General features: G+C 44.7%; 2 protein-coding genes across 15 annotated transcripts; both read left to right on the plus strand.

Annotated features, from left to right (window-relative positions):
- Positions 1-8,579: 8,579 nt before the first annotated feature.
- Positions 8,580-14,996, plus strand: LOC136505944 (uncharacterized). 14 transcript variants are annotated; one of them, XM_066501072.1, is made up of 9 exons: positions 8,580-9,155; positions 10,487-10,718; positions 10,800-10,872; positions 10,956-11,069; positions 11,438-11,554; positions 12,226-12,341; positions 12,464-13,934; positions 14,245-14,333; positions 14,455-14,996. In XM_066501072.1, exons 2-6 carry the CDS (start codon positions 10,695-10,697, stop codon positions 12,273-12,275), a joined length of 378 nt encoding a protein of 125 aa, XP_066357169.1. In that variant the 5' UTR covers positions 8,580-9,155; positions 10,487-10,694; the 3' UTR covers positions 12,276-12,341; positions 12,464-13,934; positions 14,245-14,333; positions 14,455-14,996. The 14 variants fall into 14 exon arrangements, 8 of the variants coding, with proteins under 8 accessions (XP_066357169.1, XP_066357170.1, XP_066357171.1 ...); XM_066501073.1 differs by having other exon boundaries at positions 12,226-12,280; XM_066501074.1 differs by having other exon boundaries at positions 12,226-12,280; positions 13,075-13,934.
- A 13,757-nt stretch (positions 14,997-28,753) lies between these two features.
- LOC136505200 (cell division protein FtsZ homolog 2-2, chloroplastic-like) lies at positions 28,754-31,972 on the plus strand. The gene is made up of 7 exons (XM_066500334.1): positions 28,754-29,315; positions 29,803-29,887; positions 29,995-30,036; positions 30,270-30,360; positions 30,916-31,040; positions 31,464-31,529; positions 31,607-31,972. Exons 1-7 carry the CDS (start codon positions 29,149-29,151, stop codon positions 31,781-31,783), a joined length of 753 nt encoding a protein of 250 aa, XP_066356431.1. The 5' UTR covers positions 28,754-29,148; the 3' UTR covers positions 31,784-31,972.
- Positions 31,973-72,089: the final 40,117 nt, after the last annotated feature.

Raw genomic sequence — 72,089 nt, forward strand, 5'->3', positions numbered from 1 at the left:
ACCTGGTGCCTGCAGACGTTTGACTGACCAAATTCCATTTTTATTTGCTCTGTTCGTTTGGCTGATAAATCATAGCTGAAAATACTGTTGACTGATTTATTATGAGAAAAAATACTGTTCGTTGACTGAAAAATTATAGCTTATAAGTAGGGATGAAAACTGATCGGATACAGACGGATATCACCGATATTACATTTGTTTTCATATTTCTGTCTGGATTCGGATTCGAATACGGATAGTGTCAACTATGTCGGATATGATACGATTATATATCGACATCATAAATATGCGATTTGAGTATTCGGATACGGATACGGTATCGGATGTTGAATATCCGGACTCGGATACGGACAGATCTCAACCCCTCTAAACGGATTCGATTTTGAATACGGTCGAAAAATATCTGTTCTGTTTTCATCCCTACTTATAAGCCAAGCGAACAGGGCTATTATAGATAGAGTAGAAATGGGTGGCACCAGGAATCGTACGTATGCCAGAGTTCATTTTCCATCTTATGGATTTCTGGGTTGCTCCTTCAGCATGAATCGATGGTGGCAACAAATGAATACACTACCTACAATGTTCAATGATGTACCAGCCAACTGTTAGTCTTCCTCTGCTTCATTTTTGCTGGATTATAGTGTCTGCTTGGGGCTGTCTGTTCGATTGATTGTATCAGTCATGCTTATCAGTCATGATACAGTGTTTTTCTCTCACAACAAAACAGCATCAGCTGGTTTATAAGCCACAGAAACGATTAAGCGAACATGGTGCACTTCACTTTGTGGGCCTTGTGGCATAGTGTTCATACAAAACATCAAAGTCTTGCACATTAATGACTTGGTTTGGTGATGTCAGATTGGATATTCTTCGCTAGCAAGTCTCTCCGTGTCGTCCGGTGACGGTCCAAGTCAAGGAATAGGGAAGACATGGAGGATACTACTGGATATGGCAGAATGTTTTCCGGAGAGCTTTATGCAGTTATAGGAGAATTGTGTACCTCTCTATATTGTTTATTTTACCCTTTTCTAGGTCTTTACTGTCAATCAGGGGGTGTAGTTTCCCTTTTCACACAGATATATTTGTGTATGCAAACCCCTATGCAAAAGAAAATTTGTATGACAAAAAGTGCATGTTCTTTCTGACCCCCGTGTTTGAATTCCACCTTCACACATTTAACGTTTTCACATCAAGTAGATGCCTTTGTTATTACCATTTGACCTGAGAACCTAAAAAGGTTCTTTATTGGGATGCAGGAATATTAAGACAACAGCGATGGAGGTGCTTGCAAGACACGGTTGGAGATTTAGTAATAGAATTGCCCTATAGATGTCGAGTTTGGAAACTTATCTTTTATTCACTTTGGATCAAAACTTTGTGTTTGAGATTGCGTGGACCGCAGTGCTTGTGTTTGTAATAAGGAACAACTATATGCATTGGTCGATGGAGAAGCTGAGATATTAATATATTCCTTTTTCTAAAAAAAAGTTCTTTATTGGTTTGCTGAACTTTGCTATAAAATGCATCGTGGGAAGGGTGGGTATGATGAATTTCAATAGACGTGAGGAACAGAAAGCTTTCAGGAAACATGATCTGGGAACAAGAAACATGGTTCTTATCTTTCATAGAAAAACTTGGTGCTTGAAAACTTTTGAGCGACTAAAATTTCTTTTCCATTACACAATAGAAATGAGAGTCGTCTGGAATTATCCGTATCAAAACATTGGATCTTCTAGAAGTGCGTCTGGATCCCTGAGCTGACACCACTTCATTTTTCGTGCAACTCAACTGGACCATGCTTCTGTGCTACGTATGTTTCATCATTTCTGCGGCAACTTCCACAAGCTTCGGTGCTAGGTTTTCTCAATTCCAAGGCAGGTCTAATCATACGCCTCTCTTGGGGCATAGTGCCATAATTGCAGTCACGTCAACAGCTAGGTTAGGTCATGGCACATCCATTGTTTTGCATTCTTTACTGTCAATATACTCCATTGTGGTCAGGCTAAGGCCCAAAAAGCCAGATGCAGAGAGCTTGAAAAGGAGGTGGATATGCGCTGGGTGTCAAATATTTTGAAGGGTCGTCGTCTATGCAGTTCTACAATATTTCTGTACATAGATTTATCTTCTGTACTGTAAAACGACTCATGTAAATTTCTTTTTCACACAAGTATAATTGCTGCTGCAAACCCGTATGCCAAAGAAGAAAAAAAATTGTTCACAGATTATATGAAAAGAACCTGTTGGTGGTGGTTCCTGCGACATCAGTCATTACAGATGTGTTTTAGATGGCCCTATCATACACACAGATATTTGTGTCTGTGATGTATTCACACAGATGCAAAGGCATGAAATTTCCATGTCTGTAATGACAGTTAGCACACATCTGTAGTTTATGGATTTGGCATAGTGAAAATTTCACTTTCCTAAATTTGACCTTTTCAGATAATGGAGATTCCTGTTTGTTAGCTGTTGACATGTGAATTCAATAGGTTCAGATTTGATTAAGATAACTTCTGTGTGCTGTCAAGGGACACGGGAGAGCGGAAAGGATCACTATATATGCCATGCGGGCTTTTTAGGGGCCGTCAGCACTGGTACATAAAAGATTTTTAGGGACGTCTCTCTTTTTTATCAGAGGCGGTTAAACTAGCACACCGCCTCTAACGTCGCCGTGCGCAAGATCCATTTTTAGGGGCGGTTCCTTTAAGAAATCCGTCTCTTAAAATGTATCTATTTTTAGAGGCGGTTCCGTTAAGAGAACCGGCTCTGAAAATGCTATTTTCAAGTACAGTTACTTATGTCAACCATCTCTGAAAATTAGTGATTTTAGAGGCGGTTTTATTAAGTCAACCGTCTCTAAAAATCGATTTACAAGGGCGGTTGACTAAGTCAACCATCCTTAAAAATAGCTGCAGCACAAATAAATTCATATCTTTTTTAATTGAAGTCTGATGAAGACAAAAAAATTTATCAAAATTGTAGAGCTTGTAACACCTCTGGTTACGAGCTTGCTTAGCACTTAGGATAATGCCTAAGAGTAATTAGTAAAATAAATTTTCGGGTTTAAAAGTTTGAAGCACACGTGGAATTATAAACGAATCTTGTGTGACTCGCTTTCGTAAATAAAATGAGCAAATAAGTGTCGCTAGTCAACTTGTCTCGGTGATTAGCAACTTTTAAAATAATCTTGCGGACAAAAGTTGTTTAGGGCTTGTTTTTGAAAAAGAATAAAGAAAGCGCTTAAAAATGTCTGATAGCAAATAAAAGGGCGAATGGTTTGTTTATTTGATTAAGCATGTATATAGTACTTAAATAAAATTCGGAGCATGATTTTTGTTGCATTTAAAATATCGAGTAACAAACTTTAGTGCTTTAGCCGTGTTTGAAGATATATATAGTCGGCTTGGAAAATGAATATTTGAGAGCTAAAATGATATATAATGTGGGTAGAAAAATCATATCATCAGCAGGATATGAACATCGTGAATATGTTGGTATGCTTGTTCGAGTACTAATGTGATGTTGTTAGTTTTAAAATAATAATGAGAGTGTCGCTGGCCACTCAGCTCACCTACGTCGCCAGTACGACGCGCACGTTAATGGATGATTTGCCGTGCTGGCTGCCTTCGCATCCCGCCAGGTTCGAGTCGTCCCGTCTATACACTAGTTTGAGAGACGGTGGTGCGTTTCCCTGCTCAGAATCAATCATCCGAGTTATTCGCGTCGCACCGCGACATAGCTGTCGTATGGCTGCTTCTTAAATTCAACGTGATTGGTGTGAAAGAACAAAGCAGACGAGAGAGAGAGAGAGCAGCAGCTTCATTTACTTTTCCTGGCGCGGCGTTCAGCGTACTCGCCTTGCTTTGCAATTATGCACCGTCTCATCTTCCGTCGTGGCTCTGCACTCCGGCGCGTCGTTTTGCCTACGTCACTGTCCTTCATTCCCTCGCTTGCGTCGCGTCTGGATTTTTAATGGGAACACATGACTCTGCCGTGCCCACGCCCCACTGGTCGCTCTCCTAGCGCTCCTTCTTGTGCACGCTGAGGCCGAGCTACTGTCTAGCTCTGCTTGTCTGTGCCGAGCAGGCCGGGTCACCACCGAGCTGCTGCTGCTGTTCCAGTTCTGTACCAGCGCCCCTCCTTTTTCCTCGCTATAGCACCATCAATGCCTTGCTTGTCTTGACTGACTCTGCCGAGCCGAGTACCATTGTGGCAGCACCCGTGTCGCCTTGGCCTACTCCCCGCGCCCCTCCTTTTTCCTCTCCGTGGCGCACGCCATGCGCAAGCCCACAGCGCTGCCCTCCATGCTCCTCCGCAGCTCCATAGCGCGCTCGAGCCGCCTCGCCTCGCTCCTCGCACCGGTGCCCCTCCCTGTCTTCCCTGTCCACGCTCCTCCTCGCACCCGCTCTGGTCCACGCTGGACCACGCCCCTCGGCGCTGCCCCTCCCAGCGTGACAGCTACCGCACCCGGGAGCGCCGTCATCGATTTTGTCCCCCTCTCACAGGCGTGCCCGTGTCACAGCGCCTCCCGCCATCATGCCCTGCCATGCGCGCTGCGGGCTCAGGCTGTGTGGACCCACGCCGCTCCACCTCTGTGCCTCGACCGTCAAGCCCCGCCATGGTCCGCGCCCTTCCACGCTCCTTCCCTGGCATCGCAACGCCATTGTCGCCACATCGGCTCGCTCGGGTAGGCTGCCGAGGGCCGGCTCGTGTCTTGCCGCGGCCAGCCCGAGGCCGCGCGGGTCCCCGTGCAACTCACCGGTGGGTTGTCCGCCGCCTCCGTGCCTTCCCCGGCCCCACAGCGCCATTGCCGCTGCCATCGGTCGGTGCCTCCGCTCCATGCTCTGCTTTCGGGGAGAGAGAGCAGGTGAGAATATCGAAATAGATAATGCTTCAGGGTTCCGAATGCAAAATACGTGACTCAAATGAACAGCGCTTGTGGATCTCGGGTTGAATAGAGAAAAGCACGGGGTTCTTTCTGCAAAATGCGTGTCACGCCTGTGGGCTCGTCCATGCTGGGCCGGCCTGTCGTCGCTGGGCCGTCGGCTACTCTGGCTGGCCCGCTCGCGCCCGTCCCTGTGTTGGGCCGCTGCCTATGTGTCTAGGCCACCCGCGCCGTGACCGCGCACCCCGCTGGGCCTGTCTGTCACCACCGCACTGGGCCGCTCACGCCCGGGCACGCGCCCCGCCGTCTGGGCTGCCTTGGCCACTGGTCTAGGCCGTGCTGGGATACTGGGCCAGTTTAGTTGCCGCAGGCCCTTTTTCATTTTTGAGGTATTTTCTAATTTAATGTTGAAGCCAACTTGTAAAATCAATATAAAATTGTATAGCTGTCCAAAAATTGTGAAACTAATTTTGTTAAATTTCTAAAATCATGATCTACCTGATAGGGTATTTCGTTCGCATAGGTTCTATTTATGTTTAGGATTGCTCTAATTATTTTAACATGCTTAATATTGTTAAAAAGTGAACTTGTAGGAATTGTTGTGATAAATCAGTGGTAGTGTTGACTCTAAAATTTTTATAGTAAATTACTAATATTATTGTCTACTCACTGTAATTTTTGTAGCTCCAGAATAATTAGTTTGCTAAATAGGTAATGATGCCATATTTCGAATAAAGATTAAATCGATAGGATAGAAGAAAGAAATAACTTGGGTTTGTATAACTAAACATTTGTTAGAAAATAACGTCTTATTCAACAACATGGATATGTAGCCTAAGTACGATTATCGTTAGAACTAGCTCGTTAACTTGAGAGGCATAAATCGTATTTTTATGAGTCACGATTGCAGTCGATTAATTACGTCTTTGCATTACATCGCATTGTATATCATATATGTACGATGATAGATCAACAGATCAAGTGAAGGATGAGTGGGAATCTGAAGATGGTGTAATGGTGTTCTTTCTAGGAGATGATGCAATGGGTATTCTATTCAGATGATGGTGGATGATCTAAAGATGCAAATACTAACTTTTGGTTATATTTTACCCAGGCAAGCTCCGGTGCATAACCCCTACTTTTCTGCACTTTAAATTATATTTGTGCATTAAGTTTTAAGGAGTTGAATGAAACCCACTTGCATATATAAACTTTTATCCCATGAGTCATACTAGTATGACAGGATCATGTAGATTGCTATGCTACAGGACTCTAGTAGAAGTCGAGTGATTGCCTGTCACTCGTGAGAGATAGGAAATATATTACTGTATTATTATCACTTGGAAAATACAAATGGTGGAAAGGAAAAATGGTAACCGGGTAGGGATATGGTTTGGGTATTGGTGGGTGTAAGAGGTTGTGTCCTGCGGCCAACGGGGCATAGCTTGGTTACACTATTTTCCCTGTCCGTGTTGGTTAAAGACCGGCCATTGCATAAGACTCTAGGCAAGTCACACACTTATTATCCGGAGCACACATTTGGGTATGGGTGCTTGGAAGACTTATTACTCTCTTGTCATGGGTTTCGGCTCTTTTTGGACCGACTGACAGGGTGATTTTTGGGTTTGGAGGTCCTTGCACCGCACTGAGTCTAGGACTTAGGGGCGGGGGCTTAGAGTCTCAGTTTGGACGGGGACCTAGACCCTGTGACAGGAGAGTAGTGGGTTGGTCCTGCTTGTGCCTAGGGGACAAGCGGGGCGTGTGTTTTTGGGGTACCCAGCTCGGGGCATTGATTCACGAATCGCCAGGAGATCCGGTACGGCTTGTCTATGGCCTAGCACCGTAGTAAGAACTGGAAGATGAAAGATGGAAAAAGGAAATCTGATTGCTTACCACCTGCTTGAATGTAGCATAGGTGCTTACTTAGAATGGTTAGTTAATGAAGTAATGCACTGCTAATAAAAATCGAATATAAGAACGCCCGCTTAGTAATGCTTCTTGTAGATGCAATAAACCCACAAGCCAGATAGCCTTGCATATCCTTGAAGTCTTTTCTTTCCTCCTGTCGAGTAAGTCTTGCTGAGTATAATTGAGTACTCAGGGTTTTATTTTCCCCTGTTGCAGGTGACAAGTGGATGCTAGAGCTAAATTTTGTATGTGGATTCCTCCTATGTGGGCTCAGAGAGGATTCCTTTATGCTGCGATCATAGTTTTATTTATAACTCTCGCTAAATGTTTTTGTAAATGAAAGTTTTATAATTTGTTGTCATAGTTTATATATCGTTGCTTCCTAATTCTGATCACATTTTTATATTCCGCTGTTAACTTAAATTGTTCATAACTCTGATAACATGTTCATATTCCGCCATTATAAATAATAAATATTATACTCTGATGTTGTATTAAAAGTGATGTAAGAAATGGCTAAGAATGATGTAAGCTTTATTATCTCATTTGTGATCCTAATAGAAAAATGTGGATTTTTTGGTTCTCCCATGGGGTGTACTCGACGGAACCGAGTAATTTAGTGTTCTCCCTTGGATACTTAGTGTCTAATGAAAGATGAGTATTCCTGGAAGGCATTAGATTAGGCGGTTCTGCCACAGTGCTCGACGAGATCTAAAACTTTATAGTCGATAAAAGTTTTGTTTGAGGTCATTTATTGTTCTAAATATATAAATTAAGTCTCAGATTTTGAATATCAAATTTTTGAATTTTTCAATTGACCTTTGATGGAGAAATATCCTATATGAAAGTTGTACTGCTCGATAAGATCTAAAACTTTATAGTTGAAAGTTTTCTTATTTAAGATTATTTACGAGTCAAAATATTGATTACAAGATTAGTACATATTAGTATAAATAGACAACATTGTAAAATTAGTCAAGTGATTGTGTGCTGTAGTGGTAAGGGATGGAGCACACGCAGCAAGAGATTGCGAGTTCAAATTCTAGTGGATGCACTGTATCAAAATGTGGCAAAATTAAATTTTGCTGGTTGGTTGGGCCTCTAGCCGCACTAAACTTTTTCTTATTTTTATGGCTTCTAAATGATTTTTTTAAAAAAACCTAGAAATTATTTTTAGAAACGGTTGACTTAAATCAACCGCGTCTTAAATCGATTTTAGTTACGGTTACCTTAAGAGAACCGTCTCTGAAAATCAATTTTTAGTTAAAACCGCCTTTGAAAATCACCTATTTTTATGATCGGTGGCACTATTGCGCTTTTTTAAACCACTTTTGAAAACTGATTTTAACCGCCTCTAAAATTTTTTTTTCTGTACTAGTAGTGATGGTTTGTAGGGGCCAGTCACCCCTGCTCGCCCTGCTAATGGGTTGGGTTTGTTTGGGTTAACACTACACCACGACACACATTTGCCTATACTTATCTGTTGGCAAATGATTGGTTTTAACAATACACTATGTGTTGGTAATTGTACAACCTTTTTAAAGTCATGTAAACTGTCGGCAATGATGTTGTATAGCTACAGGTTAACTGTCGGCATTTCTCTTAGGACAATGAAACTGTCGGCAAATGTTTTGAGACAGAATAAGTGTCGGCGTTTCCTAAACAAGCCAACTATCTAAGTGTCGGCGAAAGGATATATGGTCTTGCCTAGATTCTGGTTTTAGATCTTTTCACCGTATGCACGCGCGGAGTCATAGCCTTTTGGGACGGAGTCTTTAGCCTTAGCCCCCGCAGAGGAAACCCAATCCAACCCTGCTCTCTCTCTGCCGTCCCTCGTGTGCCGCCGCCTCCCACGCCAGCGTCCGCCGCCGCCTCCCACGCCAGTGCTAGCGCCCGTGGCCGCCGCCTCCCATGCCAGTGCACGCCGTCTCTGCCTCCCACGCTAGCTCCCGCCGTCGCCGCCCTGCACAGCACCGCCACCCGCCGGAACCCTAACCACGCTAGCCCCTACCGGCTGCCCCCACGCCAACCCCTTGTGCACTGGTGAAGAAAGCTGCATTCATGGCCATGGGTATGCCGGCGCTCCTCTCTGCTACGCCGCCAGTCCGCCTCAGTCCGGCCTCCACAGTCGCGTCGCGCCGCCGCTCCTGTCCGCGCGAGTCGCGACCGGCTTCCACTTTCTCCTCTTCCTCTCCATGGCGGGCAGCAGACGTGTGAGGGGCTGATGGCCTGACACCGTGACTGAAGCCGGCCGGCTCCCGGCAGGCAGGAAGCCTCGCGCCGCCGCGTGACCGCATCGGCACTGTGGCAGTGCACTAGTGCAGCACCACCGACGCCCCCTGCTTGAGCTTGCACAGCAAAGGTAAGATCTAGGGTCTGTTTGCTCAATTTCGATGAATGCCAATGCCTTATTATTGCACTGCAATCTGCAATATTTTATATTGCAGTAGCATGGTATGGTTAGTGAGATTTCTAGCCTTCGCGTTTCTGGATCCGCCAACTGAGCCAAGGCATGGCACACGCTGTGAAAATAGAATTACCACCAAATTGGTTGGCTTGCTCCAATGACTGATGAATATACACTAAACATGAGCAAGAAGTAGCTGAAAAGTTATTATTTCCCCAAAATCATATACACACTTCGGCTTATATCAGGAATGTAAAGTATACACCATAAAGTTTGAAGCATTGGAATAGACTGCCGCCTAAGCATTTTTGTGAACAATGCAGTATCACGGCTGCAGACTTGATGTGCCTACCACCCATTTTGCCTTTTATTAGCTCACTATTGCAGCAAATAAATGCTGCAGGTTTCCTTTTTGTTCTTTTTCTGGGACAGGTTTCCCTCTGTTCCGATTCAAGGGCAGCAATTTGACCAGAAAAACAGAAGCTGTCCGAAAGTTCTTCAAAATGTCACCTGAGAACTACTAATACTACTTAACAAAAGCACTTCACGACAATGCCTAATACCTTTTCTTCATATATACTTCAGCAGAGTTCTTCGCATGTGTGAGCACAGGGTCTTTGTATCTTTTTACAAGGCTGCAACGAGTGAACGTGTACACTGTCACAATTTCTCCTAAATGTTTCCATTCGATGTGTATGACCAGTACTCTTTGACGAGCTCACGGAAAAGAGATCCTTCGGTTTCGATGAGCTTCGTAGGTTTGTCATACTCCACTACTTTCCCTGGAAGTAAGTTGGACATCAGATTAACATGAACTTTGCATGTAAATGCTGCAATTCTATCTGGAGACAGACTTTCACAATCTAACAAAACTAAAACAGAAAATAGTACGATGAAATGCCAAGATAGTTCAGTTCTGCTTTATTGTTGAGGTCTAGCACAAGTTGGCAAAGTTGGCATGCATAAATCACCGCGAAAAGGTAGTAGTAAAAAAAGTATATGTATAAGAAAAAGTGTTCTCTCATATCAACAATAATATATCGTTTTAGGTCTTTCAAAAAAACATTATATTGTTTTAGGTATAATATATCCCCAGATTCCAGATCTAGTTGTGCTGATTCATTAATCTGTAACTAATGAGTACTGCTGTATCTCTAGCAAGTTCAAGAAGAAAACATACCGTCACTCGTTGCAAGTACCATATCACAGTCCATAACAGTGGGTATACGGTGTGCGACAGTGATAACAGTGGAATCTCTAAATTCTGTCCTGATTGTTTTCTGAAGGATAGCATCAGTAGCATTGTCTATAGATGCTGTGGCCTACCGGCTGCCCCCACGCCAACCCCTTCTGCACTGGTGAAGAAAGCTGCATTCGTGGCCAGTGGCCGCCCACCGAGGAGGGGCGCATGGATCCGCCTCGCCCACGCCGATCCAGGACGATCGCACCAACGCCCGCGCCTCCGAGATCTTCGCGGCCCACCGCGCTGCTTGGATGGATGCCGACCATCGCCTCCAGGTCAACACCTTTTTTGCTCATTCTTGAGTCTCTTGCCCCACCGTCTCTTGCCTTCACGATCTCCTCCTTTTTTGCTTGCAGGTCTGCAGACATGAACAGTCGGGGGAAGGAGAGCAGCGGATGTCCCGCATTGGCTCTGTTTCCACTCTTGCTGGTACTTGCATCTTCATTCTTTAATGTCCTTCCCAATTTTCCGGGTCATCCAAATATGGTCTTCAAAGTTTATATATGTTTCAGATTATAGTAGATGCTGTCAGGATCACATACCCCCCTCTTACAGTTGCAATTTCGAAGGGTCTATGAATATTCCTGCACTTGAAGTTGGAGTAAGCTTAGTCCACAACATGCCAGGTTGCTTACCTCCCCTTATTTTCCCCCCAAACATATGCTTTTATATCCTCAGCTTTGATATGTCAACTATGTTTTTTCCTACCTCTGTAAAAACATGTTTCTCTGTTTCCCAAATTGAGTCAGCAAACATATCCTAAGTCACCTCTTCCTCTCATCATATAGATGCCTGTTAAAAATGTTGCATGGTCAAAAAGAGATTGTGTATAAATTGTGGATACTAATTCAGGCATGAAATATCTACGTACATGTGCCTGCCGGTGACCATGGCCGTGGCCACAGACCATAGGAGCAACAATTTCTTTACACAATGAAAGATGCTATCATCTATTGTTTCGCTTATAAATATATTTACTTCTATTCTGTTACAGGTTTGACAGAGCCACACTCAGTATTTGTTCAAGTATTTGTTCCCTCTCATGTAGGTTGTATGGTCCTACCCCTGCTGACACAGCAGCAATGGTCAACATGGCGATGCTCATACTTCTGTACGTAAAAGCCAATTTGTTGATACAAATGCAGTTGACCATGTGTTTATTTTAGCTCAATCAGAATCAGCCATATACAGGCAAAATTGTTGTCATACTTTTCTGACATGAAACACATCTATCTTTTTTTCCTCCAAGATGGCCGTTGCATTGGACCAATTGTTGCAAATGAAGCAGAACCTCTTTTATGTCACAATTCAATTACAAGAAATAATTTATTTTATTTATATTTCGTGCATTGTGGCCTCTGATATGGTCCATGTTGCTGCTCTGTTATGGACCTAGGGAGTTCGGATATCTAATGTGATTTGTGACTTTTTTTGGAACAAATACACGTCTTTGCTCACAGGAAAACGGTGAGACACATTGTATTCCTTTTTCCTGGAATAGAGCATATGAAAACATATAATTCCCTTCTAATCTTAGTTGTACCTACTGCTGTAAGCCCTTGCCTATACCTGTGCAGAGAAAGTAGATCTACAAAATGCATAATTGCATTTCTGAGGCCACAAGGAGATTGTCATAAATACTTTTATGACCAAATGGAATGATACTGATGTTTGCCATATGCTAATCTATATCACTTATTGTTCTGGACTACCTATTTTTATTGTTATTTGCTTCCTAACCATTGTATGGTTGCTAATGCAGTCACTCTGCGTTTTTATCAGATCTCTCGAAGCCAATAAATAAATGCTGCACCAACTGGAGAAGCCTATAAAAAACGTAAGCCTTAAATGTTGCAGGATTCACAAATCAGGAAGCATTGCTCCATTGCTTCCCATAGGTCTGCTCTGTTAGCGTCGCTTTTCGTACTTGGGTTTTAGTCGTGCCTCCTAAAAATAGCAATCTCTTTTATTCCTGCGACTTCTAATTCACATATCATTTTCTTTGTCATGCTCTTTGCAGAAACTTCTATGAATGATAGTGTGCTGTAATACCCTTGCTATGAGTACACTACCTCATTCTAGCGACATCCTTCCTATGAGTTCACTTATAAATCCACCCGTCCTGTATGATGATGTTCATGCAATCATCGTACAGGTACAATCTGTCATTTTGTTTTTTCGAAGTTATGGATAATAGTTTCAATGATTTTTGTCAGCTAATTCAGCACATATTTCATATTTCATGGATAATACTTTTAGGCTCTTTCAACCAGTTGTGCACACCTTTCTTCAGCTGTTGTGTTGTCTGAATCGATTTCAATTTTGCCTACTCAAAGTGCTAACATCCTCATAGCCAAACTGAAAACAATAAACCAGGGTATGCATTGTATATCAAATAAATGTGTAGTTCTTAAGGGACATATGCATTCCTTAATACAATGCAGCTGCAGTGAAGGGAACCATTTGCTTCATTTCGTTTACCTTTTTTTTTGGCTAAACATCACTTCCATATTAACCAATGATGTGTAGTATTTCAAAATATGATAAATGCCTTTTTCTTGGTTATGAGAATAATGGATACCACTCATTTACATTATTCTGAATGTTGCAATTTACTGCCTTCACTGATAGGTATGGAGTTCTCTGGTCTAATTTTCAAAGGGATTCAAATTGTTTAATTCTACATTTCAATTATTTCATCATGTGAATTCAATGCAAATAAACTGATTGCCACAAGTTTGGCGGTGTTTTGATGCAACACTTATTGTGCCTTTGGACCAGTACGACGATAGACAACTCAAGGTTAGTACTCATGCATTGGTCGGCCTAGCAGTATTGCAATATCAATTTGGGGCTTTGGGCTGCTAATTGCAAATCCAAATTTAATGAACCTTGATGCCTTCTGTTAAATGAAAATATGAATTAGGACTAACCTAAAATTCAACGTGGTTCGCCTCATTAACATATCAACTGGATGATATAGATGGAGCTTCCTTGAACAGTTTGACATCATAATGTCTTTTGTCCAATCCAAATTATTAGATCTCTCCTAACTGTGTAAATCTAAAACTTAATGACCCATGCTACCTTCTGCGAAATGAAATTATTAATAAGAGGTAGCTAAAACAAAAAATTGTGACTCATGTTACTATGTTTAATTTATATCCTACTCTCTATATGTGCTTTCAGAACACTTTTGTTGCAATTGTTGCAACTTTCAGCAATAATTTTCCCGTGGTTTCACTTTGTAGCGACCAATCTTGCTCCTATAAATATCGATTGGACATCACTGCTATTATTTCAATCGAACTGTTGTCAACCAGTTGATAAGTGTCCTCATTTGCAACTACACCATACAACTTACCCTTTTTTCAGCCTGCCCCATTGTGCCCGCGGCAACGCGCGGGGTTCCTGCTAGTAATTGCTTATTTTTAGGTGATTCTGGCTCTTCTCCACCAAGGCAATCTGATGTTGACTCTACTAACAGGACGGTATGGCTCTTCAGTTGTTTTGGTTACCTTAAAGCACATCTGTTTATTGATAACAGTTATACTAGCCTTACTCTATTTTACTTGCTGTGGGACTTGGAATGTTCTCCCATGCATGCCTTTCATCATTAGTTTTTTTGGTAAAATATGTTTGTAGAAAGATATATCCTCATGCAAAGATAGGTAGCTGAACATTTAGACAACCAGATATTGGATAGGTCAGTAGAGAATTTGTATGTCTTTTCAGAGAATGCTCGTGTGATGGTCTTGGCTGCAACATAGGCATTCAAATTTTAAGCATGTGTGATTTCAGGAACACCTATGCACTCATTCACTGCAACATTTAAATAGTAGTGGCACATTCAAATATTGGTGGTACAGGAAGGCCATCATAGCTGGAAGGTATTGTTGAAACATACTTGGAGAGTTCGACTTATATGTGATATAACAGTGTGAATTGCATGGCACAAATTTAAAGCATAGAGCATATTGTGCTGATAGTTCAACTTTTTTTCCATGTTAGGTACTTCAGCTATGAGGTGTTGCAAGTATTTTGGGTCGGCAAACCTTTTGTGGAACAAGCAAGCAACTGCTCCAAGTGTTTTGGAGTGGCAGCCCTTCCAGCCATAACCATTTAGCTCAAAGACCGATAGCTAATGCATCAGTCCATAGCATAGTGTTGCTCAAACACTTCTACTTTTGATCTTGTAATAATTTAGTATAAATCTATGTTTGCGAATAACTCATCTATATTTTAGACATGTATTTGGCTATATGCCTGTTACCAGTATGTATAGAAGATTTAATATACTACTCCCTCCATCCCAAATTGTAAGTCATTCCAAGAATCTTGGAGAGTCAAAGCTTCTCAAGTTTGACCAAAATTATAAAAAAAATTACAAAGATTTATGACATCAAATAGGTATACTATAAAAATATAATTAACAAAGAATCTATTGGTACTTAGTTGGTATCATAAATGTTATTATCTTATTATATAAACTTGGTCAAACTTGAGATGCTTTGACTCTCCAAGATTCTTGGAATGACTTACAATTTGGGATGGAGGGAGTAGTATGGAAGATCTAATATATTATTTATACAAAAATCAACTGAATTTGTTCAACGTGATGCCTTCTATATGAGCAAAAGTGGATTTGTCAAATTATTTTTATTGTAATTATATCTATGCAGTTTTGCCGATAGTTTTTTTGGTAGGGTATGGTTTGTAAAATACCTTGGAAATGGTTTGGCCAACATACAAACTGTCAGAAAAGGTCTTAACTGTCAGCGTAGGTCTTAACTATCGGCAAAGGGTTAGCTGTCGGCAAATGTTTCAGCTGTCGGCATAGGTAGACCGTTTGCCTACATATAAAGTGTCGGGGATTCTGTTAACTGTCGGCAAAAGTTTCGCCGACGGCTTCTAGCGCGACTGTTTCTAAACTGTCGGCAAAACTTTTCGCGGGAGGTTATCTGTCGGCAAAGGTGCCCTTTGCCTACAATAGAAAGTGTCGGCAAAAGTATGTTGTGTTATAGTGTAAATGGGGTGGGTTCTCATTTAGCTTTAATTTCAAAGGGTTCGAATGGGTGGTGTGGGGTGGGTTTAAGAGACATGTGGGGTGGGATGGGGAGGTTACGGTTGAAAGCTTGTACTTAGAATGGGTGGAAACCCGTGGGTTCGATGCCTCAAACACCCCACGATGCTCGCGAGTGTGTTACCGGAAACACCAGACACTATGTAAAAAACTGTAATATCCGCCAGAGTTTACAGACGCGCATTGTCGGCTGGGTCAACACGTGTCTGTAATATGTTGGCGGAGTCAACACGTGTCTGTGATAACTTATTACTACAGACGCGTTCTAAGAAAGCACGTCTGTGATTTGAGATATTTTACGATAGACGTGTTCCTAAACATGCGTCGCACGAAACGAGTTCCCGGACCCAAAAAAATCATCCAAACCCTTGTACTTCACAACTCAAGTCTGGGCTTTCTTCATCCATAAATTGGGCTATACACGAAGCAGATGTGGCAATGGAACAAGTATCAGTACTGAATTCTTTTTAGAAGCCTAGTTGCACTGGTGATTGTTACTAATCATAGGTTAAGCCATTTCTGTTTCTAACAATGGCAAACTACACTGATTTGAACATAACTACACTGATTTACAGTATGTATTTGTCAAGGAATGCTCTAGAGTTCAGCCGTCCTGCAGACTGCTCTGCTTTCAGTTCAACTGTGAATTTTCCTAAAATTTCAGTTACGTGAACTGTGAATTTCCTAAAATTTCAGTTGTGTGAGTGTCAATTTGAACCCATATATGCTGTTAGTGTGAACTCTCCCTTTGGTGGGATAGTGTGAAAATGAATCATAGTCTGTACTATAATTTCTTGTGCTATATTTCCAGGTGTTGGAGATGTCATCACAGATGGAGATCTATATGCTGTAAATTCTTATGACATTGAGTTCCATCTATGGCTTCATTCTGAAGCCTAGTAGCTGTCTAATATGTAGATGCATGCTGTTGACCCGTGTTTACATCATCATGATTGCTATCCTGTCATGTTTATAGTTTGTCCTGACTATATTAGTTACATTGATAGTTATCCTGTGTTGCATCTAGAGCTAGATGATAACAGTGATCCTACCTTGGATGTAGTTACATTGATAGTTATCAATATTTTTGTGCACTAGCTAGGCTAACTCCCCTTTGAAAGTTTTTCTCCCTTTCTATTGAGACAAAGTCCCAGCTATTAACTGTGAAATGTCAATATATTGAGTCAACCTATTAACTGTGAACTGTCACCAGAGTCAACCTATTAACTGTGAATTGAGCTACTGAATTGAGCAGAACAAGAATCAATGTGCTTAATTTTGAGAATAAGAGCTAGATCATTTAGTACTTATCTCCACTTAAATGTGAATGAAAACCTGTAGAACATGCTAAGCTACATTCAGTACTTTGGTTCTATATAGAGAAAGCTTGTGCTTAATACTTTTTTGTGAGATGGATACTGAAAACTATTCCTTTTGAGAATACAAGCTTCCGTATCTCTTACTGAATGCTGTTTTTATTTTTCTAGGGGAAGGAAGTAGACCTTGCAAAGTTGCAGTTGGAAAAAGAGAAGCTGGAAAAAAGGCAGCAAGAAGGTAGGAACTTGTCCCAATCTTCTAAAAGCTGTATGTGCTGGTCTGTTTAATTGCCTCTGCCAAGTTTCTCCAGTTCAACTTTGCCTTAGTATTCATGAAGATCTCTCACTAGTACTCTTTTTTTTTAAAAAAAATGGGAGAGTTGCTTGTTGGTGAAACTGCTATGCTACTCAATTTGCCAAAGTTTGCATTATATCTCTTGCTTCCCAAAGAAAATGATAGAAGTAGATATTTTAGTTTTGATGTGGTAATTTTTTTCCTATTTTGCTGCAGGCTACCCTCTTGCTAGGGAATTTAATTATCTGGTATATATGTCCTAATATATGATTGGCATCGAGCATGAGCATGAGGCATGACCATGGGGTTTTGTGGCAGTCGTTAAGTTCAGTTGTTAACTGAATTTGAACTGAACTTAACTGAATTTCTCATCATATGTAGGACACAGGCAAGGATGAGGTCATAGCATGTTTGGGATTATAAAAGATGTTGGTTTAATTCCACAGGTGCTGTTCCTTCTCACTAAATGCTGTTTTTTATGGTAATGCTTAGTCAACTGTATGTTATGCATGTCTGTGCTAACATACAGTGCAGACGCGTGTTGGCGAAGCGTGTCTGTGCTAAGGGGCCACCACAAACACGTGTTGGCTAAGCGCATCTGTGATAAGGGACCATCACAGACGCTTGTTGGCTATACACATCACAGACGCATGTTCGTGTATCACGGACACTTGTTGGTAACGCGCGTCTGCACTATAAGCTTATTTATTACAGACGCGTTATTAGAGACGCGCCGAAGCACGTCTATGACGCCTCTAAAGGCGCGTCTATGATGTGTTTTTTACATAGTCTCTTACATAGTTTATACGAGGAGACGATGAGCCACAGAAGAGCTCCATAAAAATGGCCATCGTCCCAGCAGCTACCTCATACCTGCTTGTAGAATAATCCGTGAGGCCGTTGGTGAATAACTCCAACACACTAAGGATGAAGAACTGCAGTGCAAGCTAGAAAATGGACAGCTGCCCGTCGCCATCTCCTCCTGGTGCTCTTCGCGCTTGTTATACTCACTTGTGCTCACATGAGATATTCTTTCCCCTCATGTTATACTCATCCAATTTTGATATAAGTGTCTGGGATCCTAAACGATATCAAATGAAAAAGTTATCAACTATGAAGATGTATAAATTTTCGAGATCTACAACTTTTGTTTTTGGTCATTTCTCCATCAGAAGTCGTTTTAAAATTTTGAATATCAAATGTGAAACCTAATTTTCAATAGGTAGATGATTTTAAATGAAAAAGTTCTCAACTACAATGTTCTATAACTTTTTTAGACCCATAACTTTTGTTTTGGTGGTTTCTCCATCCAAGGTCATTTGAAAAATTCAAATTTCAAATGTGAGAACTTCAAACATAATTTTTCATGGATAAATGATTTCAAATAAAAAAGTTGCCAACTACAAAGTTCTATGACTTTTCGAGATGTACAACTTTTGTTTTGTTCATGTCTCCATCCGAGGTCATTTAAAAAAAATCCAATTCTTAATATGTAATTCTAATGTTCGGCGTCCATTTGTAGGGGCGGCTCTCGATCTAGCCGCCTCTATAAATCAATTTGTAGGGACGGTAGGATCTAGAGCCACCCCCTATAAATAGGGTCATTTGTAGAGTCGGCTGAAAATACCAGCCGCCCCTACAAATGCATTTCTAGAAGTGTTTTGGGAACCATTTTTAAAAGCGGTTTTAGATTGAGCCACTCTAAAAAAGAGGCGTTGCTACAAATGCTTTTTGTAGTAGTGGGTAGGTATGGTGAATTCCATTCGGCTTGTTATGTATGCTGATTTATGAATGCACATTAACGAGAGATGGTGCTTGAAGGCATTCGATTCACTAAATAGTGTTTCCTTGTAGAAGAGGAAAAAATGGTTTCCTCAATCATTGGATCATGAGATGTAGCCAGATGAATGACGATGAGAAAGACGGCATGTTCTGATTAATCTGGGTAATTGTGGCAAAGGAAACCAGATTGAGTAGTGAGGCTGGTCCAGATGATCCAAGGGGCTGCTTATTATACCTATAAAGATATAAGCGCTTGGTAAATGTCCCCTCCAACTACCATATTTGTTAGTCTGTTTCCACTGTGCATCGCGCCTGCTGTGCCGTTTTATTGTGGCTCTCCACCATCCCGCCCAGTTTTCTCCACTGGCCGCAGTTGCCGGCACCATGCCGTGCCTCGCTGCCTCCTAGTTGGCTTGGTTTTCGCTAGCTACAGCCAGTTGATAGGCTTCTGGTGGTAGCTGGGTGCAGCATGGCATCTGCTGGTTTGATTTTTATCAACCAAATATTGCAAACTATTTGGTAAAAGGCAAAAAATTAGCACCCTATTCAATTTATGCATTGGTACAATCTATAATTTGGCATATGTTTATAAGGAGCTCATGGAGATGCTTTTCGGAGCGCTCTTTATCAAAATATGTTAATTTCCTTAGTTTATCAGATCTGCCAATCGAGACACGTTTCAGCGCCTATTCCTAATAAAACAAATAGCAAATTGTTATGAGTGACAAAGACTTCAATGTAACTGGCATTTTTTGAGCACTCATAACAAAATTAATGACCTGACTACTGGCAACACTTGAAGATGGCAATTGTAACTCAGGTTAAATAGTTTCATGAATTAATTAGCTCAGAAACTTTACTCATGCTCCAAATTGATATTATAATATCAAACTTGGACTTTAGAGTGTTGAAGTGAAATACAATGGTCACATAACTCCTTATTATTCAGTTACACTCTGTTAGATGAAAAGTAACAAGGATTAAATCTATACATAAGCATTGATAAACAGTACCAGATATTGTATATAAACATTCCCTTGTCATACTTTACAAGCCGGCCAAGCCATCTCTAAGCTGATCTGCAATTGACCTCTCCGAAGGGATGGGACTCCTCCCCTAGGCGACAATTGCGAGGTGCATACCCTAATGGTAGCAATGGCGGCAAATGGCAGTGGTGCCTATTGTTTTAGTACCAAGGAAGATTTCTATACCGGCACCCCTGTGATGTGACATCTGATTTTCAACTTCAGAATATATTGTTCCTCGCTAGTGTCATAGTGTCATCTTGTTCCTCAGTGTCATAGGTTAGTCCTGGATTAACAGCTTGGGATGAAGGGCTAACAGGTCCAGCATCTATACTAAAATGACCGGCTGGAATTAAATTTTCGTATGGGATCGGCTTCTTCCTGTCATCTACCACATAAGTTGTTGTCTTGATTGCCATAGGTGACCAGTCCATGTGATGCATTTTATAGAAGTTCTAGTTAGAAGGTTTGTATACAAGATTTGAAGAATCATTTCCGTGCCAATGAACTAGTAGTTAGTTCAGTATCTTTGAGATATATTTTTTAATATTTATGGTTACAGATACAATTGGAGCTTCTTCTGATTGCGTATCTTCTACATAGTTTGGTCATTTACGAATAGAGATATACATTGTTTCATCTCCATACTTGACACCCTTGATGTATTATAATGTTTCATATATTGAAAAGATATACTAGGATCACGTTCAACTAATATTACAATGGCTAGTAAAATGATCATTTTTATTTTGTTTATGCTTAGAAGTAATCTAAAAATTTATGACAATTAGCAAGTTTATTGTTTAGGTTTGTTCCATGACTACGTTCAACATCACTATTATCATTTATAACATACATTTGAATCTTGCCTGTTGAAAAGTCTTGTGAGTTATTACAATAATATATATTACTAGAATATTTTAATAATCATCTAACCAATTAATAATATATATTTATCACCAGAGGATAGCATTTGCTTTTATGACAACTAGAAGCATACCCCTTGCATGGCTGCCGGAATTGCGAATGATTTAGAATGAAATTAGTGTACATGTCATATGAAGGGACAAACTATTGTAAATTAATGTGAGTGATAACGTGGCACACTGATATGAACAATTAATTTTATGTTAGTGGATTGTAATTACATCTGGCTTAGAATATAGAATATACACACACACACACACACAAATAACAAGCAATTACTATCCTGCATCTTTTGTATTGAACACGCTAGCCAATTATTGTAGGCCACTTATAGTTGATTTATATATCCTTCCACCTTCTATCAGTCCATCCATCTTTATATATCTGCACACACTACCACAGAAGGTTAATAGAACTCATCATCCGCTGCATACTAACACTGCGAAGCTGAACGGTGATAGTAAAATAAAATGAGGATTGTCTACATGACAGCTGTTATGTTCTTGGTTCTCGCAATCATGTCTTCTACCTCCCCATCATTGTGCCAAGCTGGGAACTGTAAAGTCTTCTACTTTTACTTATCCTGCATTGACTTTTGTTTGCAAAGAATCTTGCTTGATCTGTATTGTGTTGCATACTTTCATGTTTATAGGCATCGGCTGCAAAAGGACTCCACCACCGGCATCCGATGAGACATGCTATGAGGACCGAAAGTGTTCAGCATCAAGGTGCCACCTGGGTTGCATACACAGGGGCTTCGTGGGCAATGCCAGAGGTGCTTACTGCCGTGGGAACGACTGCTGCTGCAAACATTGATGCACTGTAATGCATCATATCTATGCATTTCATGACAAATCAATAAATCTAGCTGTATCATTTGAGACTATAAATGAAATACTACTAAGGTTCAGCTTATGATAGAGACCTTCTGTGATGCAACATTTAAGTTATAATATGTTGGATCCACTCACTCCGAAATAGGCAATTAGAGGGAGGTGAATGATGGGTAAGCTAGAAACAAATTTTAGAACTCCCGCTTAACACAAAACCTATAATGTCCCTCGTTTTCAGTTCTAGACAGAATAATATTAAAATTGATCTCGAAAAAAAAAAACTCCAATCATTACCACAAAAATGATGTTAGAGGACAATCTCTCTAATTAGCAGAAGTGGATACATCTAGAGACCGCAGGCCGCAGTGACCTCCAACCGAATATCTGCATCTGTTAATCATTTATAGAGGCAGCTGTTCTAAGGCGTCCACCCCTGTTAATCATCCATTCATGGATTAACAGAGGCCGTCCCCGACCTCTGTAAATCAAATAATAGAGGTGGGCATTTTATAATTTTGGCCTCTGAAAATTACTATTAATAGAGGCTGTCATTCTAAGAGTCCACCTCTAAGAATTGATTAATAGAGCTGGACATCTTAAGAGGCACACTTCTACAAAATAGTACATCCAAAAATAATTCTTAACTTTTCCATTGGAACTTGGATAAAGACGAAGTTTATATCGAAATTGTAGCTCTTGACATGATCTACAACTTTGTAGTTGAGAAGTTTTTTATTTGAACCAGATTAGAATCCCTAAATATTGTTTTTATTTGAATCCGGTGAAGGAGATGTCCATGGTCACGCAGCCCCACTGTTGGCAAGCCCGCGGCCAAACCACGCTCCTAGGGCCCATAGCAGAATCATCTGACCCGACAGCCGTCGGTGCCACCTCAAAAGACAAGCAGCCGTCTGAGCCATCTTGCTGTAGCTGGTACCGCCGACTTTGTCTCATGCAGCTGTCGGAGCCACCGCACCGTCCGCTGCCCGCACCACGCCACACCGAGGATGACCTCCCACAGGAGGACGACCTGGCCTCTCCGCCGCTCGCCGCTGCCCACGACGGGTGCTTCCCGGCCGGATCCAAGCAGGTGTCACCAGATCAGGCCGCAAGACGGCCAGATCCAGTTGGAGGAGTGCCGTCGTCGCCTTCACCATCCCAAGGTTCGCGCCCCTTCCTGAGCCTTTGGTCGTTCTTGCCACCCAAGCCACCTGTGCAGGAGAGCGACGTGGGGGCTTCGTCGCTGCTCAATCGCCTCGGGACCCGCACCCGGCTAGTACGTGCTGGATAGATAACACACCCGTTGGAGCGGCGCGCAGCCTAAACATGCATGACAGGACCTGAGACTCTAGATCCGAGGTGCTAGTACGGGTGTCCGGCTGATAGGATGGTGAATTTGCGACCTCGAGGTCATTCGCTAGATGCGGGGGCGGAGGGAACGACAGCTCCCATTCCCGACAGATCCATTTCCCTGGCAGCACAACCCTAGGCGGGCCCTGGCTCTCTAGTCTCTAGTGGTGTGACCCTCACCCGCGAGTGCGAGCTCTTCTCCATCTACATATGGTCAAGTTAGTCAATTAGTAAGAAGATGAGGAAAGGGGATGACAAATAGGTCCCGCGTGTTATTCACTACTATAATAAATTTGAGGGCCCTTATTTGAGGTTTTTTTTGAAGTAGCACACGAAAATAACTGGCCTAGAAAATACGGGCCCCTTAAATTAAAAGTAGGTGCCCTGATTTGAGGGGTCCTACTAGAGTTGCTCTAAAATATGGTTATCAAATATTTTTTCACTTAAGTTCATTTCGTATACAAAATATTTAATATAAGATTACAAAATGTTGATTTACAAAGATACCGTTTTTAGTGGACCCAAAGTTTGTGTTCGTTTGACTTAATTTAGAAAAGTTAAAAAATTGCACGGATCTCAAAGCAGCCATGTAACTAATTAAATATTTTTTTAATTATTTTTCATATGGGCTGCGCATGGACCCATTCCATCCAAGCCCAGCCATGGCATGTCCGATCCAGATCCAAATCTCCTTGTTCCCGTTGGTTTTGATTCTGTGAGGTCTGGCAAGGAGCGGACCAGTTCCTTCAACCGCCGGGAGCGCGCCACTGCCTTCCTTGTTGCTCGTACTGCCACAAGATCATGTGCCGGTTCCTTTCGTTTCCATGAGGTTCGGGGTTCGGCAAGTGCTGTCCGCTTGCCGTTGTGGCGCGCGTCGCCACACGCCGCCGCTCGGAGGCGATGACCACCGGCGCCAAACAGAGCTCAGGTGACGCAGCAAGCCGCAGCTGCACCCGGCTGAACAGGCGTTGTTTGCCGCCATACACTCTAGTACGATGACGGCTGCTGCTGCTGCAACAATGTACTTTGTTGGCGGGACCTTCTTGCCGTGGAAAACACTAATGATCGTGCTGCGCCGTTGCGGTAATATAATGACACTGCCGCCTCCGCCTGCGTCTTGGAAGAGATGAGTCTGGAGAACATTTGGGCTGGGCATGGACTGGGTTTGGAGTTTGGACGGGTCAGTCCCGTAGGTTCCTCGGTTGGAAATAATTAATTAATTAATTAAATATTTAAATAATTATTTTTTTGAAGTGATTTAAATAATTAGTAGATGGACTGCTTTAAGATTTGTGTGTTTTTTTTAAAGAGAAGTATTGGAACAGCTCTCTAAATTTTAATGTACTACTCTTAGTTTTTAGAGGAGGGCCAGATCGCCAACCACCTATGAAATCCATTTCTAAAGACAGCTAATTAATACTCTGAGCTGCCTCTAGAAATACCTCCATCTCTACACAGGTGGCTAAAAAGGTTAGCTGGCTCATAAAATGGTATTTTTAGATGCGGTTTGGTTTGCCAACTGCCTCTAAAAATAGTTCTTATTTATGAAGTCTTATTTACAGTTCGTACATCACCTGTATCTATCCTCTGCCATTATCAATTGGTGCCACACTAGCAAGTGTGATAACCACACAAGTGAATGGACCTGAGCTAGCGACATCATGTCATTTTTGTCTAATATCCCAATGAGCACAATAACACGAGTCTACTAATATGTTGAATTTGCTATATACATTAAGGAGTGGCAACAAATCTAGTTGAGCCTTCTGTATTTATCAATAGGACCTCATTTACCATCCCAAAAAAACACTACCCACGCCAGAGGCCCAAGCTTTCTAGCTACTTTTGTGTACTATAAGCTGATCTGGATACTAACTTTTTAATTTATATGCGATTTTATAAAAGGTAAGTGTCCGTGTGCCATAAGTACATCACTCGAACAATAAATTGGGTATACAATATTTTGCTTCCACTAGAACCCCATATGCTGACATGACATTATTTGTTGGTCGATGGACAACATAATAAATTCTGTCATTATTCTTGTTTCAGGTATGGCATTACCGTCATACATGCTCAAATAAAATGGTAGCCACCTAGTAGCAAACGCATTGCACAGAGAAGGAATTGGAGACGCTAACTAGGACTTAGAAAGTGTTTCTGGAAAGGGTCAGGGATATCCCACCCAAACCATCCAATTTACATGCATTGCACATATATATGATTGACAGGCATCAGGAATAGTGCCATGGAGCGTTTTGTCTACTCGATAAGTGAGTCATAAGCTGCTGCTACTTTGGGTCAAAATCATGCGGACACTTCCACACCCTCGGAGCAGCTGCAGACAGAAATGAGCACATTGGTTAGCAGAACTCGAAATGTCTCCATGGGCCAAGAAGCCCAACCCAAGATATTTTGGGCCAGACCAGAAGAAATATATAGCAAATGGACCCAAGTATTATACTCCAACCTGATCCGATCAAACTGATCTAGTCAATTAGCAGTGGCAGGCTCCGGCAGTAAACACGTTAGCATCATGGGGAAAGCATCATTAACTAAAACCGCTTGTCGTCCTGCGATGTGTGTATTCCACAAGCTATACTGTGTGCCATGTAGTATATTACACATTAGGCCTTGTTTGGATGCACTCATATCCACCTCAATCAACCCGTATTGAGGTGGAAAATTAACTAATTTCCACCTGAATCCACTTCAACATACGTGCATTAAGCTGCATCTGGACAATCCCTTATGTGGGTTGCACGGTTCTTGTGTGTGGTGCCAGTATTGAAGGAGGGGATGAAACGCCTTGTGCACATTTCTTCTCACCAAGAATCCAAGACAGTAATCAAGCACATAGACGAATTCAGAAAATATTATTAGAGGGAGTTTAACATCTATCAATGACAAAAGCCCAACATAAAGGGAACCTATGAATGCCCTGTTCGCTTGGCTGATAAGCTATGACTGAAAGTACTGTTGGCTGATTTGTTGTGAGAGAAAAATACTATTTATTGGCTGAAAAAGTACGGCTTATAAGCCAAGCGAACAGGGCTGAAATGGTTTGCTTGCTAAAGGCGGAAGAAGGCCTAAGTGTACTAAAATATTAGAAACTCAAAAAGAAGCTCTACCGCTCAAGAACATGAACAAATCCTTAAGGTTAGCAAGTTTGGCAGCAGGTGTAACTTAACCCTCGGAAGATATCCCCACACGTTGAATTTTTTTTGGACTTTGATTCTCACCTCCACCACAGGGGAGATATTATTGGGAGACATGTGTTTCGCCCGGCTCTTAAACACAAATGTCAAGACGGTGTGTTCATCACTCTCACAAAATGCACCACCCTCACGGAACCTACATTTTCTTCTAGGGTATATTATTCTGTATTAATCAATTGGAGGATTCCTTATTTTCCCTGCTCCACTCTTGCTCCTTTGCGTTCTCCAGTTAGCCTTGACTAAATCTATCTGCAGATACCTACTCAGGCCGATCCTTTTGAAATCCTTTCATGCTCCAGGCACCACCTTTTGGTGTTCTCATTATATGGATATAATTTTGCTTATGTGTTGGTCCATTTTGTAGGTGCCAAATGACAATGGGAACATTTGGTTGTTAAGCAAGTCCTGCCTACACTTGCTTTGCAAGGCGAGCCAAATTAAAGCATGACCACCTTGTTGAGCTGTTTTTGCTCGCTCGCTTCGGCGAGGAAAAGCTAGAGACTGCGAGCCTCATGGAAATACGACAAGGGGATCAAATATGATTTTTGCTCTGGTTTCTGGCTTAGTGAGAGCTCAGGTGTGAGATTCATAGATGGAACTAAACGTTGCCCAACATTTTTAGAGGAACACAACCATTTGTTAACAGCAGCAAAGGGCTATTTCAAGAAGGAATTTGCTCTAGCTATTAATAGAGCAGAGCAAAGCACCAACCCACTATTTTTTATGGCTATAGGCCTTTGTGTAATCCTTTGCATCTTGTTAGTTTTGTTTTGGTTTTTAAGTTCTGCTTTTTAAAAGTATGGGGGAATCCCGCCTGAGTCATCAAAACAAGGAAAAAGATGTAACCATTGATTTTGTAAACTCCGGTCACGGTTGATAGTAATATCCCTTGGATCTAAAAAAGTTGTTAAAGCAGTTCATTGAATTAACTAAAAATTTTCTTAATTAGTTTCCACCTAAGTCACGCACGGGCCAGGCCCGTCAGAACCCAGCCCATGTCCAGGCCATGCCACATTCGCATCACCGGGGGCACCAGCGACAAGGTTGACCGGTGCTGTGTGTAATTGAGTAACCTCGCTGCAATCTACTAACTTCCTACTAGTACTGCTAAAGGGCCTGTCATCTAGTGGTAGGGCAGTCTAGTGGGATGCTAATGCACCAGGGTTCAAATGGAGAATGGATGTGCTGTCATGCTCGATCTGCTTGCTGGGAATGGTCACCGTCCGTCGTGTCCTTCATAAAAGTGGGCAACGAAGAAAGGGGATCTGGAAGCGAATACTTTGGATTTGGGTCGGGGCTAAACACCTGGTAGGTTTGAACGGGCCAAACCCAGGAAAGAAATAATTGGCTAATATATGGCTTTGAGATCTGTGTAATTTTTTAGAAAGAGGAGTACTGGGTCAAAAGCCACTATTAAAAAAAATAAAAAAAATGATGAAAGCAATCTTTCAACGAGTTACCAAACCAAATTCAGCCTTGTGTATTTTTGTCACTCAGCCTGTGATTATGCCTCACTATCAGCTCTTTCATTGTCACCCCTCAAAACAGTTTGATTTGCAGACCTAGCCCTCGCGCGCCTTCTAGCTATCCTTGTATACTATATGACGATCTGAAGATTAACTTCACTAGTTGTATGGGAATTTTATAAAAGGGAAGTGTTTGAGTGACGTAATAAGCATGCCACTACAAACATTGAATATGACATTAAGTAGCAGTTGGGTGAGAAATATTTTGTGTGCTTGTTTGGAGGGACCACGCGTTTACATACAAGTTCAAATAAAATGGGAGCCTGGAGCAAACAAGTTGCGGAGATGAATAGATTTGCTTGCTAGTGTTTCCGCTAAGGGACGTCCCAGTCCGTCCAATTTGCATGCATTGTATGTACATAGGACTGGTAGGCATCAGGAATAACCCTTGCACCGCCGAGCATTTGCACCAGAGAAACACACACAGAATTTCAATGAGGGAAGCAGTGACTCGAAATTAAGCTTGAGGTAGGAGAACCAAAAAACGTGCTGGAAGGATTATTCACTTTAGCCTTGTCCAGAATTAATAACCTGTTTTGTGGCCCGGTGCTCCGATCGCGACCAATAAGGGCAGGGTGCCAGAAACCTAGGTAACCTGATCGGCCGACATCGTCCTCGATCGTGACATTTCTTGTCTTTGGCTCCGTTTACCGCAACCACTACGTGAAAAACGGTTTATAGCAACGGGACAATTTTTTGTAGGGGCGGTTGGTAATGAAGCCACCCCTACAGTGTCGTGCTCGGGAGCCCAAAGACCAGCCGCCCCTACAAATAGAACAGCAGGGGCGGCTGGTGATACGAGCCGCCCCTACAAATAAATCATATTTGTAGGAGCGGCTCACTCACCAGCCGCCCCTGATGTTACTATTTATAGGGGCGGCTCAATCACCAGCCGCCCCTACAAATCCTCCGATATATAAAATAACATCCAAACGCCTGATCCCACACCGACGCCTCTCCCAGACACCCCTCAGCCACTCCTCTCAGCAGCCGCCTCCCGTCCCCTCCCCTCTCGTCTTCCTCATCTCCCCCACGGGACAGATCCAGCGAAGGATTCGGCGCTCCTCGTTCGTGCGCCCTCATGGTTGTAGATCGGGCCATCTCCTATCGCCGCCGGCTTGCGGAGGCTGCGAGTCGCCATGGCCGGTCTCGGTCGTCTCCGACCAAGTCCCGTTCCTGGGGCCGGCCTCCACTCCATTCCTCGTCAAGTCCAAGCCGGCCTATACCCTCCTGCTGACTGCCCCTGCCCAGCGCATCCTCTCCCCCATCGGCGGTCTTCTCCCAAGTCGTCTAAACCCTAATCCCCAAATCCCCGACATAGACCCCGCGCATCTGCGTTCACCCTCGTGCATGGAGCGGATGCAGTGGCTCGGCATCCTCGACCTCGCGCACACCCTCAGCCAGTCTGCCGCCGCCTCGGGCAGTGGGCGGTGGCGCTGGAAGCCCGTGGAGCCAGGGTCCGTTGACGCGGCCAGGGTGAAGCCCGCGCCGCCGCCGCCCTCGCGGAGGTCGCTCAGGTACGGACCGAATCGTCTTCTTTGCGGTGGTGGATGCGTGTCCTGATTATTACTTTCTTGGGATGCCTGCGGGTTCTTGCCTCCGGAACGCTGGGGTCGCGAGTCTGTGTTATGTGCAAACATCTGTTCTTTTTATTCAGCGCGTCTTGTGTCTTCATGAATCTAGTATAGCGATGATTGATAGTCGTTTATTTTTCGTCATCTGAACGGATCTACCTGCAGTTCCTGTTTGTGGAATGTTTTACTATTCTTTCCACCCCTTTACACCTTAGCTCAACACGTTTCAGTATATGTATCGCTGTCTATTTCATCTCGTGCTTGTATTGTAGTTTCAGTGTGTATGGATCTGAATGGATGTGGCTGTCCTTTCTTTTTTCCCGTAACGATACTGTCATGTCAATAACATGTGCGCAATCTTGTCCTAATGGCAGTATCTCATTGGATCTTAGCAGTAATCTTCTTAAAACCTTTTTTTTTGTTTTTTAAGGTTGAAGGACGTGGAACCAGTAAGCTATTGTGAAACTGAGCCAAAGAAAGAGAAACCGGGGGTCCATTCAGGAATGCTCTTTTTGGTGCTGACATGGTTTTTGTGACAGTAAAATTCTAACTGATAGTTGGCTTCACATGTGAAATCATTAGGCACCGAGTTTTGACAATGCTGTTTTGATCCATACTGCAGGCTGGAATGGGTGGAGGAACTGGAGCATTTGTCATCCCAAATGTAAGCTATTGTCTGCTGTTTCTCCAAATACACCTGTAACTGAAGCATTTAATCTGGCTGATGATATTCTTCGCCAAGGCATTCGTGGCATATCTGATATAATTACGGTAAATATGGTGCTGATATTCAGTTTTAAATCACCAAGTTACACAAGTGAAATTCAAGATATTATGTTTGAGCATTTCAGAGATATTTAATTTACAAAAGGTTAACTACCTCTTCTCCTTTTTCAGGTTCCTGGATTGGTTAATGTTGATTTTGCTGATGTGCGTGCTATCATGCAAAATGCAGGGTCATCTTTGATGGGTATAGGGACTGCTACAGGTATTACATTAGGAATAAACTTTTATTTTATTAGTACCGTATGATCTAACTCCATTCATTCTACAAGCTAGAATTCTGTTTTATTTACCCTGCTTGTTGGCAAAATTTCTGATTCAATAAGGTAGGAGAAGCATTGCTAGAGAAAGAAGTCGGTTGGTATAGTTTGGTGTTGAACAGAGTATGTAAGACTCGTGTAAGAGTACTTCATATCCTATCATAACTTGAATCTTTTAGGTTTGGTATAGCTTCCAAATTTTATTTTCCCTTTGGCATCAACTAAACAGCATTGAATGTTTCCTCCCACTTGCGGTTAGTGTCAGCTAATATGCAAAGTTAATTGCCTGGATATTGCTACTGAAAATTTTCATGAGAACCACTTTGATATTTGCACGAAAATATGTCTATTGATGATACTTGTCATGTTGAGAGCAATGATTTAAGTTTAGGTTGCTTGGCGCTACACTGCAATTTTTGTACTTATATACATGCAAAGGTCATTTATGTCGGTTGAATTATACCTATAAGCTCATGTTTCATGCCACTCAATTTTTTCAGGAAAGTCAAGAGCAAGGGATGCTGCTCTTAATGCCATCCAGTCGCCACTGCTTGATATTGGAATTGAAAGAGCTACGGGCATTGTGTGGAATATCACTGGGGAAACTGACCTGACTTTGTTTGAGGTTTGGTCCAGCCATTTTCTAGTCTTGTCCTCACAGTGTAGATTTGTTTTCTGACTTGAATTTTGTTAACCTGTGTAGTCCCCATCTAGCTAACATGACAAAATTGAGCATGCTTTGCATTTGACTTTGCTTGCCCTTTCATGTTTCAAAAGACTGGAAAAAAATTCATGATCAACTCCTATTATGTTTTATATGCACAGATTAAGAAATCTGATATTTGGCGCTGTCATAGACCCGTCACTGAGTGGGCAAGTAAGTCTTCAGTTTGTTTCAGTATAGTATACCCAATATGCAAAAAACAACTCCTATATCTTGGGATTTCGTGGAAAATGCTCTCAGTTCTGGGAAATGAGAAATGAGATTTACTTCGTCATTTGGGGTTTGTTGGGAAAAATTCTTATTCACATAGTTTTGTCCATGCAGGTGAGCATAACCTTGATAGCTACTGGCTTCAAACGGCAGGATGAACCAGAAGGTCGCGCATCTAAGGTAACTCTTGTCGAACAATTACTAGGGCCCCCTAACTTGGATGTCATACTTGTTCTCACATTTGCTTGCAACCAAAGGGTGGCCAGCAAGGTGAGAATGGCCGACGCCCGTCCTCTGCAGAAGGCAGCATGGTGGAGATCCCAGAGTTCCTTCGACGATTCGACGAAGAGGACCTTCTCGCTTCCCTCGAGTTTGACTGTCCAGCCATGCTCCCTGCTCCTGCCCTGCACCTGTATAATATGCCCCACTCTTAGGTCAGAATTAGATGTTCCCTCGAGTCTGTTTGTTATTATTGTGATTCTTGTACTATAGAAGATGTTTAGAAACTTTTGGTTAAACAATCTTGTTTGGGCCACAATATTATAGTTAAGTTTGCCAGGATACTTGATCATGTATTTTACTCGTTACAGGATGATTTGAGGGAGCACGTGTTGGTAATTTAATTTTTTTTTGGCGGAAAATGATTTGTAGGGGCGGTTGGTACTGTAGCCGCCCCTACAAATCGATTTGTAGGGGGCGGTTGGTACTGTAGCCGCCCCTACAAATCGATTTGTAGGGGCGGCTGGTGTTCCCAGACCATCCCTATAAATCGATTTGTAGGGACGGCTACAGTACTAACCGCCCCTACAAATCGATTTGTAGGGGCGGTCTGGGAACCGCCCCTACAAATCATCGATTTGTAGCCACCCTTTCATAAGGGCGGCTAGCAAAACCGCCCCTACAGATGTTTACCAGCCGCCCCTGGAAATGGTTTTCTACGTAGTGAACAACACCATGGCGGGCTCCTTGAAGAGGCTGAAATGGATTGGCAATATATGTCAGATCGGTGCCCGGTGGGTCTCTTCCGTCGCAAATTAAATCTGGGATATGCCGACATGCATGTCATCTATGTAAACTGCATGCAGAAACAGGTGCACCTTGTTTGGCAGTAAATAGATATTAGTACTTTTTTCAGCTATTATAATTAGATAGCGCTGCTTTGCAATGTAGTGACTGCCCTGATCTTGACCAATTCGATTTGGCAATGCAATTTTCTCATCAGTTCTATTATACATTCCTCGAACTTGATTATAGCGCAAAGAGCTTGTCACATGATTCAGAAACTACATATTCCTATGGCACAGACAGTGCAACCTATTTCTATAATAGAAAAATACACCATTTTCGGACAGGTGTCTGTTTATTAATTGTCTGAACATTTTGGAACGCCTAAAAGATATATTGAACTGAGACGGCTACAAAATGTTCAACTGCAACTTTGGTCCACCAAAAGTTCTGCAAAAACTTAAATATGTGAATTCATGACAAACAGCCACGACATTGTGGCATTTTTTTTTTGATGAAACAGGAGGGGTTGCCCCTACTGAACTTTTATTAACAAACTTGAATGTAAAGGTACAGGTGCTGAGTATGAAACTTATGAAACAAAGAATGTAAAAAAGAAAATCATAAGAATTACACAAAGCCTTCTAGCCATTGACTTAAATATGTGAATTCATGACAAACAGCCACGACATTGTCGCGTTTTGATCAATAGGATGACATGGAACACTAAAATTCTGCTTAACTGCACCTTGCCAATGTAACTTGAAGAATTACCCATGTTTATGAGTTACGTGACAATGAAACCTGGCTATAAATTGGGAACCTCAGCCCGATCAGGTCTGGTGAACGCTGCCGATATCTGTTTATAATTGTAGCTCCAAGTCTGAAAGGTGTGTGCTGAAGCTTGAGTGATATGCTGGAACAACATTGAAAAAGTTTGGTCCTCCTCGTTCGGGAACGAAGTTAACATTTATTGAGCAGTAAGTTTGGATACAGAAATAGAAATAGGAGGCATAGGGAACTGAAATGAAACTTCTATTGCACAGGGACTCCATATCTATATAGTTGGAGCATGCAGGTTACACTCTACCAGCCGGTCCCGATGGATGTGTAGAGGGAGTGTCACAATGGTGTCAGGATACTCCAGTCAATGATGTAGAAAAATCGCCCAGTGCCATAGAATTGGTATGGTTTCCTTAAATGCCACTAAAATGGTTCAATTTTCCTTCGAAGTCATTACTTCCAAATATATCCCTTCATTGCCACAACCGTTACATTATGTTTTTTTTTTTGGGTAGGCATTTGTGCCCATACTCTACTCAGGCAACCTTATCTTCGATTTATCTCTCATCCGGCTTCTCTTCTCTTCCCAAATCCCCAGCTAAGTAGCCAGTGGTGGCAGTGATTGGCCGACGGCCAAGGCGGCAGCTGAGAGCCAAGCGAGTGTGCGTCCGGGCAGGTGGCGTGCGTAGCCATGCGCCGAGAGAGCGCACGTCCGGGCAGGCGGTGTGCGCGTCAATGCAGTGGGCGTACATCCACACGCTGAGCAAGCGCGTGTCTAGGTAGGGTGTGTGTGTGGCCAGGCCGGGACCTACTATGGGTCGTAGCTAGGATGGTAGGGTCACGACTTGGAGTAATTAAGCTCAAGCAGGGGCTATTAGACGAGCCATTCACCGGATGGTAGCTCCTGATCCAACCATTAATAAGTATCCAAGATCTTGTTTTGGTCTCATTACTTTTGACATGTCATAGGTCACTTATTTGGCTCGATCATTTCAAGTATCCATGTGTCTCAGTTTGTGTGTTGGTGCTCCAAAATCTTTATCCTGATTGTATATTGCACATTGCATTAACCACTAATTTTCCTAATTTCGATTGCAACTTATTTCATTTAAATGTGGTCCATAGATTTCTGTATTTTCTGTCTGAGTAATATCGCACTTACAACTCAATGGCAGTTAAGGGAACAACCAAAATTCACATCATTCTACTGGAGGGGTAGATGCATCTTTTTCGACAACAACATCAGAGTCATGTCTATTGTTTTTTCGCAACAACATCAGAGTCACTAAACATTCGACAAGGCTGTTTGTAGCCATGTATATACGCTTCACTTGTGGCATAGTGTTCATACCAAACATCGGAGTCATGCACATCAATGGCTTGGTTAGGTCATGTCACATTCGTGATGATTTTCTCTGCAACCATGGTCTGTCCCTGTAACCCTGTTGTCCGATGAGGGCCCAAGGCCTGGAACATGCAGGACGACGTGGATGGTACCTGGTGGATGTCTAATGTTTTTCCAGGGACCTTTATTCAGTTATATGCGAATCGTGTGTACCTTGTTGTATTGTTTATTTTACTCTGTTTCTTGGTCTATACTTATCGGTGTTTCGAGTAAACACCAATTAGTGAATTTCTAATATTACGTATCTGACTCAGATGGTGTGCTGAGAGGACATGAGGATTATACCGGTTCAGGCCGAATGTCCCTACGTCCAGTTTCGAGCTGCTTGTGTTACCGACACTGAGTTTGTAGTAGGGGGTTACAAACTGGCGAGAGAGGAAGGAGCTCCCAAGTCTCTGTGGTTCGATTGCTCGATGTTTCTACTGCTCGATCTCTCCTTCTGAACGGTGCCCTGCCTTCCCTTTTATAGGCCAAGGGGAGAGAACAGGATACTAGAGACCGAGAGAAGGGAAGAGGGAAAAAAGAAAGAGAAATTAAGGCTCCGGGGGTGTGCCGTCCTCTTCTTCGCGTGGGTCCCGCTGACCCTGTAGATGGTGGTGGCAGCGGCGTCGCACTGAGGTCCTGTTGGCCGCTGCAGCATACGTGTAGGCGTCGTGCGCTGTTCTTGTCTTCCATCCCATCCGAGTAGACCGAATGGTCAAAGGATCCCTTGACAGAGGCCATACGGGGGGCTGGCGGTACAGTGCCAGTCAACTGACGCCGGTCGACTGATGTTGGACGGTGGTCAGGCAGGGAGTTGGCAGCAGAGTGTTGGCCTGATGACGCGGTGGGCGACGTGAGTCTCCCAGCATGGCCTGATGCGACCGCCAGTCGCATCAGGATGCGCCCGAGACGTGCTCCCGGGCGTGCGCCTCCACGCCGTAGTGGTTGAAGCGGTTCGGGTCCCACCCTGGGGCCACTGCTTTTGTCCGGTAGCAAATCCAACCCCCAGGGAGCGGGCGAGGCGGAAATCTCGTCTTGGGGGCTGGGCGAGACGGAGTCCGACCCTCGGGGGTCGGACGAGGCGGAGCCCTCCCCGTGGGATCGGACAAGTAGGAGCCCGCGCCCTGGGGTTGGAGGAGTCGGAGCCCACGCCCTGGGTTCGGACGAGGTGGAGCCCACGCCCTGGGGTCGGACGAGGCGGAAACCTCGTCCTCGGAGTCGGAGCCCACGCCTTGGGGTCGGACGAGGTGGAAACCTCGTCCTCGGAGTCGGACGAGGCGTGGCTCGGTCCCTGGGGGTCGGACGAGGCCGCAATTACGTCCTTAACCATCGGATTAGCCGACGTGACACTCATTAATCCTTTGGCTCGGATACCCGGATATAGATATCCGACAGTACTGTCAGTCAGGGGATGTAATTTCCCTTTTCACGCAAATATATAATGTCTTATAACCCCTGTGCAAAAGAAAAAAATTGTATGGCAAAAAAAGAGCATGTTTTATCTGACAAAAGTGCCAGAATTTCACTTTCGCACATTTAAAGTTTTCACGTCAAGGAGATGCCTCTCTTAACCATTTGACCTAAGAAATAAAGATGTTCCTTATTTGATTGCATAACTTTGCTATAAAATGTACCATGGGAAAGGATAGGTACGACGAGTCTCAGTAGACACGAGGAACAGACAGCTTTCAGGAAACATGGGAATAATAAACTAGGTGCTTCTCTTTCACAAAAAAAAAAAAAAAACGTGGTGCTTGAAGACTTTTGAGCGAAAAAAATTCTGTTTCCAATACAAAATAGAAATGGGTGTCATCTGGAATCTTCTGTATCAAAGCATTGGATCTTCTGGAACTGACTTTTGAGCTGTCGCATTTTTCACGCAACTCAACTCCAACATGCTTCTGTGCTAGGTTTTATCATTTCCGTTGCAACTCCAACAAGCTTCTCTGGGCATGGTTTTCTCATTTCCATGGTAGGTCTAGTCATACACTTCCAAAGATCATGTCAATATCTAAGTTAGGTTACGACACATCCATTGTTTGCATTCTTCCTTGGCAAGGTCCTCCATTGTGATCCCGCAATGTCCAAAAAAACCAGACAGGACAATATGGAGGATATGCTCTGGATGTAAAATATTTTTCAGGGTATTTTATTCAGTTCTACAGGATTTGCATCTTCTGTACTGTAAAACAATAGATGTAAATTTCCTTGTCGCACGAGTATAATTGCTGCTGCAAAACCATACGCAAAAGAAAAAAAAAACTATACTCAAATTATATGAAAAGAGCATGTTGTTGGTGACTCCCTTAACATCAGTCATTACATAAGCATCTCAGACGACTCCCCCTATGATGAGTGTCATTACAGACACAAAACTACAAATGCGAAATTTGTATGGTGTATATCAGTCGACGTGTGGTATATATGCTGCTTTGTGGAACCACAATAACAAAACATGGTTCTTGAAGGACCATTCTTTCAGGAAGAGACGGCTTCCTCCATGCTTCGAGCCTGAGAGCTAGCATATGAATGACAATGACAAAGATGAATTACGCTGTACTTGTGAGTAATGTAGGCTTGTGGCAATGGCAACCAAACTGGAGCGAGCGGCACGCTTCACAAAGCCTGTTGCGCATGTACATCTTTATTGTACAACCTCTCCGTGAAACAAAGAATTATACATAAACTGCTGATCCTGTTCGAAGCTAATCTTTCACTTTTGTAAATTTAAATGTTTGCACACGCCTATGGTTTATTATTAGGGTTGATATTCGTTGATATTCTTTTCTGAAAGTATTTGAATAGAGAAATTCACTCCTTATTTATTTGCGAGACTATACTTTTTAAGGGACCTAGGATCGAAAAAGAGTAGGTATGGCGAAGGTCAATACTCGATCAACACACTAGGGGAAGAAATAAAGGTGTCTGAATTTGGGTATGCGGCTTCCAAGAAGAAGTGGAAACGATAAGCATGGTGTCTAAACATTTTCAATAGATTAATTCTCCTTTTCCACTATAGATAATCAGTACTAAAAACGACTCCCACTGCCATGTACCTATATCACTCTCGGTTTCTAACAGGCAGTGACAAGGTATCACTACCACTACTACAGGATTTCTTTTCTGCAGCGTTTGACATTTGGGCTCCGAGGCGGGCAGCCTGGTTGCCCGCCTTGGTTATTCGAGGCTGGGCAGCCAGGCCAGCAACCACCTCGGTTAATCGAGGCGGGTGCATTAACTCAACCACCTCGGTTAATCGTTGTTAACCGAGGCGTTTGCTTTAAGGCAACCGCTTCGGTTAATATATTAACCGAGACGTTTGCTATAAGACAACCGCCTCGGTTAACAGGTGATTAACCGAGGCATTTTCTTTACAATGCCCACCTCGATTAAGTCCGGCTATAAATGCAGCTGCACCCACCCTTCTTTCCCGCGGCTCCCCTCTATTTTTTTAGGGTTTTGACCTCAAAACCCTAAAAGTGGCCATTTTCTAGGGGGAGAGGTTTTGCCCTTGGATTGTTGAAGGGTCGCCGTCCAGCTTCCGCCAGCCGTCAACATGCTACACTTAGGCCGGAGCCCCGGGCTGCCCCTCTAGACCATCCCGGAAGAAGCTCCGGGCTCCGAGTCTCAGGGCTCTACGGAGACCCTCGCCGAAACTTCTCCGAGCAACTCCTCCTTCCACCTTTACGGGGTGGCGCGATCTTCAACGTCAGCATCGACAGCCCTCCTCAGAATGGCGAAACCGAGGAGGAGCGCATTGCTCGGGAGAACCAGAACGTTAACCGCACACAGCGGTGAGAAAACGAGAAGCCATTGCAAGGGCCGAGGTTGCTCGGAATAATCGCCTCGATTCTCAAGGAAGACCGCTCCCGCTCCACCGTGACCTCGACAAAGAATTTCTCCGTGTTGACGGCCACGATGTCTTGAAGACTCCAAGCACCAATTTGGCAGTAGCCACCAATGAGCTCGCTCGTTTCCCTCAAACGCCCGAGCTCTCCAAGATCGCCGCCATGCTTAAAGCGGCTCACTATCAGGTCAATGAGATTCGCGAGGATCAGAGACCTTCGTGCTCTACGAGCACGATTCACCGATCAGCTGCGCCGAGATCCAATCGCCGCCCTAGTCAAAGCCATTTTGTCGACCAGTCGCTACCTCTCCAGGGTGGCGCCGGGGGCCATCGCACCAAACACCATCACCAACACGACCAGGAGGTCAAACAGGACGCTCGAGTGCACCTCAGCAACCTCCGGGATGCGCGACAGCGTATCAAGCAACATCGCTTGGGTCGCCACAAAGATGAAGTGCATCGCCGCCAGGAGTACGAGTAGGAGTACGGCAACCCGGACTCAGCTCTCGAGCTTATCCCTGACTATAACGCTGTAGACGACGGTGTCGACAACCCTGAGGGGCCTCCATCTTTCACAAGAGCACTCCGAATACTTCGGTGGCCCCGTGGTTTTAAGATCACCGGAGTCGAGCCCTATGAAGGAAGAATGAACCCGACACAGTGGCTGCAGGCTTACGCCACTGCTGTCCGCGCCACCGGAGGAGACACCAACGTCATGGCAAATTATCTCCCCATCATGCTCACGCTACCCACCATGAGCTGGTTTACCAGCCTTGCGCCAGACTCCATCGGATCCTAGGAAGAGCTGAAGAAAGTCTTCACCGACAACTACATGGCCATGTGTACTCGACCTGGCACCAAGCATGATCTCAGCTGCATCAACCAAAAGCCGTCCGAGCTCCTCCGCAGCTACATCTGACGTTTCTCTGAGATGAGGAACTCTATTCCCAACATCATGGAAGCTGAGGTCATCACCGCCTTTATCTGAGGACTACACCATCGAGAGTTCTGCTCCAAGTTCAACCGCAAGCCGCCCACCGGCATCGACGAGATGATAGCTACAGCCAATCAGTATGCCGACGCCGAGGAAGCCAAGGTGCGCTTCAACAAGGATGCAGGCACTCATCGCCCGTCTCACCGCTATGATGACCGCCCCAACGACCGACGCCATAGCGACCGCCGCCCCGACGACCGCAGCTACCATCGCGACAGCGGCCATGATCGGACAGGTGGACCCAGGCCTGGCCAAAATCGCCACCGCCAGCCAGACCACATAGTCACCACTGTCAGTCAACCCCGCGCCAAGTGCAACTACGACGAACAGTACCAAAAGATCCTCGACGGTCTGTGCCCTCTTCACAAGAACGCCAAACACAAGATGAAGGACTACATTGGTTTGACTAAGGAGTTCCAGGACAGAGGCTCGACGACGACGCCAACGATGGAGCTGGTGGTCGCTGACCACCTGGGGGCAACAACAATGCCTTTCAGGACCACGATAAGGTTGTCGCCACCATCTTCGGGGGCCTCACCTCCACTGAGAGCAGAAGAGAGCGGAAGCTCGCAGCACGGCGGGTGCTCTCCGTCACTACGGAAGATGCCACCGCTAACCCCATCTATCGCCCATGGTCCGAGGTCCCCATCACCTTTAGTAGGGCCGACCAGTGGGTGGATATTCTCTACACAGGGCATTTTCCCCTCGTCCTCGACGCAACCGTATAGAAGGTGCTCTTCAGAAAAGTGCTCATTGACGGTGGGAGCGCTTTGAATCTCCTCTTCGCCGGAGCCCTAAAAGAGATGGGCCTCGGTTTGTCAGATCTCACACCTTCCGACTCTACCTTTTTGGGTGTGGTGTAGGTAGGGCCTCCAAACCGCTTGGAGAGATTACCCTACCAGTTTAGTTCAGCATGGCAAGCAACTACCGCATCGAACATATCAACTTCTACGTCGCCGACTTCGACACCGCCTACCATGCCATACTTGGTCGGCCAGCTTTGGCCAAGTTCATGGCCGTACTGCACTACGCATATCTGGTGATGAAGATGCCTTTGCCTGTAGGAGTCCTGGCTCTGTGGGCCAACATCTCTGTTGCCTACGCCTGTGAGACAGAGAGTCTCGCTCTCGCTGAAGCCACCGACCTCTCCATCCAGATGGCTAGCGTGGTCGCCGAAGCCAAGACAGCGCCCACCGATGACATGGAGATCCCAGAGCTAGAGCTTCCTCGCGCCTCCGCCAAGTCTAAGGAAGTCAAGGAGGTCGGCCTCGGCCTCGTCGACATCTCCAAGACCGTGAAGATTGGGGCTCACCTTGACCCCAAATAGGAAAGCGCACTCGTCTCCTTCCTACTTGCCAACACCGATGTGTTTGCTTGGAAACCTGCAGACATGCTGGGGGTACCACGGGAGAAGATCGAGCACTCCATGAATGTCTCGCCGACCGCCAAATCGATCAAGCAGAAACTCCACCGATTCGCGCCAGACAAGAAGGAGGCTATTAGGGTAGAAATAAAACGGCTCTTAGCTGCCGGATTTATAAAAGAAGTGTATCATCTAGATTGGTTAGCAAACCCTGTTTTCGTTCAAAAAAAGAATAAAGAATGGAAATGTGTGTTGATTATACTGATCTTAACAAACACTACCCTAAAGACCCCTTCATCCTGCATCAGATAGACGAGGTTGTAGACTCCACTGCAGGCTGTGAACTGCTCTCCTTCCTTGACTGTTACTCCGGCTATCATCAGATCTCCCTCAAGGAAGAAGACTAGATCAAGACGTCGTTCATTACGCCTTTCGATGCATACTGCTACACAACTATGTCCTTCGGACTCAAGAACACCGGGGCTACCTATCAAAGGGCCATCCAGATGTTCCTCGACTAATAGATCAGCCACAATGTCAAAGCCTACAGAGATGACGTGGTCGTCAAGACCAAGACTGCCGACAACCTTATCGCCTACCTCGAAGAAACTTTCGCCAACTTGAACAAGTACCGATGGAAGCTGAACCCTTCAAAGTGCGTCTTTGGAGTTCCATCCGGTATACTGCTAGGCTACATCGTTAGTGCTTGAGGTATCGAACCTAACCCTGACAAGGTCTCCGCCATCACTAATATGAAACGGCTGACATGCGTCAAGGATATACAGAAGCTTACAGGGTGCATGGCTGCTTTAAGTCGCTTCATATCATGCCTCGGCGAGAAAGGGCTACCTTTCTTCAAGCTCCTCAAGGCCTCCGAGCGCTTTTCCTGGTCAGAGGAGGCAGACTCAGCTTTTGAGCAACTCAAGGTGTTCTTAACAAAGCCTCCGATCATGACAGCGCCACGACCAGATGAAATCCTGTTGATCTACATCGCCGCCACTTCCCACGTCGTCAGCACAGCTATTGTCGTCAAACGCGAGGAAGCCGGGCACACCTACAAGGTGCAATGTCCGGTGTACTTTATAAGCGAGGTACTTAATGAGCCCAAAACTCGTTATCCTCAGGTACAAAAGCTGTTATATGCAATCCTGATTACGTCGCGCAAGCTCTGACACTACTTCGACTACTACAAGATCGCCGTGGTCACTGAGTTCCCTCTGGGGGACATTCTCCACAACAAGGAGGCCAACGGCCACATCATCAAGTGGGCCGTTGAGCTCGATACATACTCCATCGAGTTTAGAAGCAGGCCTACCATCAAGTCACAGGCGCTCGCTGATTTCATCGCTGAGTGGACAGAGATCCAAGAACCTATCGCTGCCACTTGCCCCGAGCATTGGGTGATGTACTTCGATGGTGCTCTTAACATCAACGGTGCTGGAGCGGGCATTCTGTTCAGTACACCGACCAAGGATAAGCTCCGATACGTTCTTCGGATACACTTTCCGGCCTCCAACAATGCCGCCGAATATGAAGCATGTCTCCACGGATGCCGCATAGCCATTGAGCTCGGCGTCAAACGCCTCATGGTGTATGGGGATTCTGCGTTGGTCATTAACCAGCTTAACAAAGACTGGTCTTGCTGCAGCGAGAAGATGGACGCATATTGCACCGAAATCAGGAAGCTTGAAGGAAAATTCTATGACATCGAGTACCACCATGTGGTACGCGACCAAAATCAGCTCGCCGATCACTTATCCAAGTTGGGCTCTTCTCGCGCCGTGATCCCGCCAGGGGTCTTCACTCAGGATCTCCTGGTGCCATCCATTAAAGAAGAAAAGGAAGTCGAAGAGGTTCCCCCTGCCGAGCAGTTGGTACTTGCGGTACCTTCAACGGTCGCCGATTGGAGGGAGCAGTTCATCAAGTACCTCACCAGCGCCGAAGTCCCCGCCGACAAGACCAAAACTGAACGTCTAATTCGCCGAAGCAACCATTACGTGCTGGTAGATGGCAACTTGATGAGGAAAAGTGCCAAGGAAGGGATACTGCAGAAATGCATCATCCAAGATGAAGGGGTAAAACTACTCCTCGAAATTCACTCTGGTTCCTGCGGCAATCACGCAGCCTCGAGAAACCTGGTCGACAAAGCTTTCCGAGCTGGTTTTTATTGGCCCATGGCCATCTCCGATGCTGAAGACCTCGTCCGGCGCTGCGAAGGATGTCAATTTTTTGCCAAGCAAATACACGTAATGGCTCAAGAACTGCAGACCATCCCAGCTTCCTGGCCTTTCGCATGCTAGGGACTGGACATGATCAGGCCTTTCAAGCCAGCGCTAGGTGGTTTCCGGTATGTATACGTCGCCATCGACAAGTTCTCCAAGTGGATCGAGTACAAATCGCTCGTCTCGGCTACTGCAAAGAAAGCAGTCGAGCTCTTCGAAGATATCATCCATAGATTTGGTCTTCCAAATAGCATCATCACCGACCTTGGAACTACATTTACTGGCCATCACTTCTGGGACTTCTGCAAAGATCGTTGCATCTCTGTTAAATATGTCTTCGTTGTCCATCAAAGAGCCAACGGCCAGGTCGAACGGGCGAACGGCATGATTCTTGATGCCCTCAAAAAGTGACTATATCAGAAAGAAGAAAAGCACCCGGGCAGATGGCTCAGGGAGCTCCCAGCTGTAGTCTAGGGACTACGTACTCAAGCTAGTCGCAGCACCGGCGTGACTCCATACTTCTTGGTCTATGGCTCAGAAGCCATACTACCAGCGGACATTGCCTTCCGAGCACCTAGGGTGGAAAACTATGATGAAGAGCAAGCCGTAGCTGTTTGGTCAGAGGACGTCGATAGGGCCGAGGAAGAGCGCCTAATCACCTGCGTCCACACAGCTAAATATCTGGAAGGCTTGCGGAGGTACTACAACTGAAACATCAAAGGTCGTTCATTTGCTATCGGCGATCTCGTTCTCCGTAGAAAACAAAAAACTAAAGGGATGCATAAGCTCTCTTCCCCTTGGGTAGGGCCTTATGTCGTCAAAGAGGTTACCTGACCAGGGTCTTATCGTCTAAGTGACTTAGAAGAAGTCGATGTTCCCAACTGGTGGCACATTGAACACCTTATACATTTCTATCCTTGAAACACTCCAGATATGTAAGCTCCACTTTTATATTGAATAAAGTTTTGGTCTCCATAACTTGTCTCCATTTTGTCTCTATTGTGGTTTAACATCCACTCATGGTCGCCGAGCTCTATGCTACTTCATAGTGAACTCCAATACGTAATCGCCATAACTGTGCCGACCACGTTCCTCCAAATCTCCAACGTTATCGCCGAACACGATTCCTCCAAAATCGCCAAACACGATTTCTCCAAATCGCCGAACACTTTTCTCCAAACCTCCAAGATATTTCTCCGATCAGCGAGCAACATACTTTCTTTTCTGTTCCCTTCGGAGAAGTCCTAGTCTCCGATCTCTCCCTACACGTGCTACGGGCTCCACGCTCTGTGTTATGGGTGGTTGGCTGCGGTTCCTTGGTCATGCCTATTTGTCCTACACGTCTACCGGCTCTGCGCTCGACGTTATGGACTATGGGTCAGCCAAGGCCGAGAGTTCAACATAGAATACATTGCTCGGATGCCGCTTATACTACTTTTATCTCCAAGGTCGTACAACAAACGCCGAGCAACACACGTTCCACGCTGTTTTCTATAGAGAAGACCCGGTCACCGATCTCTCCCTACACGTGCCACGGGCTCTGCGCTCTGCATCATGGGTGGTCGGCTACGGTTCCTGGGTCACGCCTATTACTCCTACATGTGCATGGGCTCCACGCTCGATGTTATGGACTATGGGCTGGCCAAGGCCATAGGGATCAGTAGCAATCCAACTGTTCGGACGCTACTTGAACTACGCATAATCGCGTCAGGATTAAAACTGCGAAGATTTTTTTGCCAGAATACAAGCAAACTGTATATACTGCATACACATGCACCTTATAAGATTAATCGTATACATAAGTGTTTTTATGCCTTCGCGTGTTTTGACTACACTGTCCAGAAGTTACAGGTGATATCCGCTAGGAGGATCATTGTGCCCCGCCATCACCATCCATTTCGCCAAACAGGCCTATATCACCTGCCAGCTTCTTCGCTGCTTCCTCCACCTCATCCTCGAGCTGCTGGGTCTCCGCTTCACTTAGTCCTTCGGCGAACCCGCCCCCTATCACCTGAAGGTCAGTGGCTGGATAGTGGGACCGAACCACAGCAAGGGCGTGGGTAGCGGCGGTAATAACGGCATCACGATTGAAGCCCTTGAAGCTCTCCCACGCCATCTTGCACCATTCGATGATGATGTTCGGGCGTGGCGGCCTGTCGTCGGGCTGAGGAGCCACTTCTGGTTCAAGTAGTCGAGCACTAGTCTGATTCCGGCAACCACGGTGTTGAACTTGTCCCTTTGGGACCAGGCGTCCTGCTCTAGCACATCGAATTGTGCCTTGACCCTCTGACGGTAGTCTGCAAGCATTACAAAGTTCCATCAAGTGTGGAAGTTACTTCAGTGGTAACCCCGACCAAGGAATACTCACCATTCAGCTCCTCGGCTAGCTTGCTAGCTCACCCTGTCTCCTTCGCCTTCTCCTCTTGGAGTTCTTTAAGGGCCTGGCGCAGCTGGCCAAGCTCTACATCTTGTTCTACAAGTACAACAGTCACCACCAAAAGTAAGCGTATCCAACTGTGCAGAGCACTTTCGTCGAAGACACGTACCTTTCTTCTGCTCGGAGATTTTCTGCAGCTATTCCAAATGCTCGGAAGCATCCTTCAGTTGTGCGGAGGCATTGGCCAGCTCCTCAGACTTGCTCTGCAGTTGTTCTTTTGCAATCGCTAGCTGTTCAGATAGGGTTCCCTTCTGATGCTCTAGGTCCCGTGCATTGGATTCAGCAAGGTCTTGCTCGCGCCGGGCCTTCTGAGTGTGTTTCTCTGAGAGTTTTATCGCCTCTTTGAGTTTTTGGTTCTCCTCGGCGAGGGGCTCCATCCTCTTTATTAACTAATAGCGCTCCTCAATAGTCCGATTTATTCCCTAAAATTCACAAGGATAATAACGGTATTCGATCTCCAACGTCAACAACGAATGATCTGGATTCAGTACTCCGGCGAGGGAGGATTTCAGCCTCCTTATCTCCTTGGGGTGTGTTCTTCAACAACTACCACCTCATCACCATGCCTGTGGAGGATTCGGATGGATTGGGTTTGGGGATCAGCACAAACGATCTCCTCCACCTCATCCTCTTCTTCCGCAGCAGCGGGAGAAACTATGGGAGGGCTCTGTGGCTAGACAAAGGGCTGGACCACACCCCATGACGCCTCCGGGGGTGCCTTTAAATCCAAGGGGGCCATCGGTTTGGTCGACCCCCACCATCGCTTCAGGTATTATCGCCGCCTCGTTCGCCGCTGGCGCCGACCTCTCGCCATGTCCAAGTCCTCCCACAGCAGTGGTTGAGTCTTCCACTGGCTGCCGAGCACCTGGGGACTCCGACATGGGAGCTAATGGTGTTACCTTCGCTCTGGGATCAACTCGAGGTTGCTCGACTAGGTCTGGGTCCTCCGTCTGCCTTGCACTGCATCAGATCATCTGGTCAAGTGGCAAAAAAGCTAAGACAAGACAGCAGAGTAACTCCAACACAAGAATACTAACCGTTTGGTCTGCCGGTGCAATTTTTTGAATCAGCGATGTCTGCCTGAGCACCCAGGAGCGGCTACGGGGTCGATCCCCTTATCCTTGGGTAAAGGTCTCGACTCCTCCACAGTCGGCCTTTGCTCCATTGGCTGCTCGGGGACTCCGGTCGCTTGCCCAGCAGGAACCTCTGTTGTCTGATGCTTGGGGACTCCTTCGCTTCCCCTTGGTTTCTCCTCCGTGTGTATACTGCTTGGAGGTGCTTGGGTGCTCGGAGAAGGGGCAACTAGATCTTCGTCATCATTAGACCACTCGAGCACCGTGGTCCTTCACGGTCGAGTGGTCTGGTCGCCACCAAGTGAGATGCCGCCCCATTTGCGGGGAGCGGCAGCTACCGTTTTTCTCTTCTTCTAGGCTGGCTCGTCTGCCACTGCCCTCTTTCCCTGCACTTTCTCCATCAACAGGGGCGAATTCTCTGTCCGACCAGCGTCGGCGCCTCTAGATTCTGATGAGGTGCTAGCCGCATCTTCTTCAGACCGAGCTGATCGCCGGACATCTACTCCCCTCAGCCAATCAACCCTCGGGATGTCGGAGAAGTACACCACTCTCTCCTACGAATGGATCTTTGCATAAGTAAATCAGTTCATAGCTCGTCGATTTTTCAGGATTAAAAGTCTTGGGAATACAAATCAAGGTGATTACCTCCGGGGGCGGATATGAGCAATTGAAGGCTCTCGTTTGCTTTGGCCAGACGAACGAAATGTTGGAAGTGAATAGCTCTGTGGCCCGCCCCATGACATCCTTCTTCGTTAGTCTTTCCAGCCACTCCTGGGTCCCATCGTCATCACCTCTGTAGTCAAAACTCGGGTGGGCTCTCTCCTTGCACGGCTGGACGTGGCGCACTATGAAGCATGCTGCCACTAGTTCGCCTCTAATTTCCATGCCTTTAATCAGGTCAAGGTGTTCCATCACTTGTTCTATTTCAGCACTGTTTGGTTTCTCCGACCAGCTCCTCTGGTTCTCCGGGATATGGTGAACGTCGCAGCAGATTGCAGGGTGATTCTGTTTCATGTAGAACCATTTGGAATTCCACCCTTTCAGAGAAGTGCTCAGCGGTACATTGATATACTCGTTGGCCATTCCATCCCGGAGCTGCAAGTAGACACCACCGACCACCTTGGAGCCACTGCCGCCTTTCTTCTTCAACCAGAATAGGTGTCTGAAGATGTTGAAATGCGGCAGAACCCCCATAAACGACTCGCAGAAATGGATAAAGATTGAGATGTGCAATATGGTATTTGGGTGGAGATTGCACAAACCGACCACCCAAAGCTCCAGCAAATCCCTAAGGAATGGGTGAACAGGAAATCCCAACCCACACCAGAAATAATCTTCAAAGACTACAACTTCATCGGTGTTAGGCATTGGGAAGGGCTCACCAAGGGCTGGCCGCCATCCGACGGTTACGCGGTCAGGGAGAACGCCGACTTCCACCAATCTATTCAACTCCGCTTCTCCCGTACGCGACGACACCCACTCTTTGTCACGCCGTGCTTCGGTTCCCACTTTCTTCGAGCTTGACTTCTTCGATTTGGCGTTTCCCTTCTTCGACGCCATCCCTCGGAATCGATTAGGGTTTGGTGGCGGAGGTTTCTATGGATGCGAATCTAGAAATGCGAAAGCTTTGGAGGAAGACGAAGTGGCAAAGGTGGGAGCCCAAACGGCGGCGGCATAGTTATAAAGCATTTTCTCCACCTCTTCGTAGTTGGGGGTTTTTGGGAAACCGTTCCCGTGATTTGTGCCTCTCCGAATTCTCCGCAACAGCAAGGTGGGCCGTACCATGGGCTCTTGTGCAACCGCAGCCCATGTCGCCCATTTATCACTGCCATTAGTTGCTACTCGCCGAATAATCGCCGACTTCTCCACCATTTATTGAGGCTCAGTAACCGTTACTGTACAGCCGTTACTCTGATTTTTTCTCCAAGGCTGGATTTCTCCAAAATCGACGCTTGCAGCCCGGGGACTGGCTGCCTGCTCGGCTAGTTTTTTTTTATTTTTTATTCTTCAGACCCTAGCACCACATGACTACGTCATCTACTGTCAGGCTCGGGGACTAAGTGGGCACACTTCACCTTGCGGTGAATGTGCTTGTTTTTTCTTGAAGACTCCGTGCCTCTTGAAGCTAATGAAGATTATCTCCTTTTCCCGTGGTCGGACTCTAAGTGGGCACACTTGGTTCACTGCGAAGAAATTTTCAATTCTGGACTTGAGCTCCTTACACCCTTATGGCAAGCCGTACTTGGAATATGTTGCTTAGCTGTGGTTCACGCTGCTCGGCGATGGTGCACGTAGCTTGGCAACTGCTCACAACTGCTCGACGACTCATCGCGGTGGTCGGACCATGAGTTTGACTGCTTGGCTTAATTCGCACTTGCTCGGACGAGCTCAAGATGGCGTTGCACAATGGGTACAATGTGCTCGAGGACTAGCTGTGGGGTGTATGACCCCGGATACCCACAACAGACCACATGGGCTGCGCCCCCAGGGGTGGCCTAGCCCACAAGATGAAGCCTTGCAGGGCACGACTCTGCTCGGCGCCTCCCGCAAGACACCGGGAAGATATCCTGAAGATACTACGAGATCTGTTAGGATATGTATGATCCCAAGATTCTTGTAATCAGTTATTACTTTTTGGTTATCTCTCAAATCTAACCGACTTGTAACCCTGCTCCCACGACTATATAAGGCGGGTAGGGACCCCCTCCAAACTCACACAATATCATACGATAGCTAATATAAACCAACAGACCATAGGAGTAGGGTATTACATCATACTGATGGCTTGAACCTATCTAACTCATGTGTCTCTATTGCCTTCTTGTTCTTGATCTCATGCTCCTCTGCTGATCAATCTACCTTCATGGGATACCCCTCGAAGGACTGCCGACGATATTCTATCGACAAAGGGGGGCACCGCAAGAGGTTTATTCTTGCTCTCAAACCCTCAATCCTCTCTCTTTTCTATGATTTGGGTGTTTTTCTCAAGATCTAGATCTAGATCTATTTGGGGGAGAGAGAAATCATCAGATCTAGAGCTACCCGACTGTCTTGTTTTTCATACTGCTGTGCTTATATGTGCCATTTTCGTTGTTTGTGTTTGCAAGGTGTAAGCAGTCATGGACAGGGAATGGATGTACAAGACATTAAGGCTAGATCCAGCTTTCCTAGAACATGTGACAAAGTTTATTGCCGCTACCAAAAGGCATCGTCTGAGTCTGAAGCGGGAACTCACCATCTATCCGTGTAAGAGCTGCAAGAACCTTTATGCCCAGGGAGATGACACAGTGAAATCTCACTTGGTTTGGTTTGGTTTCATCAAGGATTACACCGTATGGAAGTTTCATGGGGAAGCAGAGGATCCAAGTGTCGGTGCATCTGGAGGAGGGAACTCGTCGACAGCGACGACGACGGTGGTGAATGCCGAACAACAAACCTCATCAGCAGCGGTCGACGGTCACAACAATTCTGCTATTGGCGACAATGTAGATCGTGATTACATCACGATGGATGATCTGCTCCAAGACACAGCTGACGACAATGATGGGAATGGCGGTGAGCCAGTGAGGGATCCCAAGACTACAGATCTTTTTGAGTCAATCGCTAACCATCTTGACCATGATGATGTTCTGTTTGGGAGCCCGAGGTGGCTGGAGAATTTTAGAGAGATGAAGCAGGTGGGAATTGATCCCCTCTATAAGGATTGTCCGAAGCATTAGACAACGCTATGTTTTAACCTCTAGATGCTGATGCTGAAGGCTCGCCATGGCTGGTCTGACACTAGCTTCGATGACCTATTATGTATCCTTGCTGACATATACCCAGAGGGTAATAAGGTGCCCGCCAATACCTACCGAGAGAAGAAGCTGATCCAGCCAGTGGCGATGAAGCTTAAAAAGTTCCATGCCTGCCCTAACCACTGTATCCTATATTGGGGCAAGTATGAGAACTTGTAGAGCTGTCCACACTGTGGCGCGAGTCGGTACAAGAGGAATGCCGATTGTCATGCGGATGCAGACGATGAGAGAGGGCCAAAGAAGAAGAAGATGGCCAAGAAGAGTGTAACACCTAGTGTTAAGCATACAATTGGCACTTGCATTTCATGAGCACAAACATCATCAAAACATACATGAGCATGAGCATATTAAATTTCATCTTATTCTTACATGTTATCACATGTGATGTTGCTTATATACAAGCGTATGCTTGATATCATGTGTGACCAATGTAAGACATGGTTGTGGGGTCACAAAAACACCTTAGTCGTATCTAGGATGGTAAATGGAACAATGTTTGTGTTCATGACTTGGTCCAACTATGCTTCTATCTATTGGTTTGCTCAAAATATCATTTTTCATGATCCTACTTTGACCAAAGTTGAACTATAGTATAGAGTGTTTGCATGACAGTGCACCCTTAATAAAAGTTGTAGTTCTTGACATGGGTAACAAACTTTGTTTAAGGGTCATAAGCTAATTCAATGCCTAACAGGGTCAAATAGGGCCCACAAGTAGCAAAGAAAGCTATTTTCAAAAATGGAAAATTTTGCAAAGTCAAAACTGATTTTCAGTTTCAAAGTAGCACACTTGGGAGCTTGTAGCTTGCTAACCGTTGAGGATTAGATGATGATTCCTATAGCAAAGTTCGAGATCTCACATAGCTCTACAACTTTCACTAATATAGTTTTTGCTAATTCTACACGGATTAGGAGTAACAGTGGTACGAAGTTGGGATGTCAGTCGGCCTGACGGCCAATTTGAATCGGCCGGCAGAGTGCGTCGTGGCCGACCACTGCTAGGACGCGCGCGCTACGTGGTGGCCACTCACCGGCGTCGGCCTAGCTGGTCTGGCTAGTAGTGGGAGTAAAGGGAGGCACAACTGCTGCTCTCTCCCATTCCCACTCTCTCGCCCTGCCTCTCTCGCTCTTGCCCTCGCCATTACCGAGCCGCGCCGCCATCGCCACCGCCGTAGCACCGCCGTGCTCGCGTTCTGCTCTCGCTGCACCACCAGCCAATCCATCTCACCCACTACTGCACCATCATCTCCTCTACCTCCCTGACCCACCATTGCCACCATTCGAGCCCAGGTAATGCGACATTTCACATCGCTGTCGCCGCCATGGCCATGGTGCGCCGCCGAGCTCCAAGCTCACCGTGGCCAGCCCTTTCCGCTCCTCCTCCTACCTCTTTCTCCCTTGGTCCATCATCGTCTTAGGTCCCAATAACTCACGTCATAGTCGGTTTAACCGCTACTGCCACCATCGCGCAGGAAATCTTAAAGTGTAGAATTTGATAAAAATATGAAATCTACTGTTTGGAGTATTTTTCTAGGGGAATTAAATTTAGCTACATAAGTGCTTTTAAATTTGTGTCCATCTTGTAAAATGCATATCTTGAGCTAGGTAAGTGCAAAAAAAATTTGTGATTCCAATTTTGCTGGTATTGTGTTGGTATGCTCTAGCTAGGAAAAATGCTAAACCTACAGTAGGCATACTTGGAATATGGTCTTTCTATTTAATCTTAAATAATTGCTAGTTTCTAGTGAAAATAAATGGGGTAAAAATACATAACTTTTGATCATGCAAATTTTTGCACAGTGTTCCTATGCTAGGATGAAAGTAAGAAAAATATGAACTTATGTGCAATGGTGTAGGGTTGGCTATGTTGGTCCCGTCCGTGTCGATTAAGGACCGTACCGTTGTTGGCAATTCTGTTGAGATTGAACGTAGGCCTCTCACTTAGCTGGTTGGATAACTCCTTCCATCAAAGTGCGCACATTCGAGGTAGTAAGGATATGTGGGGAGCCAAATGTGAGCCTAAGGGCAGGGTACTCCTGATCGTCCTAGCAACCGGTAGAGTCCCTGATTGTGCGATGCTGATCGAACCCGCGAAATGTATACCGGAGTTGTACCAAAGGTGACCTAAGGCTACCATGGCTGGTAGACCTGGGTTTGTGTTAGGAATACTGCCTAGCTGGTTGCAATCGATTTGAATCGTCGTCTCTCTCAGATAGTGAGAAACTTGACTAGCTCTAACATCGTAGTAAATGGATTATGGAATATGATGGTTATGATGAATTTGAAGATCTTACACCGGCTATGGTTACTATTGTATGCTACTAAATGATATACCACATATTTAGCACAGGTTAGTTGCTAACCTAGAGATAAATAGCTATAATTAACTTGATGACCGAATTATAAATGAATACTTGAATTAGTGGCTTTGTATGCAAAATATTGTCAAGCTAGCTCCACTTATAAAGCCTTGCATGATCCTTGGAGTCACTTTATTTTTGGTTTATGACGGGTAAGTCTAGCTGAGTACCTTCTCGTACTCAGGGTTTATTTCCCACTTGTTGCAGATGGTACCGTCTATCGTGGCTACTGTAAGAATTGCTTCTGTCCTATTGTGGACGAGGAGTAGGCCCAAACAAGGCGCTTCTACTTTTATGTCTTATTTATGATGCTTTTGTCGGACTTAATCATGAACTGGCTTGTATTAAACAATGGTGTGAGATGTTGCTTTTAAAACTACTTTGCTTCCGCTACTACCTTATTTGGAACTGGTGTTGTAATAACTTTAATCGTACTCTGATGCTTGACAATGTATTTGTGAACCTTATGTAACATGTGGCATGCATGTTGAATCATGTACGATCTTGGTTGTATGTTGGCAATGAATCGAGACCCGTCGTGGTACTTGGTGGACTCCCGAGTATATATGGGTTCAAGTATGAAAGTGTGACCGCTCCGGTGATTGCCATTATACTTGTACTCTTATAAATTGGACGGTTCTATTACAACTAGTATCAGAGCAAGATTCAACATTATTGCTATATGTGTATTTAAAACAAAAGTCTTTGTTTTACAAAAAGGAGTTTTTGGCAAACTTATAGCTATATATAAATAGGTGCTCAAATCTGAAATTTGAATCTAAAGTGTGCCAGTGATCATTTCCCTTGTGCCGAGTTAAGGATTTTAGGTGGCTAAATAAGTACTAACATGGGGGTTTTTATTTTCGCCGTCCATATGGCGTGCTATTATATGGATGAGATTCACTTGAATAGTAATGTATGGATTAAATGCCTCTACGTCCAAGGTAAGATGATGAGTGGCATGACCGCAAGATGTGAGCGTACGGTCTAAGGGGAGAGGTAGCTTTGATACTAAAGTATATATAAGTCTCATATATATGCAGAAGTATTTAATTATGGGTTAGTTTTGATACATCTATATATGCATATTTATATGTGTATATGGGACGTATTTACTCTCGGATAGCTTTGATACGAAAGTATATATGTATGGGTATATATATATGGAAGTATTTAGCTTGCAACCTAGAGCCCAGATTTTCATTTCTGCATATATAATTGTGGGGTTGGGCTCAAATAAAATTCTTGTGCAGGCACACTAACAGCGAAAACTATAGCCCGACTACTCACATTATATTATGAGAGAACGTATGTATGCCACTATGTATTTTGCTAGAAGTTTCAATTTTTCCTAAGTTTGTGAGGATGTATGGAACTTGCATGCATCTTGATAAATCATTCATTACCTACTTGCATTGTTCCTCCCCTTATAAGTTTCGTATTCTTTTCTATTATAATGTTGTTCTCATGAGAGTGGCACCATTTTGTTACACATGGTAGCATCACCTGGGCGTGAGACTTTCCTGGAGATGTTTAGTACCCCTGCCCTGCTCTGAAGGGTACTGCATTTTGTGGGGTATACCGAATTGCCCAGGGATATCTGGAGGGACAGCAATGGTATGAGTGTAGCTAACCATACCTACTCATACCTAAGCACCCCTATGGCAGGAGTGGAAAGCGGAATTTGAAGGAAAAACTCCTTGGGAAGGTGCCCAAGTGGTTGCCTTTGAGGTGCTAAGTCAGATTTGTCAGCAGCATGGAGATGAGCTGACCGACAGTGCAACTGATACTTTTCCTTGAGTGGATCCATCTATAGCAGTTTGGGCACAATGCAATAGCAATGCGTTGATCCAAGATAGGGATGAGCGGGCAGAGAGTTCTAGTCCCGCTATGAGTGCTATGTTCGCCGTGATGAAAATGTTTTATGCTCGTTAGGACACCCTGAGACTTTTGGCAGTAGTCCTATACCACTTGCGTGGATAGGCTCATGAGAGCCAAAGCTGCATAGCGGAAGCTGAGGAAGCGTGTGCGTAAGCACAAGAAGGCAGCTAGGGAGGCTCGTTGGGACACTGATGCAGCTTATACTGCATTGGGAGCTCTCTAGACTCAGATGGAGAATGTTGTTGCAGATAGGAACATAGCACAGGTAGAGACATGGGCCACCCATGCTCAGAGGATGCAGGCCATCTAGTAGAGGGATGAGGCCTACTATCTTGCAGAGGCTAGAGAGGAGGTTAGGACTAGGACTTTGGTTCTAAGTAGGCGATTGGAGAATGACTACCATCAGAGGGAGGTGGAGTATTGATGTCAGATTCAGGAGCACCAGAACACCATTGCGGAGCGTCAGCATGATGTTCATCACATCAACAACATCATTAATCCTATTCCTCCCCCAGTAGCCGTAGAGGAAGAAGATCCAAATGTATTGGTTGCCGATGATGATGGCATGGAGGATGTCGAGGAGAAGTCTGAGGATGAGGTCGAGCCCTGGGAGGACGACCATAGTGATGATATGTCCGGTGTTGACAGTGACCACTTTGAGCCCTAACTCAGCTATAGTGATTAGCTAGATGCGCTAGTTCTGTATCTTTTTTTATCCTTTATGTAATGGACATGTAGCTTAAGTTTCAATCTTCGAATGTATCATTGATGTAATATTGGAACCATGCATGTTGCTCCGTTGTGGTTCAAACTCTAATGAAATTCTAGTTTTGTTTTATTGGTAAAAATATGGCATGCATGTTAATGCGTTGCAAGCGCGATAAGTGATCAAATTGGTGATGTTATGTTGTGAGAATGAATAATTATGCCTCTGTTTTATTGTGTGAATTTAAATTCTCTCTAGTAAATTTAGTTTGGCATGATTACACATTCTTCTGCAATTCTTGACATCATCCAATAATCATTTATTGTTGCAATTTTATAGATGACTGACACTCCCACAGGGGCTGGCACCAGTTAGGGTGGTAATGATGACGGCCTACCACCACCACCACCCTCTGCGAATGATTTTTTCACACAATTCTTGGGAAGCCAGCGAATAATGGAAGAAACACTGTGCCTCATTGCGCAGAACACAGCCTATGCCCGCCAGCATAATTAGGGACCAGAGCCAAATCAATATAATACATTCAAGGACTTTCTTGAGACTAAGCCTCCTATCTTTAAAGAGGTAGAAGAACCGCTCCAAGCTGATGAGTGGTTGAACAGTATTGAAAAGAAGTTCCATCTGTTGAGGGTCACTAAAATGATGAAGGCCGAGTATGCATCGCATCAACTGCAGGGGCCTATAGGTATCTGGTGGACTCATTATTTGTCTGCCTTACCTGCTAGAGCAAATGTTACCTAGGAGCAATTCAAGGCAGCCTTTAGGGGGCATCATATTCCCCTAGGGCTGATGTGTATGAAGGTAGCCGAGTTCATGAAGCTCACCCAAGGGACCAAGACTCTTACAGAGTATATGCATGCCTTCAATAACTTGTCCCGCTATGCCCCAGAATTTGTTGATACAGAGGCAAAGAAGATTGAAAGTTTTAAGAGAGGCCTTAGCACTAAGTTGATGAAAACAATGGCCAACTCCAAATGTTCTACATACAATGACTTCGTCAGTGATGCCCTAACATAGGAAAACCAGAACAACCTACATAGAATAGCAAAATCCCACAAACAGGCAGCAGAGGTAGGTGCCTCAAGGTCTTCTCACTCCAGAGCTCCAGTGGTAGCTAGGCCACAATTCTATCCCCCAGCACCTAAGTTTAGGCCTCCCCAAAAGAACACCCAGTCTAGCCGACCTCAGAAGGTATTTCACAAAGCATTCACCATTGCCCTACCCAAGGGTAACGCAGGCCAAGGAAGCTTAGCAGGGCCAAGAAGTAACCAGCCATGCTTCAATTGCAATCAGGCGGGCCACTAGTCCAAAGAATGCCCCTCTCCTAAGAAGAATGGTAATCAAAACCAGGGTAATCAGAAGCAAGCTAATCCTAAGGCACGTCCTGGATACGTGTACTATATAGCCATGAAGGAGATTCTCACAGGGGAAGTCATGACTGCTGGTATGGTTCTTGTAAACAAGCACCCCACAATTATTTTATTTGATTCTAGAGCTTCACATTCAATTATGAGTTAGACATTTGCATCTAAGCATGATCAGAAGATAATTAAGGTAGACAAGGGTGGTTATAGTATAAGTTCAACTAGGACTATTATTTCCACAAACCAATTAGTCAGAGATGTACTCATCTCCATACAAGAGTGAGAGTACACTATGGATCTTATAGTATTGCCAGGATTAGCCATAGATGTGATATTGGGCATGAAATGGATGAGTGGGCACGAAGTTCTTATCGACACGTCCACTCGAACCATTATGTTGAGGGAACCTAAAGGGGATGGTGCTTTCCTAGTGCCACTTCCTAGAAGTTTTGATCTTCAAAACTTGTCTTGTGCCATCTAAACCACTACTCTCTATGATATTTCTATAGTTTGTGAGTTTCCAGATGTATTTCTAGATGAGTTGCCTGGTTTGCCACCTGATAGGGATGTCGAGTTTAAGATTGACTTAGTGCTAGGTACAGCACCTGATGCCACCCAATGAGTTAGCCGAACTTAAAATTCAGCTACAAGAACTTTTGGAAAATGGTGTCATTTGACCTAGTTCGTCTCCCTAGGGTTTTCCAGCTTTATTTGTGAAGAAGGACAAATCCTTGCAATTGTGTGTGGACTATAGGCCGCTCAATGCTGTAACTATTAAGAACATGTACCCTTTGCCTCGTACTGATATTTTGTTTGACCAATTGGGCATAGCAAAGGTATTCTCTAAGATTGACTTGAGATTAGGCTATCACCAGATCAAGATCAGGCCAGAAGATATACCTAAGACAACTTTCTCCACTAGGTATGGTTTGTATGAGTTTTGGTCATGTCCTTTGGACTGACAAATGCTCCTGCCTACTTCATGTACTTGATGAATTTGGTATTCATGCCTGAGCTTGACACGTTTGTGGTTGTGTTTATCGATGACATCCTGATTTACTCGGAGAACAAGGCAGATCATGTAGAACATCTGAGGATTGTCTTGTCTAGGCTGAGAGAGCATAAATTGTATGCAAAATTTAGCAAGTGTGAATTCTGGCTACAAAAAGTACCTTTCTTAGGTCATGTATTGTTAGAAAATGGAATTTCTGTAGATCCATCTAAAGTTCAAGAGGTCATGGATTGGAAGTCCTCCACTTCAGTTCATGAAGTTTGAAGTTTTCTAGGGCTAGTAGGTTATTATCGATGTTTCATTCTAGATTTTTCCAAGATAGCTAAGCCTATGACCAGGTTGTTGCAAAAAGATGAAAAGTTTAATTGGACGCAGAAGTGTGAAGCAGCTTTCCACACTCTGCAAACCTTGCTAACCACTGCTCCTATTCTAGCAGAGCCCGACATTGAGAAGCCTTTTGATGTGTTCTGTGATGCATCGGGTACAGGCTTAGGGTGTGTCCTTATGCAAGAAGGTCGAGTTATTACCTATGCTTCTCACCAGTTGAGAAAGCATGAAGTCAACTATCCTACACTTGATTTAGAGCTCGCAATAGTTGTTCATGCATTGAAGATATGGATACATTATTTGTTGGGAAATGTATGCCACATATACACTGGTCACAAAAGCCTCAAATACATCTTCACTCAACATGAATTGAACATGAGGCAGCGAAGGTGGTTAGAGCTAATCAAGGACTATAATTTGGAAGTGCACTACCATATGGGAAAAGCCAATGTTGTAGCAGATGCACTTAGTCGAAAATTGCATTGTAATGCCTTAGAGGTGTTATTGGAAGATGGGTTTTGTCTATTGCATCCGGTTGTGCTACACAACATCACTGTCAGTTGTTCACTTGAGAGCAAAATCATAGAACTACAGAAGACAGATGTTGGTGTGTTTCACATCAAGAGAAAGATGAAAGAATAGGAAACCAAACATTTTAGTTTAGATGAAAGAGGTGTGCTATGGTTCAAGGACTGACTTGTGGTACCGAGGGACCGTGAACTCAGAAATCAAATTTTAGATGAAGCTCATTCATCCAAGTTGTCTATCCATCTAGGTAGTAGCAAAATGTATCAAGATTTGAACAACCGCTTTTGGTGGACAAAGATGAAGAAGGAAATTGCAGCCTACATTGCTAGGTGTGATGCCTATAGCTGAGTAAAGGCAGATCATCTGAAACCCGGTGGACTGCTCCAGCCATTATCCATTCCAAGCTAGAAATGGGAAGAAATAAGTATGGACTTTATTACAGGCCTCCCACAGACACAACAAGGTCACGATTCTATATGGGTCATTGTAGATCGCCTCACCAAGTCGGCACATTTTGTACCGGTTAACACAAAGTATCATGCTGGGAAGTACGCTGAGCTGCATGTTTCTCAGGTAGTGAGGCTACATGGGGTACCAAGGACCATAATCTTAGATCGGGGCCCATAGTTTGTAGCTCGCTTTTGGGAACACTTGCATAAGGCCCTAGGGACTAAATTAATCAGAAGTTCAACATACCATCCACAAACCTCCAGGTAGACCAAGCGGGTGAACCAGATCTTGAAAGACATATTGAGAGCTTGTGTCATATCCTACAAGGGATCGTGGGAGAAGTGGTTACCTCTCGTAGAATTCTCTTACAATAATAGTTATCAAGAGAGTATTAAGATGGTTCCTTTTGAAGCACTTTATGGCCAAAAATGTAGAACTCCTTTGAACTGGGTTGAGCCTAGGGAAAGGAGGTACTATGGTATTGTTTTTGTCAAAAAAGCTGAAGAACAAGTGCATATTATCCAACAACACATTAAAGCAGCCCAAGCCCGACAAAAGAGTTATGCTGATAAAACATGAAGACCACTAACCTTTGAAGTGGGAGATTATGTGTACTTAAAAGTGTCGCCCACGAAGGGTGTGTAGAGATTCAGAGTAAAAAGGAAGCTTGCACCTAGATATGTAGGTCCGTACAAGATCATTAAGGGATGTGGAAGAGTGGCCTACAAGCTCCAGTTACCTCCAGAGATGCAAGCCATATTCAATGTCTTCCATGTTTCCCTACTGAAGAAGTGCCTTCGCGTACCTGATGAAGCCATTAAACCCACCAATATTAAGCTCCAATAGGGTTTGACTTATGAAGAAAAACCAATCCAAGTTTTGGAAGAAATGGAAAGAGTCACCAGGAGCAAGGTCATTAAGTTCTACAAAGTGGTGTGGAATAACCACAACGAACAAGATGCCATGTGGGAACGAGAGGACTATCTACGTGAGCTCTACCCTACTTTTTATGAAAAATGGTAGGTCTTTCAAATCTCGGGGGAGAGATTTCTATAGGGGGGAAGGGCTGTAACACCCTAGTGTTAAGCATACAATTGGCACCTGCATTTCATGAGCACAAACATCATCAAAGCATACATGAGCATGAACATATTAAATTTCATCTTATTCTTACATGTTATCACATGTGATGTTGCTTATATGCATGAGTATGCTTGTGATCATGTGTGACCAATGTAAGACATGGTTGTGGGGTCACAAAAACACCTTAGGCATATCTAGGATGGTAAATGGAACAATGTTTGTATTCATGACTTGGTCCAACTATGCTTCTATGTGTTGGTTTGCTCAAAATGTCATTTTTCATGATCCTACTTTGACCAAAGTTAAACTACAGCATAGAGTGTTTCCATGCCAGTGCACCCTTAATAAAAGTTGTAGTTCTTGACATGGGTAACAAATCTGTTCAAGGGTCATAAGCTAATTCAATGCCTAACAAGGTCAAATAGGGTCCACAACTAGCAAAGAAATGTTGTTTTCAGAAATGGAAAATTTTGCAAAGTCAAAACTAATTTTCAATTTCAAAGTAGCACACTTGGGAGCTTGTAGCTTGCTAACCATTGAGGATTAGATGATGATTCCTATAGCAAAGTTGGAGATCTCACATAGCTCTACAACTTTCACTAATCTAGTTTTTGCTAATTCTACATGGATTAGGAGTAACAGTGGTATAAAGTTGGGATGTCAGTTGGCCTGATAGCCAATTTGAATTGGCCGACCGAGCGCGTTGTGGTTGATCGCCACTAGGCCATGCGCGCCACGTGGCATCCTCTCACCAGCATCGGCCCAGATGGTCTGGCCAGCAGAGGGAGTAAAGGGAGGCACAGTTGTTGCTCTCTCCCATTCCCACTCTCTTGCCCTGCCTCTCTCGCTCTTGCGCTAGCCATTGTCGAGCCGTGTCGCCGTCGCCATCACCGTCGCCGTGCTCGCACGCTGCTCTCGCTGCACCACCGGCCAATCCATCTCACCCACTACTGCAATGTCATCTCCTCTACCTCCCCGACCCGCCATTGCCACCGTTCAATCCCGGGTAATACGACATTTCACATCGTCGTCGCCACCATGGCCATGGAGCGCCGCCGAGCTCCGAGCTCACCATGGCCAGCCCTATGCGCTGCTCCTGCTACCTCTTTCTCCCCTAGTCCATTGTCATCTTAGGTCCTAATAACTCACGACATAGTTGGTTTAACCGCTACTGCCGCCGCCACGTAGGAACATGTGACCGCACCGCGTGCGTCTACCACGGCCGCGAGCTCAAGCTCACCACATCTAGCATTAACTAGACCCAGTCATCCCCCTCTAGAGTGTGTTTCCGCATGGCTTTGAACCCTAACACCATCACCAAAGATGGAAACCCACCACCAACTACAGTCTCGTTGAAACGACAAGCGCCGTCACGTGCACTGTGTGCCACCATGCCACCGTGCATGTGGCCAGAGCTCACCACCGCTTCACCATGGCTTGATCCACACCATAGAGCTCCACTAGGGTTTGTAGAAGTTGTAGCCATGCTCGCCTGGCTGTGCCATCGTCGATGACGGTGAGTCCGCCACCGCACACCGCCACCAAGCTGGCATGCTCACCGACGAGGTTGCTTCGGTGATGCGCTAAGCCAATGGAGGGTACCCCTCGATGTGGCTTGACGAGGCGAGTGTAGTGGTGAAGACCTCAGCGCTAGTGACCTCGCCACCGGTGAGATAGGGCCGGTCAACCGCCGTGGCCCTGCTCTGTCTCTCTGTCTTGTGGGGTCCTTTGACCCGTGGGACCTAGCATCAAGCCGCAGTGGGTGCATGGACCGGGTGCACTTAGTTGTTGAGCCTGATTTGAAAAAAAATGATTTTTTCTTGATTTATTTTCATAGATTTGAATGCAAATTTCAAAAATTTATATCTGGAGCTAGGTGTGTCCAATTTGGGTGAACCAAATTTTGTTGGATTCATCTTAAAGTGTAGTATTTGATAAAAATATGAAATCTACTATTTGAAGTATTTTTCTAGGGGAATTAAATTGAGCTAGATAAGTGCTTTTAAATTTGTGTCCATCTTGTAAAATGCATATCTTGAGCTTGGTAAGTGCAAAATTTTTTTTGTGATTCCAATTTTGCTGGTATTGTGTTGGCATGCTCTAGCTAGGAAAAATGCTAAACCTACATTAGGCATATTTGGAATATGGTCTTCCTATTTAATCTTTGATAATTGCTAGTTTATAGTGAAAATAAATGGGGTAAAAATACATAACTTTTGATCATGCAAATTTTTGCACAGTGTTCTTATGCTAGGATGAAAGTAAGAAAAATATGAAATCTGTTGTTTGACACTTTTCACTAGGCTAGACTATTTTTGCTAAAATAAGCATATGCAACTTGTCATTTTTGTATTGATGGCTATACTTATCAAATTGGCATGAAATTCATACAGTAGACTGTTGGGGTAATATGTAAGCTACTGTAATTTTCTCAGAATTTATTGTGCACTAGATGTATTTATCTTCGAAATCGCCCTATTATATAAGGAGATTAATAAATGTATATAAATTAATTAGTTGGGCTTTACCATGTTGTTTTTTGTGGTGCTTGTGATGCATATGATCTGTTGATATTAGTAGTTGTGCTTGGAATGGATTGGTTATAGGTAGCTACTTAATCATTGCTTTATAATTCAAGTAGATGGCTGCATGAGTAGTTTCTATTGTATTGACAAATTCATGATGATAGTGACTTTTCCTGTTAAACTTGTTAATAACAAAGTTGTATATAACTTACTCATATTGCTTATCCTAAAATTTCATGGTCATGGGATTAATGGTTTAAGAATTATAGCTGTTAGAAGTCTGCTGTCAGATTTGCTTATCCTCTGGACAGATCTGGAAGATTGAATTGTTTGACCTAGACAGCTACTGAATCACCTTAAGATGATTAAATGATAGTTGTCGGCAATTTCATAAGCTTTCCAGAAAGTACACAACCATATTGTTTGGATGCGTATAACTCCAGTTATGGTGAAAACATGTGGCTGCTGTCTTGCAGTCTAGAAAATGCTTTTTATGTGAGTTGTTTAAATTACTAGAGAGGAGATATGCACCCACTCAGTAAAAGAAAGTTAATTTTGTTATCACCTTAATAATTTGCTGCCATGAACATTTAGGAAATATGCATTTCATCATATCATATCATCCATGTCATTATCTATGCATCCTTGATATCTTATTTCAAGATCATGCATATAGGCTCGCCCGAAGGAGTAACCCTACTGGAATTCGAAGAAGAGGCGGAGGACAATCAAGGGACACCCCAACCTGCAGCTCCCGAAGGAGAGAAGATGAACACTGATGAACTTCAGAAGTGCCCTGACCACCGACCCACTTTGTTCCTAAAAGGCAAGCCCCGGAGCATTTTAAGCCTCCTATGTTTTACAAAATATCACTTGAGTCCTTTTATGTTTGATGCATTAGGTGGTAAGAATCGAATTGGAAACACTTGATGCATAGTACTACCTTGTCTAGAAATATATACCTTGAACCCTATGTAGGTCTAGGATCGAACATATGCTTAGCCCTACTTAGGTCAGTAGAAGTCGGGTGATTTTCTATCACCAGCGAGATATAGGTGGATACCGGAGCACAGTTGGCTATATTTGCTATCGTAGAAAATAACCATGGGGTGTTATTAAGTGGAGACCGGGTGGGAAGTTATATGCAACGGTGTTGGGTTGGCTATGTTGGTCCCATCCGTGTCGATTAAGGACCATACCATTGTTGGCACTTCTGTCGAGATTGAACGCATGCCTCTCACTTAGCTGGTCGGATAACTCGTTCCTACCGCGAAGCTGAGTAGCTCAGTCTAGGCCTCATTCTATCAAAGTGAACACACTGGAGGTAGTAAGGATGTGCGGAGAGCCAGACGTGAGCCTAAGGGCAGGGTAGTCCTGATCGTCCTAGCAACTAGTAGAGTCCCTGATTGTGCGGCGCTGATTGAACCCACGAAATGTGTACCTGAGTTGTACCAAAGGTGACCTAAGGCTACCATGGCTGGTAGACCTGGGTTTGTGTTAGGAATACTACCTAGCTGGTTGTGAAAAAACTTGACGAGCTCCAACATTATAGTAAATGGATTATGGAATATGATGGTTATGATGAATATGAAAATCTTACACCGGCTATGGTTACTATTGTATGCTACTAAATGATATACCACATATTTGGCACAGGTTAGTTACTAATCTAGAGATGAATAGCTATAATTAACTTGATGACCTAATTATAAATGTATATTTGAATTAGTGGCTTTGTATGCAAAATGTTGTCAAGCTAGCTCCACTTATGAAGCCTTGCATGATCCTTGGAGTCACTTTATTTTTGGTTTATGATGGGTAAGTCTAGCTGAGTACCTTCTCGTACTCAGGGTTTATTTCCCACTTGTTGCAAATGGTACCATCTATCATGGCTACTGTAAGAATTGCTTCTGTCTAGCTGTGGACGAGGAGTAGGCCTGGGCAAGGCGCATCTACTTTTATGTCTTATCTATGATGCTTTTGTCAGACTTGATCATGAACTGGCTTGTATTAAACAATTGTGTGAGATGTTGCTTTTAAAACTACTTTGCTTCCGCTACTACCTTATTTGGAACTGGTGTTGTAATAACTTTAATCATACTCTGATGTATGACAATGTGTTTGTGAACCTTATGTAACATGTGGCATGTATGTTGATTCATGTATGATCTTGGTTGTATGTTGACAATGAATCGAGACCCATCGTGGTACTCGATGGACTATTGGGTTTATATGGGTTCAAGTTTGAAAGTGTGACCGCTCTGGTGGTTGCCATTGTACTTGTACTCTTATAAATTGGACGTTTTTGTTACAAAGAGTACCATGAAGAAGTAGATCTCGTCTCCTGAGGACGAGGAAGAAGAGGGTTATACATAGAGGAAAAGTCTAGCCCTATCGATGTGGTACCTGCCCAAGATCGATCGCATGCATGCTATATTCAGGAACCCCAAGGATGCCAACCTGATATCCTGACATGCATCTAATGAGCGTATGAAGGATGATGGCAAGCTATGGCACCCTTTCGATGGCAAGTAGTGGAAGTGTTTTAGCACCAAGTTCTGGAAGTTTGGTGATGAGGCGAGGAACATCAGGTTTGTGCTGAGTACCGATGGGATGAATCCATTCGGTGACCTCAACAGCTCGCATGACACTTGGCCGGTCATCCTCACCATCTACAACCTACCTCCGTAGCTATGTTAGAAGTGCATGTATCTTTTACTAACCATGATTATTTCTAGACCTAGGCAGCCAGACAATGATATAGATGTGTTCCTAGAGCCGCTCATGGAGGACATGAAGATACTATGGGAAGATGGGGTCAAGATGATGGATGTGTCCCTAAAGGAGTTCACTCTAAAAGCCATCATCTTTGTCACCATCATCGATTACCCTAGTCTTTTTTCACTATCGGGGTAGATCAAAGGTAAGTTAGGTTGCATAGTTTGCATTGATGGTACATGCTACACTTACCTTAGTGCATCCAAGAAGATGGTGAACATGAAGCACAGGCGATTCCTTGTCAAAAAGCATAGGTACCTGGCAGCTACGATGAATAAGTACTTCGACAACTAGGAGGAGCTTGAAACTGATGAGCCAAAAAGGACGAGGTATGGGCAAAAGGTGTTTGACATGGTGAAGGGTATAGAGATTGAGTTCGGGAAGAAGAAGAAAGAGGAGATGGAACCACAGCAAGGAAGAGGAAGCACGATAAGATGGAGGAAGCACCTGTCGCTCCCGTTCCTTTCAAGAAGCAATCGTGCTTCTTCAAGTACGTGTCGCACTGGAAGGAGCTAGATACGCCCCATGCCATCGACTACATGCACCTCAAGAAGAATGTCTTCAAAAGAACCATTGGCATACTGCTAGACATCAAGACTAAGATGAAGGATGGTCTAAAGTCACGGATGGATCTTGTCAACCAGGACATCAGGTTCAAAATTCACCTAACACCAGCGACATAGAGTGGGAAAGATGACCTTCCAGGCATGAGCTACAACCTAACGAGAGATGAGAAGAGGGCCATGTGCCAGTGGCTTAGGGGTGTCAAGGTGCTGACCGGTTTCTCTTCCAACATCAAGAGCCTGGTCTCGATGAAGGACTTCACACTAACCAGCTTCAATGCACATGACTGCCATGTCATGCTCACAGGGTTCCTTCCAATTGTTATCAAGGCTATTAGTCTAGTGTATAGGAAGGTGGTCATCACATGTACGTCCTACTTCTTCAACTGCATCACACAGAAGGTCATCGATGAAGCTGAGCTACCTGGCCTAAAATAGTTCATCGCAAAGACCCTTTGCTAGCTCGAGATGTGCTTCCTGCCGTCTTTCTTCGATATTATGCCACACCTAATGATGCACATGGTTGATAAGATATAGAAACTAGGCCCCATGTACCTAAACCAGATGTGGACATACGAGCTATTCATGTCGACCCTCAACAGATACATGCTTAACTGTGCCTACCCAGAGGGCTCTATGATCGAGGCATACACAACCAAGGAGGCAGCTAACTGCTGCACCAGGTACATCCAGGATGGAAGGGCTATTCTCCTACCCATCCCTCAGCACGAAGGCAGAACCTGAGGAATAGGTTACACGGGGAGGAAAGTACGCACCAATGTACAGTATGAAACGGTGCAAGAATCTCATCACAGCGTCCTTAATTAGCTAGTGGTTATGGAGCCATATGTTGACAAGCACCTGGAGGAGATCCGCGCTGCTCATGATGGACATCGCATGGAGGCATGGGTCTAGAAATAGCACAAGATCAGTTTCACGATGTGGATCAAAGAGCTATAGAACAAACCCCATGGAGAGTTCGACGAAGCAAGGCTTGTGTCCGGCCCATCCACCCAAATCACCACGTGGCATGGGTATGACATCAATGGATACAGGTTCCACAAAAAGGAGAAGGACAAGAAGAGCACAACACAAAATAGTGGTGTTCAATATGAGGGCATCGACAAGTCAATAGGGCAGACCAAGACATACTTTGGGCAGATTGAAGAGATATGGGTACTTGACTACAGCGGTGACCTGTAGTTAGTTGTCTTTCGGTAGAAGTGGGTGCAACCAAACTGGGTTGTCGTGGACGAATTTGGGCTAACCACCATGGAGCTCCAAAGTGTCAGCTACAAAAATGATCAATGGGTACTAGCAAGCCATTGCGCGCAAGTAGCCTACTGGCCGATGCCCAAAGACAACAAAAACACGTGGTTGTGTCCGAAAAGTAGAGGATTGTGGGAGCTGATGGAGTCCAGAGCCCCGAAGAATACAACAACTATGCTAAGCTCTTGCTCTTTACCGATCATCCAAGAAGATCAAGTTGGTCGAGACCCGTGTCAACAAGACCAAGATGATGCCCTGGTTCTGCCCCGACGGTGAGAAGAAGATCGTCATGGGAACACTTGCAGCAAAATGATATGTGTGCCACACAAATATGTAATAATGTAGTCACTTATTGATTAACAAGAAATTTTATGTAACTGATTATTATTGCAATGGAATCATATATATGACCATGGGAGATCGTAATCTGTACATGTTAAGTGTTTGATTTTTAAAAATAATTCAATATTTGTTGAAAGGAATGAAACAAGTATTTCATTAACAAGTCCTACTCTACTACTCCTCCTACAACTCTACTACTACTCCTACAACACTCCTCCTCCTCCTCCTCCTAGTACTCCTACAACACTACTACTACTACTACTACTACTACTACTACTACTACTACTACTACTACTACTACTACTACTACTACTACTACTATAGTACTACTACACCTACAACACTCCTCCTCCTCCTAGTACTCCTACAACACTATTACTAATACTACTCCTACAACACTACTACTATACTACTACTACTCCTAAAACACTACTACTATACTACTACTCCTCCTCCTCCTACTACTACTATACTACTACTACTCCTACAACACTCCTCCTCCTAGTACTCCTACAACACTACTCCTCCTCGTCCTCATCCTACGATACTACTACTATTCCTACAACACTACTCCTCCTCCTCCTAGTACTCCTACAACTCTATTACTCCTACACTACTACTCCTATGAATTTTAAAAAGCATTACAAATTAAATATAAATTTTAAAATGTTGTGAAACCAAAATAACTGAGGAATTTCATCAAATATAAAAAATGCAAAATCTAAACTGAGGTGGGCACCCTAAGTCGCCGGCCTCGATTAATATTAACCGTGGCGGGCACCCTAAATCGCCTGCCTCAGTTAATATTAACCATGGCCGTCACCCTAAGACGCCCGCCTTGGTTAATATTAACCATGGTGGGCACCCTAAGCCACCCGCCTTGGAAAATAATAGCAGCCTATATATACCCCTCCTCCCCTCCAATTTTTTCTAAGTCCTTCAGCCGTTTCAATTCGACCCCGAAGGGCTGCCCAATTTTTCTGCCATCGCCATCACCGAGCTCCTCCGCCCCCGCCCCTGACCTCGTGTGCTCAGGTGCCCGCCCCCACCACCGAGAGCTCAGAGCACTGCCACAGCCCCAGCCCTAAGAGCTCCACCGCGCCATCCAACGGGGTGCCATGAAAACTAGCTCTACCACGCCGTCCTCATCTCTAGCCAGTCATAGCGCCAAGGAGATCTGCCCTGCGCCTCGTGTCATCATCCCTAGTGCCATGGAGATGCACCATGCGCCGCCGCGTCGTCTTCCCCGGACCCATCTTCTCGCCGAACCCTAGTGCCGCCGCTGTGCATTATCGGCGTGTGCACCCTCCTCCACACCGAGAATCTCCGCTGGCTCCATCTTCCCCAGCTTCTCCCCCAACTCCATCTTCCTCGGCTCCATCTTCCTTGGTACACTGTCTATGATGTTCTTGTCCCCGTGCCTATGATCTATGGTGCTTGTGATGCGTTTTTTGTTTTAGTTTGCTAGTTTTGATTAAATGCTGCCTGTGATGCATTTTTTGTCACAATGCAAATGCCACTACCTATGATGCCTAATGTATTGGTTAGCTAAGCATTTGCCACTGCCTGTGATGCTAATTTGATGAATTGCTGCCTATGATGCAATTTCTTTAACTATGGCAATGCCACTGCCTATGTTGCCAATTTTCATATTCAACTGAGCAGTTGTCGTTGTCTGAATGATTTAAGATGAATTTGACTAAATTGGGGTCAATTTAAGATGAATTATGATAAATTTGTGATGAATTTGAGGTAAATTGGGATAAATTTGAGATGAATTTGATGAAATATATGCTACTTGTCTACTGAATTCTCTCTTCTATGCCTGCTGGCTACTACTCTTATATACTGCTAGTGTTGGTTGCTGCACTCTGCTACTCCTACAACTATATACTACTTGTGGGGGTATGACCCCTGGTACCTACAAGGCTCCACGTTTGAACTGCTCGGATGCTTTCTTCAACAGCTCGGCCCCTATTTGAACTAGTCAAAAGACTTATCCTGAGGAGTTGCTTCAAGCTAGACAGCTCAGATGGACGCAAGATGGTGTTGCTCAGTGGATGCAAGGTGCTTGGGGACTAGCTGTGGGGGTATGACCCCGGTACCCACAACGATCCACATGGGCCAAGACACTAGGGGAGGCCCAACCCACAAGACTATGCACGGGTCGCGCCACTAGTCGAGGCCCAGCTCGCAAGACAACGCCACGTGAAGTATGCAGCAGGACGACGTGCTTCACAAGGCAACGTGAAGATCCTCGGTGGTCTAGAAAATCTACTCAGATATGATAGATATTGTATGATCTATAACTTCCTATCTTGTAAACCGATCGGAATGGAAATGACCGATCTGTAACCCTACCCCCAAGCTATATAAGGCAGGTATGGACCCCCTCATTTTCACCTAAACACACACAATACAATCCACAAAGACACATGACGTAGGGTATTACGTCAAGGTGATGGCCTAAACCTGTATAATCGTTGTCTCTTGCGTTCTGTGTCACCATCTGGTTTCCTCACACGCACCTCCACTGACCCATCTACTACTGTGGGCATACCCCTCTATAGACTGCCGACCTGATTTCATCTACAATGGCATGCCAGGTAAGGGGCTATGCATGCTGAATCCATGGTGAACCAGATGGTAACCTTCCCAAGCTCCATGGCACCCCTCGAGCCGAGCCAGATCTTCACTGTTGGATCCATGACCTAGGTCATCGGCCCCGACGGCAATGGGGAGATCTTGGAGGCAATGTAGGACCACCCTACATCGATCGCACTGACACTAGCAATGACATCTCTAGTCCCGACGCCACGCTGCTAGATCAGGAGATCCATCAGCAATGATGACCTGATCGCATCCATTGATCGGGTCACAGATCACCTAACAGAATGCTGGCACCTCATAGATTTGGTGCTAGATCGATCTAGAGTGAGCGATGGTTTTCCTGCATTCCAAGATCACCAAGTCACAGTGACTGAGCAATCTACTTGGCCACACTGCGCAAGGCAGATAGATTCCGATCTGGTGATCATGGCTACTCTAGAAGGGCGCACGGTGCGGTGCCAACCACTTCCTACCATCGGCCTTCGCTTGGATGACTATGAAGCCCCGTTGGAGAACTCGTCGGGGCCCTACCCCTTCGGGCTAGAGGGTGTAGGATCTGCATATCAGAATGCCATCCACCACCTCTTCGCCGACCACATCGAACACAATCACATCACCGACCTCTACGTGATTGACCCAACTAAATCCCTTTAGCCTGCGCCCATGGTCAACATGGTGGCCATTCGTCAGCTCTCAGAGGATTTCCCTCTTCTGACCGAATCTCTTCACCACATCTTTGATGAAAGCCCTAACTATTCTTCTGAGGGCTTGACTAGGACCCTATCGAGCTGCCCTACTTTCCCTCTAGGGTTCGGGGACATGATTTTCCACGTCAACCATGATATTGTTACCAAGGAGGGTGAAACCGCTGAAGAGCACAATGCTTGTCGAGCGAAGAATGCTAATCACCAACATCACCAAGACACAGAAGCGGCCCCTAAGGCCGGTTAAGATGGTCGTAACCTACCCCGCCATCAATGCAATCTGGAAGAGGCATTTGGCATGATTGGGGACCAGCCAGTCTATAAGACTCCAAGCACCAATCTCACTGTTGCTTTCAATGAGCTCAACAAACTCCCTCACACTCTAGAGGTTGAGAAGGTTCGAGCGCACATCATAGCTTCACAAGTCTAGGTCAACAAGTTCTGGAATGATGTGCCATCTTACTCCATCGCGTCGGCTCATAGCTATCGCTCCCACCACGATGGAGGAGCCCAACATCATGGCTTCGACACCCCGACCTCAGGCTAGAGGCCACTACCTCTATTAAGGATCTAGGGGCAACTATGAAGCCTATTCATGCTAAGATGCCTGCCCTCCATGTCCCTAGGGAGGTTGGGGCGGCAACCTAAACCAGGAGGTCAATCAACTCGCTCCTCGTGACCTTCACAATCAACTTAATGCCAGTGTAGATGCCCATGGCCGCATAAAAAATAGTAGGTCCGCAAGCTTTGAAGTAGAGATGGACCGTCGCCGATGAGTCGACATTGAACATGAAGGATTCACTGCTCACCAAGCACCACTCCCCACTGATGCATCAGGACTTCACCCCTTTACAGAGAGGCTCTGACCTGTCTAGTGTCCGGTGAGCTTCGAGGTCATTGGTGTCAATACCTACGATTGAAAGGCCAACCCCTCTCAGCGGCTAACTCTATACGAGATCGCCGTAAAGGCCATGGGCGGAGATGAGGACATCATGGCAAACTACTTTCCTATCATGCTTAACCAGTCTACAAATAGTTGGCTCCTGAGCTTGCAGGAGAACTCCATCCGATCTTGGGACAACCTCAAGAAAGTCTTTATCAACAACTACATGGCTACATGCTAGCAGCCCGGTACCAAGTTTGACTTGGAAAAACTTCATCAGTCCTCCAGGGAATCTCTGTGCGACTTCATCAGGCGCTTCTCGGAGAGAAGAAACTCTATCCCCAACATCACCAATGCCGAGGCCATCGTTGCCTTCTCCAAAGGGCTCCAACACGAGCAGCTTCGCGGCAAGCTGTACCATAAGAGG

Source organism: Miscanthus floridulus, chromosome 14 (genome assembly GCF_019320115.1).
Source record: "Miscanthus floridulus cultivar M001 chromosome 14, ASM1932011v1, whole genome shotgun sequence".
Taxonomy (NCBI): Eukaryota; Viridiplantae; Streptophyta; class Magnoliopsida; order Poales; family Poaceae; genus Miscanthus; species Miscanthus floridulus.

Coding starts and splice junctions, on each gene's coding strand:
- LOC136505944 (XM_066501071.1), top strand. CDS start 10,695: ATGGATGCCGACCATCGCCTCCAG. Junction 10,719..10,799: donor ATGCCGACCATCGCCTCCAG/GTCAACACCTTT, acceptor TTTTGCTTGCAG/GTCTGCAGACATGAACAGTC. Junction 10,873..10,955: donor CTCTGTTTCCACTCTTGCTG/GTACTTGCATCT, acceptor TATATGTTTCAG/ATTATAGTAGATGCTGTCAG.
- LOC136505200 (XM_066500334.1), top strand. CDS start 29,149: ATGGAGCGGATGCAGTGGCTCGGCATCCTCGACCTCGCGCACACCCTC. Junction 30,037..30,269: donor GAGCATTTGTCATCCCAAAT/GTAAGCTATTGT, acceptor CTCCTTTTTCAG/GTTCCTGGATTGGTTAATGT. Junction 31,041..31,463: donor CTGACCTGACTTTGTTTGAG/GTTTGGTCCAGC, acceptor TTGTCCATGCAG/GTGAGCATAACCTTGATAGC.